At 41.5% G+C, this 72,089-nt stretch overlaps 1 protein-coding gene across 1 annotated transcript; it reads right to left on the reverse strand.

Moving 5' to 3' along the window:
- Window positions 1–22,095: 22,095 nt before the first annotated feature.
- Window positions 22,096–43,905, reverse strand: pudp (pseudouridine 5'-phosphatase). The gene is made up of 4 exons (XM_037472181.2): window positions 43,791–43,905; window positions 43,040–43,258; window positions 40,094–40,323; window positions 22,096–23,089 (listed from the first exon to the last, which is right to left on the reverse strand). The coding sequence occupies exons 1-4, from the start codon at window positions 43,858–43,860 to the stop codon at window positions 22,913–22,915; spliced, it is 696 nt and encodes a 231-aa protein (XP_037328078.2). The 5' UTR covers window positions 43,861–43,905; the 3' UTR covers window positions 22,096–22,912.
- Between the last annotated feature and the right edge of the window lie 28,184 nt (window positions 43,906–72,089).

The raw sequence follows: 72,089 nt of genomic DNA on the forward strand, positions 1-72,089 counted from the left end.
AGACCAGAGAAAGGACGAGTCGGTGAATGTTGTGTCCTATGTGGTGCAGATGCAAGAGCGCTTGGCAAGGATGACTAAATTGGCCCAATCGCACCTGGCTGAGGCACAAACACGGCCATTTGACCCAGGTCAGAAGGTACTGGTCATGTTGCCCTGCACTGAAAACAATCTGTTGGCGAGATGGCAAGGCCCGTATGAAGTCAGAAGGAAACTTGGGCCGACCACCTATGAAATTTCCAAGTCAGGCAAAGGCAGTCCAGGACGAATTCTGCACATTAACCTCCTTAAACAATGGGTTCCTCGTCCTGATCAAATTGCACAGAGCCTAATGATTAGGTGGGTGGAGGAAGAAGAGGCTCACAACTGAAAGTGAACATGACATAGAGTTAAAGCCGGATGCTGTTGTGAGGAGAATGAGCTATAGAGTCCCAGAACGTCTCCAAGAATCACTAAAGAAGGAGGTGGATTCCAAGATATTCCGGACTAGCCCCGGAAATTTGGCTGCAGGGTCACTTCATCCTCCCCTCCGCTCAGTGTTGAGCCCCAATGGAAAGGCAAAAGCGTTTTCTACAGTCTCCCCTTCATTGGAGCTCCTCTTTTCTAGTTCTGCACACTTTAGGTGCTCCCTGACACAGGGTACTGGTGGGAGTACCCTGGTGTCTTTCATATTTGACCCAACTTTGGTTCTTGGGAACCTTCCCTCGTTTTCGTGCCGCAACCTGTGATATAGTGGACAATCCTGACCCACCAGTACTGGAACCGGAACCACCCCAACTTTCAGCTGATAGCTTCCCTTAAGTGTAATGAGGGTGATGACCCCTGTACGGTACGCCATTAGTGTATCCATGGACGAAGGAGAGTCTACCAGCGCTCTTGCCTCTATCCCATCCACTTTGACTGGTAATCATGTGTGCTTGTGATGTTTCCTCCACCCAGCAGGTTCATCTAGACCTCGGGGCCCAACATTTTAATTATAATGTGGCCCGGGGCCCGATCTAATATTAACACTTGAATTAGCTAATTGTTATGATTCTAGGTTGGATTTGTATTCAATGACCAAATAAAATAACCTACAAATAAAAAGTTTAACAAGAAAAAACCCGATACAGTGATCATGACAAGGACATTTATTTATTATCTCTGTGTAAACCTGCACATTCATTCACTACCTAACAATTCATGAAACAGTTAATATAATAATAATTTGAAAGGCTCGAACCAGGCGTAACACAAAAATAACTTTTACTATAAAGAAATGTAATATGACTGACTTCTTCTGCATCTGCAGCCCATTTTTTTTTCTTTTAAAAAATTTCACCTGATTTCCCACGAGCTTTGGATCTTTGGTTTTCATCAGACGCTTTAATTTGAATAGCTTCAATGCTTAGCTGGTGGGTGTTATGCTGTGTTCACACCAAAAGCGAAACATATTTTCGCCACGCTTTACTCGCCCGACTAGTTGTAGTTATTTCGCGTCCCGCTTTATGCGTGCCTGGAAGAGGGTGTGGCTTATCTCTGTGTCTCCGTAAAGACAGTTATCATTTCCATTATCCAAGGTCAAATATTTGTTCTGGCTAAAATTTCCAGTCATGAAACCTCTGGGCTCTTGCTGCTAAACTGTAGTCGTACACAAGTTTAGCAAATATGTGCTGCTGTACAAGACAAAACACCAGTTTCAAACCTTCGATAGCAAATAAAGAGAAGAAATTCACCATTCGGGAAGAATAACTGGTAGAGTGACGATAATTCACCAGCTATTGTGCTGTCATGGTGTGTTTCTAACTAACAGTTCTACAGTTAGAACTGTTAGTGTTTCTGTCACGGGCTGATTTCAGCAGGAAGAGGATCCATCCATCCATCCATCAAATTATCCCTAGAGCATGTCTTTGGACTGTGGGAGGCAGCGAGAGTACCTGGAGAGAACCCACGCAGACACCATGCAGATTCCACACACTACACTGCCAGGCACAGAGTCGGGAGCGCGGCCGTCCTCCAAGAGGATTGGGGGTTTGATCCCAGGCGCGGGTAACCCACATGTTGATGTGTCTTTGGGCAAGACCCTTAACCCCAGCATTGCTCCTGTAGCTGTGACTACAGTGTGTGAATGTTAGTTACTGATGGATAGGTCCTGTCACTAGTGTATGAATGGGCGTGAATGATGACATGTAGTGTTAAAGCACTAGAAAACTAGTGTCAGGCCGGATCCGGAGGAAGGACTCAGACGCAGAGCAGGTAGGTTGGAAGGCAGTTTAAAAAAGAGGGGTAAAAAAGCAACCGTAAGGTGCGAAAACAAAAAGGCAACAACTCTCAAAACTACAACAAAAAGTCACAAGACAAGAACTATGACAAGAGAGGCTAGACAAAATGTGGCTATGGCTCCTGGTCGTGTGGCTGGTGGGACGACGTAGAACGACACACTGGCGCAAGACAAAGGGAGACGCAGACTATATTAACACATGGGGGAAGAGGGAACAGGTGGACACAATCAGTAATCAGGGAAGACAATCAGACTGGTGACACATCAGAAAGGGCAAGGTACCTGAAAAGAGAGAGTAAACCTTCAAAGTAAAACAGGAAGTCACACAAAACAAACGTGGAGACAGGACACAAAACCTACTTGACATTCGGGTGTGACAACTAGAAAAGTACAGTCCATTTACCATTTGCAGAGCAGTAATCACGCGTCATTGCACATTTATAAATCCGCATCTACAATCTACAAATGAAATGCCGATGAAAACTATTTCAGCTACAAGTTATGCTGCCACTGCATTTGAACAGATGCTGATGGATATGACTTCTGTGAATGTTTCTGTGACCACTGAAGTGCTGGTGCCAGTTATAATCTTAACATCTCCTTACTGCTGGATACAGTACTCTCAACCTGTGAATTAGACCAGACTTGTTCCTTGTAAGCAAACGTGTGCAAAGTGAAACACGTTAAGAATGAAATTAGTATCGATCTAGCGCCTTAGAGGGAATTCACTGGCCGAGCGCTCCATACTGTGGTCGGAAATCCTTTCCAACCAGCGATTTACACAGAAGCCAATAGCGAGTAGAAATCTGCGCCTTCATTTGTGCTATCTAATTAGAGCAGTGTTTCTCAACTGGTGGGCGCGGACCCGTTTGTAGTGGGTCGCGGGCCTTTGCATGGGGAAATAAAAATGTAAACATTTTTTTGAAGGGACAGCGGAGTGTCGGTTTTTTCTCTGGCTCGTCCGTCCATGTTTTCAGTCTGCGCGGCAATTAGAACGCGAAAGCACCCCACGTCAACACCGCTAGCACCCCCCCCCGTCGCCGACACCGCTAGCGCAACCTCCCCCCATCCCGTTGACCGATCGATTTGGGTCGCGGCTTGTCATCAAGGGGTGATGGGTGGGTCCCGGAGCCAGACCAGTTGAGAACCACTGAATTAGAGTATTGCTATACAGAGGTACGTTTCTCCATTATGATAAGGGCAGCCTAGATTCTACTCTGCGCTGTCCCTTCAAAAACATTTTTGAATATGTTCAACTCTTTGCTCTTTGAAGCATTGTTCTACAAGCGTAAAACCTCTTAAAATTCAGTTCTCAGGGATATCTAATTAAATTATTCTTTGTATGGAAACACTCCAACTCAGCTCAAGCACCGACTACATATACACCAGCACATTTTTTAACCTATGACCGGAGATACTTCTGTCCTCATCCTTGAGGTTGGGCTGCAGGTGTGCTGTGACGTTCTGTGAGGTAAATATTGATAAAGTATCTGTGGAGCTGATGATATGATGACGGTGATTGAACCCCTACTCGTAGACGCAGGTGCGTGCATGTTCAAATTTAAAAGAGAGACACCGCTACAGAATGGAGGTGGAGTTCCATGTGGGTGTGGACACGTACAGTATACATTGAGGTACAATGTGGGTGTGTGTATACTTGCACACAGCTCTATGAGGGCCTAGTTTTGGACCTTCAATACGAGGACGTTTTTGGAAAGTGAGGACATTATATCTGGCTAAATTTATAAAAACCTTTTTTGAAGGCAGACTTGATTTTAAGATTCAGCCGTACAGTACAATTACATAATATTAAAATCATAGAAAGAAACTGAATGTTTAGTTGTCTAGTACTACAGTATTTGTTTTAAAAGTAATTTAACCCTTTAGTGGTTTTCCAAGACTACCTAAATCCAAAGTCAGGCTCCTTGTTGGGTTTAGGTGCCTCTAAGACCTTGAGTGTCTGAAACCCTGTCTTTTTATTCTCTCTGAAGAAAGCTAGGCTCCACACACTGTGTGTTTGCTTACTCTCTGTTAAAGTGTAGTTCAAACTTCCTATGGGCTCTAGGTTAGCATATATGGGATTAAAATCTTTTTCTGAATATCCAACACCTAAAAACGAGACATTTCCCAAAAGAAAACAGATTTGTAGAAATTAACCGTTATGATGGAGTGGAAGAGAGCCTCTGAATAATACATACTTTTTTGCCTGATAACTATTGCAGGAATTTGCTCTTATTGGTTTATTTATGTGAACATTTCTTTTGAAATAACCTAATTGTTGGGGTTTGTGGGAAGCTGTAAAGGCCTTGGGGCTCATTTGTTTACTGAAGCAGTCACTCCGCTGGTTCCTTAGTTTTTTCATAAGTATGAGTCTCAGAAAGCTAATGCTGAAACCATGTAGTGCTAATTGATGCAACAAAGAGAACCTTCGCATTCGGTTCAGTCACACTAGGCAAGAATAGCCTTCATAAATCATTTAGAATTTCTCCTAAATGGCATTGCACGACAATTTAAGGTTTGATTGGAGCAAATTTGTCTCGCTTCAACTATTCTTAAAAATAACACACAGCTGAGATAGTACTGTAGGGAACTAGGAGACTTGAACCAAAACTTGGATTTAGTCATTATAATGTTCTGTTTTAACTCAGCTTAGTAACAGTTGCCTTTTTTGGTTACTCGTATGTGGTGTTGGGAATCGTAGGGGTCGTATTTGGTTAATAACAAGCGTGAAAATATTGACATCGATAGAATTGTTAGCAATCACTATTATAACTCACAAAAAAATTAGGAGTACCACACTAACAACCAATACTATAAATGAAGTCTCATAATTGATAATTACTCCTTAAGAGCACAGAATTTTGAATGTTTACGAACAAACTCGGGGCCATATATGTTATCACCACCAAATAAATTAAATAATTAATTAATTAACAACTAAAAACAGAATAAACGATCAGAGATCAAGAGGGAGAAACATAATCTCTTTGACTGGTTTTACACTAGTGTTTGCTTTAGCTAAAGTCATTATTACTGGCAGTATGAAGCATTTTCATAATCCTACAGAAGTTGCACAGATTTTCCAACTCCTCCAGATTGGCACAGCCACGCGAGCCATTGCAAGGACAGTTGGTTTGTCTCCCAGAAAAATGTCCAGAACACGGAGGACATGGATACAATCCGAAGCCGAAGGTGTTTTGGGTGCTCGCTCCTTTAGTTCGACGCACGCTCCTGATCTTGAATCTAGAAACGATTGCTGTTCCTTAGTGTCCCGGATGTTGGTGTGCCAAGGTTGAATTTGTTTGGGTTGAATATTGTAGCCTCCGCATATTGGTGTGCCAAGTTAGAATTTTTTGCGGTTGAATATTGTAGCCTCCATTTCGTATATTTCAACATTTTTTTTTTTTAGGTTGAATTTTGTTGCGGTGTTTTAATGTTGAAAAACATTCAGGTACATAATTTCAATGCATAAATATTCAGTGCTAGAAATTCAATCAACTTTTTATTTCAACCCCCGATGGCACAGATTTACTTCCATAATATTCCTTCTCTTACACATTGTGTGCTTGACTTTTGGATGGCTGGTAGAGTAGAACGAGATACTACAATTACATAATAAAACTCCACAGCAGATAGTGAGAGAAATGGCAGGAGTATCCAAATGTTGCATAAGACACTCGAGTTGGCTTTTGTGTGAGCCCACTTTTGTTTCAGTATTGTTTTCTCACAGTGTTTAGCAGATCTGTGCAGTCAAAGTCTGAGATTCACCCCCTGCCCTGTAGAGGTCCGCTGTGCCAACTTCAAACTCTCTGGCAAGTCTCTCTGCCAGAGTCAGTGGAACATTGCAACATATGTAGTTTTTAAACTTGAATCAACCGCTCAATTAAATATAAGCAGAACAGTACGGGTAATTAAACGTGGATTCTGGCCACAAAATGGCCAACAAAAATGTGATGGATTCTGGGGAGAAGATTTACATGTCTCATGGTTGTCTGTTTTTCTTTCTGTGATGTAAAGAAGCACTCATGATTGTCTCATCTCTGGCCTTCTATACATTAATATGTCCACTGTAGATCAGTGGTTCTCAAACATTTACAGTCACAACCCACTTCAGAGTAAAAACATGCTCAGGCCCCAAAATGTTATGCTAAACATAAACAGAACACTTTATAGTGGCTGTAATTAACTTGTTTGCACTGAATGGGCTACCTGTACAAAACTAAAATACAAATCACGGTTGCACACTTAATATGTTCACTCTGAGTTCATGGTAAATGTTGAGCTTGGATCTGCTCTTGATTTTGTTTTGAGAGACACAACAGGTATGCAAAAATTATGCTTAGAAGGTAATACTTGTGGAAACACTGACAAAATACTAATATATTTTTGACAATTCTGAATCCCCTCTTTGCTGTGTGATGACATCACTCACTCTAAGCGGTGCAATACACACCCATTAGAAAATTAGAAACGGTGCAGTATTCTTTTTAACCTAGACCACATGTTGTCTAACTCGGCTCGCCTTTGTTACTTTGCTATATCCCCCGCCGGCAGAATCGCCCGCTCTAGAAATTTCTATAAGTACAATCTCATGTTGGAGACAAAGGGAAACCCCTGTAAGTGCTATGATGTATAAAATCAGTTTATGTTATTTTTGAAATATATGAATATCACATCGAGTGAAAATAAATATTGTTTGTATACTATTCACCTAAACTTTCTTAATTTGAATTGTCAGTTAGTTGTCGACTATATACAGACGTTAATGTAACTGTTGCCTACTTAAAACATTATGTAACTTAAACAAGTGAACAAGTTAGACATTGCCGTGATAATTTTGACCTATGCTTGAGGGAATCCTCTCTGAAAAAGACCTGAGTTTGAATTGAATAACCCTGCTTTGGGACTTCCTGTACTTTCATCCACCTCTGGCTCTTTGTTCTGTGGTGTTGTTAATCCTTTAAGCCGATACATGTGGACTAAAAAGAGAACTCTACCACGAGTTTTTCATTGATCAATGTATACAATGTAACAGATTAAAGTAATTAAGGTTGTGTTGAGGTTAATGCCATGTTCAGGGCCAATTCAATGTTGGATTCCATGTTTGGTGTTGTCTGATTCACTTAATTTGAAGGTTGTATTGATCTTTACACAGTTTCTGTATCTCAGAGTCCTTGGGTTTGTGGGTTGACGCTTTAGATGACTGGTTCATTCTAAAGGTTCTTTATTGGGAGAGCACAAATAATGTCAAAAGAAGAATAGATGATATGGTGTAAGATAAGAAAAGAGGAGATGAGGAAAGGATGAAGGGGGAGAAGAAAAATACAGGGGCATTAAAAGGGGGGGAAGTAGAGAATAGGGAATAGGGAACATTAAGGGGGCAATGCAGAGTACAGAAAAAACGAGAGAAGAAAACAAGGATGCTGAAGATGGGAAAGGAAGAAAAAGGAGATGTGAAGGGAGGAGAGGATAATGAGTTGGGATGAGAAAAAAGGCATTTTCAAGGGAAAGGGGAAGACACATGATCAATAGAAGAGGATAAATGTTGAGGCAAGTGTGGGAGAGGAGGGGGGGGGGAAATGTGGGAAGAGGAAGCGTGTAAAGGAGAGAAAAGCAAAGAGGATGAGAGGATTTTAGGAGGGGTTAAACAAGTAGAGATCTAAGTGAAATTTAAGGGGGAGGAATGAAGAGCGTTGAAAGGAGACTAGAGGGAACTTCGGGGTGCATAGACAATGACAAACAGACGACATACAGGGAAAATAAAAAGGTAAAAATAGGATATAGAGGTAAACAAGATCAGGGGAAAGGTGGAGCAGGAGAAGAGGGTGAGGAGTCATAAAAGAGAAGGGGATGGAGATGGGGTCAGAATAGACAATCAGACGTATGGAGGAAGTAAGGTTTAAAAAAGAGGAAGGAAAGGAGACAAAAGGGTAAAAAAGGAAGGGTTTGAGAAGATGAGAAGAACAGGGAAAGGATGATGAAATGGGTAGGAAGAGGATGTTGGAGAAGTGTTTAGGGAAGTAAAGAAGTACGCAAGGAAAAGGGATAGGGAGATAAGGACACCAGCAGAGGAGAAGGGCGGATGGGACGGATAAGGTGAAGAAGTGGAAATATGGGGTAAGCAAATAAGGTGAGAAGAGGGGAAATAAGAGGTAAACACAGGCGTAAGAGAGGAAAGAGGCACCAGAAGTAAAAAGGGAAGTGTGGACATAAGAAGAAGATGGGGTAGGAAAGGAGAGGAGAATTTAAGAAGGAAAGGTGTTGAGAGCTTGGGTATAAAGGGACATTCCATGTCATGCCAGAAGTAATACTACATTATTTGTATTTTTGATATGTCATTGCTAAAAGCCTCCTCGTCTGTAAGCAAGGCCTGTCTCTGACAAAGAACGTCTGCCGTTGTGTCTCCACATTCATTAGCTGGAGGTGATTTAGATGGCATAAGTAAAGGCTTGCATCATCCGTCAGGAGCGGCACCATCCCAAAGTTCCACTTCCCACTTAAAGAACTAACTTTCACAGAAGTGTGTGTGTGTGTGTGTGTGTGTGTGTGTGTGGACTTTTCACCGCATCCAACAACATCTCATCTCCGAACAAGTGGGTAATGTGCACAAATGAGCCGCGGTCTGTACACACTGACGGTCCGTCAGGCCAAAAGAGGAAGAGGAAGGAGGCTCTGCATGGAAATGATGCTCTGAATGTAGATGCCTACAGAACTAATCGCCGAGGCAGAAATAAGCAGCAGGCTTCAGAAGTGTGGGCGATGCGTATTCCTCTCATGTTTCGGAGTGAGGCGCCAGTGCAGTTTGCTCAAATGCATCCCATTCCAATCCGTCCTGCTCCCTAATTGAAACCCCTCTCCTTGGGTAGGCATTACATTAATTCTTCCAGACAGAGTCTCTTATCAAAATGCAGCAGACCCACTCGGGTAAATAAAGGTCTGGCAGGCGAGGAGGCCGCGGCGTGTTACAGCCGCGGCGTGGCCACGTAAAAAAAGGATATTAGATCCATTCTAATTATGCTCTGTGAAACATGGCGGCTCAGCCCCCCACCAGTAGAGGTCAGAGAGAGTAGTACAGCAGTGATTATGAAATCGATAACTCTCCACTGAGGGGCCAAACGATTTTTAAAGGCCAATTATCACGACAGCTGCCTCAGCAAATGCATGAGCGGTGGTGAAGCGGTAATTAAAAAGTTGGGAAAATCCACACACAAAGGAGAATCCCGTCGAGCACATTTAGCATTACTAGGTCACTGTACATTCAGTGTTATAGTTGAAAATGTCAAAAGAAAAACCACATTGGTGGTATTTGTTCAAATATCTGATCTCAGGAGTCACCAGCAGAATTAAAGAGTGCAACACGCATTGCCGCGAGGAGAACACGCGCGTTGAATGAATCGGAGTGACGGCGTTACTATGTGCACCAACTGTTCGTCTCATAGACGTAAAATGCTATGAGGAGAGACGCGGGTGAGGTTCAGGTACATTTTAAATTTAACATTTGTCCATTTAACTGGACGAGGGCTACCACACTGATGACCACCTTCCTGATGTTTTAAATTACAAAAATACATGAATACAAACTGGATTAAATGTCACATCAAGACCAGCTGACGTGGTGACGTCATTAAGTAAGCTTCTCGTCCAGTTGTGGAAATGACCGTTCACTTGTACCCATGACTCAGGATTCCCGAGTCCACTCTCCTGTGAAACACAAATCCGTTCTTGGAGTTCTACGTATTGAGAAATGTGCTCCAGATTTCCTGGAACACTGTAGTGTGGAGGTTGTGATTTAGGGGTGATGAAGTCGGTCTGACGGTGAAAAAGTAATCTAAGAGGTGTTTAGCGTATGGAACTATGTCCGGATCCAGCAGAGTGCTAGGGATAATTTTAAAAGAACACAACATAGCAGAGATCCTTTTAACTGACGTTATTGTAATCTGACGAACAGTTTCGCAAAAACAAGTGGGATCTGTCAGAAATGTATGATCTAAACCAGAGCAGTCACTGAGTTCAATAGAGCTATGTCGGAGAAATATAGAATAGAATGTGAGGAAAAATTATTCTGATAGCTGTATAAAAGTAAAAAATATAACAAAAAATGTTTGGGAACCACTGTAATAATTTATCATTAAATAATACTCTAAATTTTAAGAGTATTATTTTGTATATTGACCGATTTTAAGGTCAAGAGGCTACTAGATTAGAGTAGAATTACAGTATCCCACAATGATATGATGAAAGCACGATATATTTACTTGAATGGCAAAATATAGTATAAATAAAGGCAAACAAAGTGAATTTATACATTGAATAGAGGTGCAAGGAATCAGTAACAGTGGTGATTAGATCTATAAATGTGTGCCTTAATGTGACTTGTCTTAGTTTCCGCCTCCACTCCCCAGTTCATAGTCAACGCTTTAACACCAAAGCACCGTGAGTCATGAGTAATTCATCATTGTGTAATTCATAATTCAGGCGGTGCTGCGGCAGTGATGCAAACACGGATCTCACAACACCGGCACACTGTCTCCTCCGTCCTCAGCATCCACTGAATTTGTCATGAGCGCTATGGGCTGAGTCATGACTTTTCCGGCCTTGTGTAAACACACACTGCTCACACCCCTCCAGGTTAAGTGTGGTTCAACAAGCCAGGGTCAGCAGTGAGAAAGCACCTTTTGAAAATGTTATCAAATGTTAAATTTGGAAACCAGAGAAGCTGACTGTCACTTGTCCTGTGTTAGTTTGTTTACCCTTGTAGAGTCCCATGAATTCATCAATTCCCATCACCTGTTTATCAAGCAGCTGCTGCACAGCGTTTACTTCTGTGAAGCACAGGCTGTGATTAAACTCTGCTTCTGTGACACCGATAAATATCTCTGTATTGAACAAGGGAAAATACTGCCGTTGTAATGTAGTGTGCATGCTATTTTCTTTGATTATCAATGTGTACAGTTCATCTTACCCGACATTTGGAGTTCATCCATTTGACCTTCCACCAGTTCAGTTAGAAAAAAACTGTACAGTTGAGTGTTTAAGGTGCACAAAACAACAGGATAAGTAATTTACATGGCTAATGAAAACAAACATTGCATTTTTAATCCTGTCTTCATGCACCACTGGGTATTATTATTGTGACCAGCAGCAGACTTGTTGGTTAAAGTTTATTTTAAAAAGTGTGTTTTTCTCCTCCTTTTGGGCTTTACTTTAGGCTATGCTGCTTCTTCACTGCCTTGATAACTGGTGCCTAGTTGGTTTGTGTACAACACACAGCAGCAAACAGGCGAGAGGCAGCGTGCAGGAAGAATCCCAATGGAGAAACACATACTCCTAATGTACTGTATACCTGTCCAGACTATCGGACCATCCTCACATCGAGAAGGTCATTGGTTCCAATCCACCCAGTGGCCGTTTCAGTACTTAGTCTACATGTTCCCCCGTGTGTCTGCGTGGGTTCTGTCCGGATACTCCAGCTTCCTACCACAGTTCAAAGACATGCTCTGGGGGTTAGATTGATTGGTGTGGATGTGAGGGTGAATGGTGGTTTGTCTCTCTCTGATTGACTGTCAACCAATCCATGGTGCCCCCCCGACCCTGAGTGAAGGATAAACCGCTTTAAAGATGACTGATTGACTAAACCAGTCAGTGGGGGTCATGTGGTGGATGGAGTAGAGAGGGGTGCGCTGGGAACCGCGAGGTTGGCAGTTCGGACGTCAAAGTGTCCCGGAGCAAGACACCCAACCCCCGACTGCTCCCTGGACAAATGTAAACCCATCGGTTAAAAAAACATGCAATGTACATCGCTTTGGATAAAAGCGTTGGTTAAATGACATGTAATGTAAATGTGTATAGTATAACATTATTCTGGCTTTTGTTCGAGGCGTAGACCCTAAAAATTTCATTCAATTTCAGTCTTCATTTTCAAAACTAAGAAAATCTTGTACAATTATCAGCGCTTGCCGACGGTGCTGAGACGCCTCGTCCCGCTCTGGGGACAACCAACCGTCTACAAAAGACCCAAGCTGCTCTGCACCTGCCGACATACTTATGGTTCACATGCACCGGTTAATTAGCAGCAGGTGCGACTCACCGTCTCCACGGATCTCGACTTGATTGCCTGAACGAAACTTTTTATGTGTGCTGTTGAGCAGTAGAGCATGATATGCAAAAGGGTTTATATTGTTAGATAATCATTTCAAAGGAACCATTAGAGGTATTAGTGCACTAAGGTGAGGACAAATAAATCCAAGTTGCTTGAGTCCTAACCTTATAAACCTTATTTATGGGTACATATAGATGAGATGATCTGTATTTCACCAAGGCTTAACCATGGTTTCTTATAGGAGGTATAAAGTCATCCTTATTGAACCACCGACATATGTTAATATGTTAAGTGTTATATTTTTACTCTGTGCAGAGCATCTAAAACTCTAAAACACAGGGTATATTTCTGTATTGAGTTATGTAACAAGTAAGGAGAAGTGACGTCACCTCTGCCATGGTCCTCTGTCATGTGCAACGAGGAGAAAGACAACTGCAGGTTGGACCTGTGACAGGTGTGATTCGGGACCTCAGAGCCCTTGGAGGAGATTTTGTCCGTGCTTTTGTGGGACACATTCCTGAATCTCCAGACTTTTGGTTACACGGAGGACTATATAAGGAACAGTTGCAGCGGAGAACAAAAAGTTTGTGGAAGTTTGTTGGAGGGCTTGGAGACAGATATAAAGAACTTGTGGATTGAGGAAGGAAACGTAGTCCGGACTTTGTGTTTTTTCTGAAAAGTTTCTTCAGCTTAAGCTGAGGTAACCCCATCTTGTCTCACGCACCCCCACACTTCACATAACAAATAGGGAGAGATAGGGACGTCTTCAGGAGCTCCGCTCCAGGCCGACCAGGTCCACTTTTAGCGTAGACGAAATGATCTTTGGTATTTTCGAGCCCGAGATGAATCTAATTTATTGGGAGATAGTGACATACTATTCGGCGATTCACGAGAACTAACGATGATGACTGGGAAACGCAGATCATGTACGTACCTGTTAACATAACTCATTTATAGTGCTACCATGTTATCCTTTGAACTTGGTTGTTTATGTCATTTACTTGACACAGCCCCCGTAATGACACATGGCCGAAGGCATCTAAGATGCGCTGCTTTGTAGTCCATCTTCAGAGAAAATGCAGTTTGGCCGCTGCAGACTGACGTCACTAACATGCTTCTCCCATGCACCATAACTACGTGGCTTAGTGAAAGTGGAGTCGGATTTCCGAAGTTGCAGCCTCAAGAATGTTGATATTCATGGTACGAAACGTCTTGGTTCCGTACAGTAATGGAAAAGAACTGCGTCACTTTGGATTTCAAATGGGACAAGAACTGCAGTCCCCTAGGTGAAAGGAATCTAGTTCTTTTCTAGTTTTTGTTTAATTATCCATAGTCCGTAACCCATGGCATCAATATGCTAGTGTGTTTCAGGCATTGATGTTCCACCTCAGTGGAAGTTTATTATGACGTTTGGTTGCTAAGTCTTAAGGTTGGCACTTTCTTAAGACTCCAAATCAAGCTTTGCTCAGCTTGCCACAGCATAATATGTGCCTTTAAACTAAAAACAGTCACAAAGGATACTAATTCAATTAATAATAGTGTCTTTTCTGCCAGATACCCGGACGGCCTGATGTCTTCAATCAAATGAGCTCAACGCCCTGGCAGTGATCCTCTGCCACGCGGACAATGCATCATATGTTGTGGAAGATTTTGCACAATAAGAATAAAGGCTCTGAGTCAAATATGTCTTTCTCCGTTTATTTCCTTGCAAGGGAAAAAAGCTACGTGCTCCGTGGACTGCCAGGAACTCTCCTCTCACAACAGGGCCAGGCAGTTCTTGCAGGTGGCCTCCAAACCAACGTGTTGTGTCTCTACAGCTAGGAGACACTCTTTTAATGGCTACACCATCTTAGCACTTGCAATCTATTACTTAGTTAATTCAAGGAAACATGTTCAAGGGTTACATACATTTTTGCCATTACATTCCCCTCTTTTGCTTGCATCTAATAAAAACTAATTCAGACACAGTATAGATGGAGAAATGTACTGTCCTCGCAACAACAACCACACCGTGTGTTAAGGTTCAGGCTATAACGTTTTGGAGCAGCCGGAGGGATCATAACTCTTGGCCAACCAACACATCCTTAAGTCTAAACATAGCATAACCTAAAGCACAGTCAGGTCAGATTACAGAACCAAGTCTGGCTGGTAGGGGCATGTGTCATTCTAGTGGGAAATGACAAATAATAATTAATTTTCAGTACTGTTGCAACCCGAAAATGATTTGTGATCTATAAAAAGCTAGGTGGACTTTGGGTTGAGGTTATTTGATTCTCAGGGCTTTTTGTGAGACATTGGTGGTTTACAAGGTCTTACTTGGGTTTACACACTGTAAACCTCATTTATTCATTTACAAACATGAATGTGATGAGAAAATGTGTAAGTGTCGAAGGAGCTCAGTTGTCATGGAGTTAAGAATTGTTTTATCTTTGAAATAATTTTTAAACTCTACTTGGCCATCCATATTTTTCTTTTCCAGAAGGTTGTTGTTAAAATCCAGGAAATAATCAAATCCATTCAACCCTATCTCAAGTTTTTCGTGCGAGAACATGTCTATTGCTCATTTCTCCATCCGTCTTGACACCTAACAACAGGTCGGACTTTAAGAGTCTTGATACACCGTACAGTATGAAGACAGCTGGAGTCCAAGCTCAGCTCGAGACCACATCTTTTACTCGTCTGTCTCTTTCTTACAATGAAAATCTGAAACATGGATCAAACTAAACTGCCACTACTACCTTAAAGCTATCACACGAGGAGCTCACGGGACAAACAGCTGGAATAGTTGTGCGCATGTAGCATGGCTATCACTGAGAAACGCTGCTATCGAACTGGTCGGGCCCCGGGAGCGACGACGCGCACCAGACCGAGGCGAACCGCCGGATCTATGACGGAGATCCGAGGGGACTTTCCTGGAAGGGAGCTGATTCGACCATTTAAATGTTAGAACGAGGGGCATCCCTCACTGTCTGTTACGATCCCGAGGGGGCCCTGGAGCGCGGGTCAATAACGGCTAGTCTACAACAACAGCTCTTAAACGCAGTGTCTCTTGCGTGTTAGGTCATTTTGGAAGAGAATAGCTCTTGTGTCATGTGATTTGGTATTGATCCTACAAATATGAGGGTGTTTTATGGCGTGGTGGGCTATCAATACTGGTTTATTCTTAATCACTTCTGACCGGTGGCAGCTGGCCAATACAGGGCAATGTATTCCACCTGGAGCGCCCCTCCTTGAGCCCCAAAAAAAGAAAAAGAAAAGATATTATTAAATTTAAAAAAAATCTATTTATGTTCATATGGAATTTAAATTCAGAATATTGAACTACAAATAATATTGTGTTTTTGATACCTTTTTGTTTTTGCAATAATATCATTCTGGGATGTTGGCTGAAATTTTAAACGTAAAATTTTCCACCAGCCTCCATTGCTTCTGACTTGCTTCTGAACTTATTTCATGAACGGCATTCTCTTTTCAAACTCCAATGTATCCTCATACAATTGTTTGTTTGATAGCCTAAGAATAATGTTTAATAAAGCCAATAACTCATGTCTATTTCCAATCTTTATCAGAGTAGGAATAGCAGTAAAAACATTAATAATATAGCACTGGATATAATATATTTTAAATAATAATATCAGTAATAGTATCAGTAAAAGCAATTGATGCTAATCAAAAATAGTAACAATAAAAGTAGAAGGCCGGGCCGGGAAGAAGAATTACTGTCCAGATATAGTCACAATCCATGCACACTTAATATTGAGCTATATTAACTATGATGGTACCTCACTATTAACTGTTTTATATTTATGGTTATCTGGAGAGATTTAAGACACATATTGTAGCAGGCTGTTAATCACTTTGTTAATAAGAAATGCAATAACCTATTCTAAATTTCTACTTTATTGCAGAGCAGTATTTAGTTCTCAACTGTAGAAGTCTCTATTCTATTTCCTTTTATTGCGGCGCGGCAGACACTAGGCCTCATAATGCACCCTCTTTTGAAGTGCACGGCTGGAAGAGGTGTTTGGACGAACACTTGATCGCACACATTTTTGTGGCTTCACTATCAGCTTTATGCTACAATGTACGCCCTAAAGAGAAGAGAAGATTAACAGCAAGAGATAAAAATATTCAGGGAGAATGTCCAGACAATGTAAATGAGATGCTGATGCGCCGTTAGCTCATTTGTCACTGTTCTCCTTCACAGAAATGCCGCTGTAAAGTATTCATGGGCTCCCTTTTGCTTTACATTTTGCTTCCTGCATTAGATCACTGTTTTACTCTCGGTGGGACCTCCACAGCAAAGAATCTTTGAGAGAACCGCAATGATGTTCCTGTAAGATAACCATTGACGGTTGAGCCCTGGCTGTGTGTTACAAGTGGACAACCAGGTGTAATGGATAATTGAGTAAGGAATAAGCTAGTTGAGGTGGTTTGAAGACTTGATTGGATTGCTTCATGGGCGCCATCCTTCAGAGGTTCTCCAAAGACGTCGATAGATCGGAGGTAGACGCAAAACATGCTGTTTGATGGCAAGATTGATTTCTCCAGAATAATTTGTTGGTATTCCTGGAACATGGAAAGCTTATTTTGTGTCTAAAAAAGCACTATTACCACTTGCCCATGTTACTGAACGTGCAATACAATATTTTAGATTAAAAACCAATACCTGTTTGTATAGAAATAAGGTGGTCTTGCTGCAGTTAATTGCGCAGGCTGACCACTAGGGCGGCAGTATATAAGTGCGGCCCTCCATCTCGCGCCTCCACTGATGCATCATTTCCGGGTCAGGTGTCTGTCTGCGCAGGTAATGCTCCTCGCTACGGCTGCTGCGGTTTAGTTTTTGGCTGCTTATCACAGTGTCCTCATGCTTAAAGCCGCGCGTTTTCACTGCAGAGTAGCGACCCAGTGCTCCGTGCTCCGTTTTGCTCTTTGGTCCTCTTGATTGGTGGTAAGTGTCCTCTCGTTCTCTCTCTCCGTGTTAGATCGAACAATATTCTGTGGCTAATGTCACTGTGGCCACCGGTAGATGTTTTCCGCCGTGTGGGTCTTTCTCTCTTCCACCCCCTCTCCCTGTGCATGTTAGACCTTGAAAACCGGTACCTTACCTTAAATCTAGCCTCCAAAAAGCCTTGATCGATGTAGCTTAGTAAAGTAACTATGTCCATTGACAGTGAATGCTCATCAGCTGGCCGAAACCTACAGGTGGTGATCTATGTGACTGCACCATCAGTTGATTGGGGCTGCTTTGTCTGCTGTTTCTACACGGTAAATGCTGCCAAGTGTACCCAGCGTGTCTACTTCCGGCCGCCGCTGGCTGGGGGGCTACGGTTGGCTTGCCTGGTGGATTGCCGACACGAGATTTGAACTTGTTTAGTTCTTTAATCTTAGCTGAACAACTGAGTAGTTAATCCTTTAGTTTGTATTATTTTGGTTTGTTTCCTGTATTTTCTTTATTTGTTGCGTTACGTGAATTATTTTCTGTTTTAGGTTGTGTTGTATGCCTTTGGTTTAATTCAATTCCGTTGTAACCTTTTTTTTTTGTTTATCCTTCCTAGCGGCTGCAGTCTGGTGGTGCAGGCTGGTGGCGTGGGTGGTGGTGGTTTTCTTCGTGTGTCGTGTTCCATTTGATTTTGTGCCATCACTGGGTGAACTCTTGTTTGTTTTCTCTAAATTGGTTTTATTTATTCTCCTTCCCCGCCACCGGCCCTTCTCACCAGTGGTGGATTTTTCTGATTATGTGACAAATGTCAGATTTTATAGTAAAGTATATTTACCTACATTTTATTGAATAAAAATGTGTGTTTCTGTAAACTGGGAACCACGAGCCCTTGCCTATTGAGTGGACCGAACCCGTGTGCTTTAAAGGTCTTGGGCCTATCCCAAGTGGCGTTGTCGGAAATCTTAAAATCCCTGAGTGTTTCTCCCACCCATTCGCGCTGCCACACCCAATTGGGACAAATTCCTGAAAATCAGTTTACTCTCCCATATACGGTTAGACATCTGAACCAAACTACCATTTTTTTTCCTGTTTTCTGCTCAATGTCACACCTTTGTAATGAAGCCAATTCTTACTAAAACACCCAGCTCAGCCCGAACCACAGCAGCAGTTTGGGTTCTAAGAAAAGAAATCACCCAGATTACAGCTGTTAAAGCAAACATCAAAAATATTTTTTAAATGTATCTCAAATTAGAGTCCGTTTAACATTTCTCCTCAAACCAGGATTTTAGAGGACCAGTTTGTTGATTTTCTATGGATTAATTGGCAGCAATGGAATTCATAAGTATGTTTTATGCTGTGTGGTGGCTGTTTTCCTGAGCGAAGAAAAGAGTATTTATATCTACACAAGGATGTTTCTACAGCAGGCCAGAATGGACACTTTTTCACATTTGACATGATTAGGAGGTAGGAATGCATTCTGAAACCTGTTATTAAATGGTTTGACTTCACGCTGCTTCTTGTATTTGCTCTGCTCTTTGTTGGCCTGAGCTACTCCAACGTAAAGCAGACACGAAGCACAGGCAGCTTTGACGTGAAGGGTTCTCTTTTGTTGACTGCAAACATGCTCATTACTGAACGTGCGATACAATATTTTAGATTAAAAACAAATACCTGTTTGATATATCACCACAACAAGAAAGCACAAAGAAACAACCCGATTTTATTTCCTCTGTCTACATAAACTTTTCAACAGGAGGAATGAGTGAGACTTTTATTCTTTTGAAACATGAAAACGTGCATCATTCACGTCATTTAACTCATTACGTTGTTCTTTTCACCCAACCCTACTTGGTTGGTGCCTGGAGGGTAACGTCGGGCCCTAATCAGGTTTTTCGCAGAGTTCAAGATTTAGAAACAGTATTGTGTCCAATGTTTCCCCTGGATTTGCAGCTTGATGATGATGATGGGGGGGGGGGGGGGCGCGATGACACTCTCTCCGTCCGCTGTTGTGAACGTGTTGAGCACACTCCCATCGGTGTGTGCGCATTGGGGCAGCAATCGGCGGGTACTCGACAGAAAGCAGAGGACAACAGTAAACTAGGACCATCCAGAGAAAGAAATGACAAGATAAATACCACAAGGCTATTTACTGTTTAAAAAGAACAAGGTTTTATATAAAAGCTAACCTTAAAAAATATATAATATATATGCAATTACCTATATAGGCTATATTGAAAATAAAATGAAACAAAAATAACTTATTTACATTATATATCCTCCTAGAAACAATCTTCCTGGACTGGTGAGGATAATTGGCTTTCTGCTGCTTGCAGATACCCCAGTGGCGTATGATCAAGGGTGCATAAATAAATGTCCCTGCTTCAGGTCCCATTCATTTGTTTCAATTCATAGTTATTTTTCTTTTCCAGTCAAATGAAATGTAAATCCGAAACAAGAAAACCTTCATCAATCCTCATTATTCCATGATATCAAACTCTCAAGATACTAAAAGACAACAAAGAAGTTAGGGTTTAATTCCACAAAGCATTATTGCCAAACATGTTAATCTGATATTGTCTGGCCTTAATTGTGCATTAAAGTCCTCTCTGCATTCACAAATCTGCTCCCCACCATCGTCCTCTCCATCACCCGCTCCTGTAATCAAATCTATTCTCTCATCACTCGAAGATGAATAAAACATGAGGGTATTTGCATCACTGAGGAAGCATGGTCTCATAGCAAGTGGCGGAAGCTCAGTGTCTGTGTCCCAACTCGTAACAGACAAAGTGCCTCTTGCGGTCAGAGGCCCTGCAATATCTTCATCTCCATGAAATCCCCTTTTGGTTCAAGTGGAGGTTGCACACTTTGGTAGGGGGAATACAGAATGGCATCCAGCAGAACATCATTCTTCTGGGCTTTGCCCTTCTCTGAAATGCAGTGCGGTTTGTGCTTGGGAGATGTGCAGACTTAAGAATCTCTTTATTTTTGTGTCAAGATTAAGGACATATATCTAAGGTTCTGCTACCTTGCACACGGAAGAGTTATTTGTTTTTGTCAAGTATATTGAAGCACCCAAACGGCATGCACCCAATTACTAGGGAGTATTTAGATGCAATCTTCTGGATTATGACACTTGCACCACTGTTGCTTTCGTGGATTTCCTGACTATAAAAAGAGGCTTGTGCATATTTAATCCCTCATTTCCTTAAGTAAGGTGATGACTTTTCTTTTCAAATCCCCCAAAGTAAAATACAGAAGCCGCCTCGCCGCCTCCTCTGAGATATGACATCCAATCAGTATCTTCTGAGACTGCTCGTCTGGATTGGGGGAAATACGCGGAAAGAGGCCTGCCTTCATTATCTGATGATTTTCCCCATACTGCTCTCGCCACATTTAGTCAGAAGCACTGTGCTGCAGCCCCTTAAGACGAGAATAAAAAAAAAGAAAGCTTTAATGTTCAAGAACGAGGTCATCAATACAATGTCTTTCTGAGGCGCCTAGTGTTTTTCGACTTTGCCTCCAGAGGAGAGCTGCTTGTCTGAGTACCGATAAAACGCGTTGAAGATGAACGTGTCCCACAGCCACTCTGGCCTATCAGTCGCGAGCACAGTGCAGGGTAGGAGCCTGGGAAACATGACAGCTATCTCTGCCACGTCTCTTTTCTCTGCTGCCCTCTTCTGTCACAGAAGTCAAGTTTAAAAAGCTTTAAATGGTATTTGAATTGCCCCCCGGACAGTCACAAGGCCCCCCCCCCCCCAAAAAAGCCTGCAAATAGCGGTTTTAAGTATCACCCAAAAAAAGCCAGGCTGAAAAATTTTTAGCCCACAGCTGGACACCATTATCTTGAAATGGGTCAGAGCACGGACAAATGAGAGGGAATATGCCAAGCTACACGCCACCCTCCACGAGCCGGATTTCAATTTCTAAGAACGCTGGCTGTTATGGAGTGTGTGTGCTCTTCCATGTGCTCTCAATATATCAAAGTACATGTTGGATGGCAACACCCTGTTCACTAAAATCTTGCTGTATGTAACAAACCTTTCCCTGTTATCTAGGACATCGTTCTCTAAAGTAATACTTTGATATTTTTTAGGTGGAGGCATGAATAAGGCTTTATGCCTTTTGTTACATTTCATTATTATCATTCAATTGTACAAATGAATAAAGCTCCAGGTGTTTTTTTTTTACGTAGTCAACCTACAAAAAAAACCTTGATAGGATTGGATTTAATTTAACAAATATATTTTAAAAATACTATTTGCATCTAAGGGCGGAAAGTAAGTTGTTGCACTTCGACTGCTGCCAGAGGGATGCCAGTAGTGTCCCAGCTTCAAGCCAGGGGCCAGTGACCTATACTCGAGGGGAGCCAACAGCATCCTACCTTAAAGCAAGGGGGCCACAGACTATTGCTAAAGAGGAGCCGATAGCGTCCCACCTTGAAGCCACAAACTTAATATGGTAACATGTTGAAACCTTTCCCCCGCCCCAGGGAGAAGTCTGTCCTTCTCTAGTCTGCAGAATGTTGTAGCTGGTCTAGTGGGTGTTGCACCCGTCAAACAAACAGGAAGAACTGAATTCATTCATATATTTTTACCACAGATCTGTTTCTTCTTTCATCTTTTTCTGTAAAATCAGGAACATTGATGTTGAGCCATAGTGGCCACATGCATACTGATTGAGACTGCACACCATACGTGTGTAAGTTCTCTGAAAATATGAAGGAATTCATAAGCAAAATGTGTATTACCTCTAGCTTACTACAGATGAAAACATGAAAAATTGCAGAAACAATACAAATTTGGTTATGTGATGAATGTCTTTATTTGATCATGAAACCCATTTTTACATTTGAAAAAAAATTGTTTCACTGTTTTGATGGGATCATCTTTGAATCTCTATGAAAAAAATATATATATATATACACAGTAGTCCATTTCAACACTGCAATCACTGTGGTGAAACACAAGGACACAAATATCTATGTTTAAGGCCAATGTAGAGACAAATGGAACCACTCAGTGAGGGGGGGCGGTGGGTTGAGGAGACTTCCCCCCCCCCTTCTTGAAGATGAAAGGCCATAGAGGCCATGGAGGGGAAGTGGAAATGGGAGTGTAATGTAATCTTAGCAGCCTGAGGGGAGACATGGCCCCAGGAGCAGTGTAGTCTTTAGTATTACAGTAAGACAGGGACAGAGTTCTGATTGACAGTGCACGTGTGTGTGTTCTAGTACGTCCTGCTAAAGAATATCTTTTGATTGAAATACAACACATGGCATATACATATGTAGTATGTATAAGAATCAAAGTGGTTTTAGAATGATTGAGTATTGAGTAGCAGAATGGAATTGCTTACCAATCCCTTTGTATCAAGGTTTGGTTCAGGAGGCAAGTATCTGAAAAAAGCTCAATGATTAGCAAACCAGGGTTTCAATAGAGCTTTCATAAGAGTTTGCTCATTGCTGTGATGTCTCATCTGACAGAAAACAACTTAAGTTAAATTAATGAATTAAGTATTCATTAAGTAAAACATCAATGTCCCCATGCAACATGTCGGGGTATGGCAGGTGATCCATCTGATCCACCGATGTTTCCTCTGATCGGATCCAGACCCTGGCTCAGTCGAACGCCGGCAGGTCAAAGAGCTGCGGCTCAAACTCCTCCATGCTCCCGAGTCTCAGCGTGGCCTCCCGGGAGAGGCCTGGGTCCAGGTTGACGTCGGGAATCATCACCGCCTGCATCCCCGCGGCCAGCGCCGCCTTGACGCCGTTGGGGGCGTCTTCCAACACCAGGCACTGAGCAAAGAGAAGAAAACAAGGGATTTTGTCACCCTTTTAGGTCTGCAGGCCTAACTTCAAATTCCTTAGAAGAGTGCCGTCTGTTCTCTACCAGGTGTAATATGTGTTGAATCTGCAATTGGATCCTGTTAGCCCTGTTTGTATTTTCAGTCACTGCATTGAAGATGATCTCATGATCAGATCTGAATTACTGTGTAAATCAAGAACCATACCAGCACAATGTATTATTTATATACAGTATTTACAAAAATAATACTTTATCTAGATATATAGATGTATGTCTTGTCGCCATTTTTTTTTCAACCAATGATAAACAGCTTATGCTGCTGTTGCTATTGACTCTTGTTTTGAGCTTCTGGTACCCTTGGGTACCTGTGAGCATGAGCTGTGCTACAGTGGTCAATTAGTGTCCGCCCCAAGAATTGGCATGCCAATGTCTGATCTTGATAAGGCCTGGTGCGATAGGGATTACTTATAAGCTGGTGTTGTACGAAAGCAAGTTAAATCATCATTTGGAGTGAGCCTTATCTCCGAAGCGAAAGCCAAGTTCCATGTAATGGGGGATGTAAGAGACAGACCGCAAAGAAGACGACACCCCAGGATGACCGGTTCCTATTACGCCACCAAAAACCAGTTGTCTTGGCTCACCGTGAACCAAAAGGTTTTCTTGCCACTGACGATGTGCAATTTTATGACAAGTATTGAAATCAACAGCCTCACTTGACAGCTCGGTTGGCCGTGTATACACACATACATTCTCCTCATACACACATACATACATTCTTCGTATGTATATGTATGTGAAAGGAGAATGTATGTAAATAAGAGTGAGAATATATGTATATAAGAGTGAGAATGTATGTATATAAGAGTGAGAATGTATGTATATAAGAGTGAGAATGTATGTATATAAGAGTGAGAATGTATGTATATAAGAGTGAGAATATATGTATGTAGAAGGAGAATATATGTATGTATATAAGAGTGAGAATATATGTATGTGAGAGTACCAGAATGAATAATGTCTTGAACGGCCCCTCATATGTTTCTTTTTCTTTCTGAACAGGTACAGAAAGATTATTAATATATATATTACTGGATAAATATTGTCCACCTGTGTTTGCCAATATACAAGGGGGGCTGCCACTACTGTTTCTACAAATCTAATATGACGGATTAAATGTTCTTCTGCTCCCCTCATATTCATATTATAATGAAGACTATATTTATTTGCAGGACAGATTAATGAAGAATTTTAATCCAAAAAATGTAAAGATTGACTCTGTAAGCTCTACTTTTGCATAGTATAACAAAGACAGGAATAAAGATGCACTAAATAAACACCCTAACTTGAGTGAGCTTAATACATTGACATCAGAGACAAGTTAAGGTTTCAGAATGAGCAGGTTAGGCGAGAGCCGTTCAGATACGTTTTTAAGGACGTGCAGTTTTTTAGGCCTCCTCTCAGATGGCTTGAACAACAGTGTGTGTGTGGAAGGAGCCGGGAAACAACGTGGTACTAGGGGGGGGGGGGTTGTAGTACAAAGCCCATCACTGCAGGATTTGCACTCAGAGGAGGAAGTAAAGACAATGAGGGCATATGTGGAGAAGGAAGGCCATGTTTTAATAGCACAGTTTTAAAAGATGTTTTCTCTTTTGCATAATAAATAATTTTGTCTGCTTCTCATTCATTTGATCTCACTCAACCATTCCTCCCAGCATCCTCACAGTCAAGATATTTGTACACAATGTAGAATTACAAAAGGCAAATCTGATTAAAAAAGAGACCAATCTATTGAAAGATTAGGCGGCTTGGTAAGACAAGGAAGAAGTCAGCAGTCGATGACCTTAGGAAACACTCAAAATAGGTTCTTTTCTTTCTTTCTACTGTTAAGAAAGGTGCACATTCTTATTGCTTCTGTCTGTTGTTGGTCGTTATTATGGTGAGAATGTGGAGAATGTTCCAGACCTTCTTTCTATGAAAGGTAGCCTGATATAACATTGCTTTGCAAACAAATTAAAAAACATTTTTTAATTGGCTTGTTCATTTCTTCCGATGAAAATATGAATTAATCATGAGAAACCAAATCAGACAAATTGAAGTGCTTCAATTAGAATCCATCAGACAAAGTCATGTTTTGCTACTGGCAAGAAACTTTGAAGCAATGTTTGCTACAAATAAACAGGAGATTTTTATTTATAACTATGATGCAAAATGTAACTATAAACTAAACGTTGATAGAGCAGGAAGTCTACTTCACGTCACTTTTTATTTCAGGCTTTAATATTACTATAATATGTCTTTAGGATTTGTGTTGATTTATCGGTAGTCTAGGTTTGTAATTAATGCTAAAATGTACGTGTCATGTACTGAAAACAGACAGAAGCTTGTTTTTTCATGCCATTCTGATGATCAGCTTCATTCCCCACTTTAATTACATCGCTGCAGCCACAAGAGACCTCAGTGTTGAATCGTTTAACAACAGTTTGAGGTGGAGTCAAACCCCCATCCTGCCGACCGTTGCCCCAAGGTGCTCTTTTTAAATCGACGCACTTACAGGTGCTTTCTTCTTCATTCATTCATATATCATGACCTGTCATTGTCTTAGTCAATATTACTTTGATTTGATTTACACGATATACATTTATATCGTGTTAAATGAATGAAACCTTTAAAAAATGATTAACATTAAACATTCACCCTGTAGATGAAGTAAATAAAAGGGATCCATGAAAAACTATCTCTGTAGATATAGCATTATTAGCAGTATTTTATTCATTTTGATAAGCTAATTTTGTTTAATATTAAACTTTTACAGCACATCAGGAATAATATATGTCACATATTGACTTTTAACCTGATTTTAAGTACCTCTTTGTTCCCTTTCTTCTAACTGTGGATGGAGAATTCAATATTAAGTTAAAAGCCGCTTTAACATGAAGCTTTTGAAACGGTACTCCATTGTGAATAAAGGAAACAACCGTACAATGAGTCGGAAGCCGAAAAGCAGCCACAGAAGGTCTCAGAGAAAGCCTTTGTTCGGCTTAACCCCAAAACTCAGGTAGAACAAAAGAAGCCTCCTTGAGTTCCTTTCAATCCTAATTGACTTCTATGATGTCAGTAAGCCTGAAACCGGAGGACAGCAAACAATGACGGAGGGAAACACCAAGTACACAACCAAGTGCTCTCGCTAATTCCCCCCGATCGGGAGCAATTAAAGGGTAATTACCCAACAAGCCAGTGAAATCTTTAATCTGCTTCCAGCGTAGTGCGTTGGAAAAGAGGAAAAAATATGCAGATACATGAACTGCTTGGTGGATGGAGTGGATTCCTCCCAGAGTCCCTTATTGGGGACTGTAGATTATATTTCTTGCCCTTCTGTCAGCTGTGATTGACTCCAGGGATAAGCAGTTTGGTCTCTCCGAGGTCAGAAATTGGTTAAAATTGTATTGCATATTTCCACAGCAACTAATAAAAAGGTTTGTTGGACATATCTGGCCCAGTCTAACAGACGGAAACGGCTGATACTTACTTTAACACCCTTTCAAAGAAATGAAAAGTATGAAAAGTAAAGCTTTTCACGCCGACATAAATAACCTGAACCTAAGTATGTATTTTAAAAGGCATGTAAGCATGACACATTCATGCCAAAAAGGAAAGGTTTTCACCACGCTTTACTCGCCCGACTAGTTGTAGTTATTTCACTCCATTCGCTTCGATCGCGCCTGAAAGGGGGCGTGGCTTATGCCCGTTTCTTGTCTCCGTAAAGACAGTTATAAGTGCGTCTGGAAGAGCGCCGCTTCCAGCACTACTTCAGGCTGACCAGCAGCAGAATCAGTGACATGTTATGTCGGCTCGGTGCCAGCGTCTCTCGCTTAGACACAAACTAACTTTCAGGCGTTCAGTCTCAGCTGCCTGTGTGTCTCTCAGGTGAGCGGCGGTTTGATTAAGAGTCTTCACGCTGTGACAGCGGGACGGCGGTGATGACGAGCGGAGCATCTCAACTCTGATTGGCTTTCGCAAGACAGCGGGAACATTTTTCAAAAAAGAGATTTATTTGCTTTGCTCCTTTCCTGCTTTGACTTTGCATGGAATCTAGTCGTGCAAAAAATTCACTTCGCTTTGGTGTGAATGCGGCATTACAGGTCAGACCTTCCCAGGTCCACTTATGGTTTCTTCCACTAAAGCCTGGTCTCAATACCTCTACCGACTAATGTCACCTGGTAAGCGGTTAAGTGGAAGAGTCTGTAAGGGCGTCAAATAGTCTAAATATGAGTGGGACAGCGCTTTGCAGCAACATACCAAGTAAAAATCACAATATTTTTCAGGGTATATATTTCATAGTTTTTACTGCCTGAATTGAAGGTCTTTCAGGCTCTGTCCTGATAAGAGGTCATTTTAAATTTGACATTTTTAGTCAAATCAGCTTCAATGAATAAAATGAATATTGGATTAATAAATGAGTAAGTCTCATAATTTCATAATAATTTCAATTGGGGTTCCATCTTTAATTCTTAATGTTTTTGTTTGTTTCTGTTTTCTCCATGTCTCACTGGTTATCTCATTTTTAGTGTCACATTGCAATAACTTGTGGGTAATTCCCTGCAGCATCCAATTACAGGAAGGGTTCATAAAGCGCTCAACATGTCTGCCAGAGAACATCAAACACTTAACGGTGTGACAGTAGGATAGAGCTAAACAGTCAAGGAGTTAGCGGGAGCATCTCAAAGTCTGTGAGTCTACAAGGGGGAGATTGGGAATTGGCCAAAGAGACTTCCATGGGGAGACGGCAATGTGACAACTTCATGCCCAACAACCACAATGTGGAACTACAGCAGTATTGTTGGAGTGACTATGTCCACCAGAGGAACAACTTCGATTTTTGGAGTCTCCACTTGCAGAAAACAGGGGGTGGGGGTGGAATGCGTTGATGCTCAATTGGATGCTGAAATGTCAGAAAGTTTGCTGCAAAAGGGCGACCCCGACGAGCCAGATCTACTGCCAACACATGTTAGACAATTCAAACCAGATAACACTACTGTAATAGGTTACACGTGACACGCTACTTTTTTATTTTATCATTTTAACTGTAATATACAATACCAGTCCAAAGTTTGGACACGCTTTTATTAAATCGAAAGAGAAAATGTGTCCAAACTTTTGACTGGTACTGTTGATGTGACTACAATGCATTCGGTATCGAAGCTCCACCATCAGTTGAAATTACAAATGTTCAGTTCCATCTAAACCAGAGGTCACTAACTGGCGGAGCGCTGTTCAGACCCAGAAGCCTTCCCATTCAGACCAGAAGCTAAAAAAAGACGGTTGTTATTTAAACGTGACAACGCACTTGTCAACTGCGCAGCTTTACTCGTCTATACGGTAGTGGCTTAAAGCACTGACCAATCGTATTCGAGTTAAATCATCCCACGTGATACCACTCGACCAATCGGGTCTTTGCATTCCAGGCAGGGCGATGATATCGTCTCAATATTGCGGACAGACAAGAGGTAGCAGCAAATTACAAATACAAAAACGATAGGAAAGAAAAGACAGCAATATTTAAGAAAAAGAGTGAGACGGAGAAAGAGAGAGAAAGGGACGAGTGAAAAACATGAGGAACAAATGGACAGCGAAAGTAGAGCATTTAATCCATAATGGTCGGACTGGTTTCTGTTCATACTTCCCACTGCAGCACTAAACCAGTGTCTCATATGCTCAGAACCCGTTGAAACGCCATCATGAGGCTCAATGAGCTCCTCCACGTGAGGAGGAGAACGGCTAAAAACTAGATCTAAATTCTCCCACTTACCAAAAAAATGGGAGAGTGGATATGTATATATATTCTTTCAATTGTTAAAATGTGATTAGATTTATTATTTATAATTGCTGAGACTGTCAACTCCAAATTTTAAACAGAAAAGGGGAAAATCAAGCTTATCTTACCGTTATTTTATTTTTTCTGAATTGAAGCGCTTTATTTGAACATGCAGAAATTTCCACATTTTATTATTATTTGTTTTGAAATGCAGCCCTACTTTTATTTAGTTAATTGAGACATCATTATTTTTATTTTCAGTCACACGTGTATAAGTTCAGTTCTTTGTTACGTGACAATAAATATTGTAAAAGGAGTTTTAGAATCGTACTGAATTCATTTGATTTGTTAGTCGTGTATTGATTACATGCAGATGTTGATATAACTCTATTCCTCTATTTAATCACACTATGTACGAAGACACGATCAAATTCATGTGGCAGTTCTCCCTTCTTACTGCTATACACAACATTATCTAAACAAGTCGAGACGTGTTTAATCTACGTGAATAAAGACGGATATTTCATACCCTTTCAGAAAACATCACCTCTAAAGTCTGTTGTTCGTGACGTGCTCACTGGGTGTACAATGATTGTGTGATTTATGGATGATGATGCTTTTATGCAGCCGTGACAGGAAGACATACAGAAGATGATACATGGCTGTTATTACTGGTGGAGTTAAAAACAGATGTGACGAACAAGATAGGCGGGAATTGTACGTGCATGTCCAGTGTACAACCCCCGCCATTGAAAAAGTGACGGTGACAAATTGAAAACTGCATCCTCTAAATGATGCCGGTGCTCCCGACAGCATAAGCGAGGGATGTGGAACATTTCCCCATGTGGTGCTGTGGAGAGCAGAAATAAAGCAGGTGTTGATGAAAGACAAAAGTGCTGACCGTCGTCCACCCACGATTCTTACAGGTTCCCCTTCCACAAAGTTTTACTGATGATTGTAGATATTCAGTTAAATATGCTATCTGGACATACCTGTTGCTTTTTATTCATAGATCTGTTACATTGTGAATCCAATCGGTTGAAATCCACAAAAGGAGAGCTAGTTAACGTTAGCAGCACCACAATAACAAATGATTTTTTTAATGATTTGCAGCACTGCTAATATGTATGCACATTTTGTATGTGTTCCCATAATAGGTTAAAAGTCATATACGCAGCCTAAATGTTCTGAGGCCTGCTGAGGCCCAGTTCTGTCCGGTCGGGTTAACACAGTTACACGTTGGGAGGAAAATGCTACACACGCCGAAAACTCAGCATATTATTACCCCATAGAAAACTTGAGGAATGACGTAGCCACTGACCTCTATGCGGGTTAAGACCCCACCCACAGGCGAGGGCAGAAAGAGCACGTCAGAAGCAATCAAACAGACTTAATTTGCTGCTTCTGGTGATCCCCTGGACCACAATTCCTCACGACAAAGAACTCGGATAAACACACTATGAACATTGTCAACCAATCATCCTAATGATGCCCAGCAGTCCAGCTTTTCAGACATCAGAATTCAACAGAAACACTAGCAGTACTGGTCAGAGAGAGTTAACAAGAAAATCCCATCACCTTGAGGGGAGGAAGCGACCGAATGTCCGGGGTGCTTCCCTAGCTGCCATCATTGGGTCCACAAACGTAGCAACAATGCAAGAATCAATGAAGGCCACCCACAATTCATACTTATCTGAACTTTCATACTGTGGAAGTAAGTCGTATCGTCTTTCAGAATATTATAGGGATTTAAACTTTGAGTTTAAAAAGCCCCTTTGTGAAACCGGCAAGAAAGAACCCCAAATTTACACGTTCCCTGGCCAACTGGAGGCAGCCATTACTGCGCGCGTTTTCATTACCTGATAAGTTACTGCCGCATGAGTGGCAAGAGATTGCAGTTGGCTCAAAGAAAAGCCTTTAGACAGCCCAAGGACTTAATCAAAATAAAAATCACCATTGAGCCAAAACAAGCGTCTGCAAATCTCACAGCGAGCCCGGCCTCCCTTTGGACCCTGAAGCAGGCTTAACCCACACATTCCAGTCTGTGATGATTAAGTATCCAGCCAGAAAAAGACTAAACAGGGCATGCAAGTTAAGGACGTCGTATGGTCGTCGTATAATATTCTGTCAGTTTATTCCCAAAGCTTACCATCTTGAATATTTAAGATATTTAAAAAAGCACAGAGTCAGTCTGAAACATCCAAGTGTGACACAACAAGTTTTCAGCATTCCCCTGACCAGAAGGGCCCGGCTATCGAGCCCAGTCAAGCAGCTGAAGTAGTGATAACTACATGGCTGGAGAAGTAGGGAGTTCTATCCCGCTCAAATTGGATTAAAGCGTTGACTCTTTATTTTGTGAATCCTAGTAGAGCCCTGATTATTTCTGAGGTATGAAACACAATAAAAGTACCAGTGGGGGGGCTGGTCCTAAATCACAGTTGCCGTGTTGTTGCAGCATCATTATCTTCACATCAGAAGCTCCCGCGGCCAAAGGGGAATTCACTGATTCCTCCGCCCCGCACTCCTTCCGTGTGAGAAATATTTATCACCCGCTCTCATTTCTCAGTAAAAGCTCTCCTTAGTTCACTCCTTTTCCAGACTGTGTGGTTTGTGAATGATTTGTAAAACAGTATAATGGTTGTGACAAACTATACAGTGGCTTGTGTAGCACAACCTTAATTTTAAGATTCAAATCATTAAATAAAAATTATACAGGTCTCAAGTTAAAGTTTGTCATGCAGAATGATCCAGGACCAAGGAACATGTTACACACCTGCAAAGTGTCCGGTTCCAGTTACACAGTGTTAAAGGGATTATTAGTTACAGTTATAGGTGATCTTGATTAGTGTTTCTGTGAGTTAATAAACCCTGTTATATTTTAAAGAACCATTTTCCTGTGTTTACTTGTGCATTCATGTGGTGGTGACAGTTGACATACATTGCCAGTGCTCGAACTTAAATCCTTCAAAAGTCTTCACTCTCAAGGAGTGAATATCAATTATGAGTCTTGATTTATAGTTGGTTATTAGTCCCCTGTTAGCTCAGGGAGGTGCCCCGTTATTTATTTATTTTGAGTTTTATCTTTGTGATTGTTATTAATTCTATTGGTGTCAATAATTAAGTTCCACACTTGCTATTAATCTAACACAACCCCCTGCCGTTTCCCAACACAAGAATGAGAGTCTCCTCACATAATCCTCCTGGTGAAATGACAGCAGTAATCCGAGCCAGACGGCGACGTAGACCAAGGAGACGAGGTGATTTTTGCCACAATTATCACACTTTTTCAGTTGAGTGAACACAAAATCATTACGTGTTACAGATTAAGCAGCCATGCAAAATTACAGTTACTGGAAGAAATCAAAGGTGGCGTTGCATCTCTCTCTCAGCGTTCACATTCCATTCCAGCAGTTGTTAAACTCCTCACTACATTACAATCATTGGCATCAGGAACATTTCAAACAGTCATAGCATCAGCAGTGGGAATATGCTAGTCTACATTCTACTTAACCATTTGCTACAGCGCACTCAATACATACATTTCCCCGCCACGAATGGCGAAATAACACATTAACTTTGTTGAAGTCTCGCTTTTTGTGGGTTGGCCATGGTGTTGATAACTAGGCCTACAACATTGAATCGATAAAATTGTTAAAAATTAAATGGTAAAAGTGTTGGCAACGAATTTCCTGTTATTACGTCACTCAATGAGTTGCGTGAGAAGCAAAACAACTTAGAGGAAAGAGCAGCCAGCAGCGTCGGCAGTTGTTGCGAGTCACATGGCACAGGTAAAGACATCTGTTTGAGTTAAGTCATTCAAAGTGCGGGAGTGTTTCACATTGAATAAACTAAAAAAGTGTGTCAGTGGCAAAATATGCAAAGTCAACGTAACATGTCACAGGAGCACCACGTTGTCCCGGTATGACGGAAGGAACGTAAGGAGCCTCCAGCAGCTCTGCTGATACTGTTAGCTTGCTAATAACAGCGGTGTATACATTTAATTAACTTGCACTACAATGATGGTAATAATTTAATGAATAAGCTTCAAGTGAACATGGGGGCGTGTATCAGAGTGTGTCTGAGTGTGACTGTGTGTGTTAAAACAAATCCTGTTAAATTTCTGATTTAGTATTTTTCTTCATTTTCTATAAATTATTATTATGTTCAAGGAGCAACCTGTACTTTCTGACGTATTTTTGCAATGTGAGTTGCAAAAAAAGACAGTTCTGTTTTAGAATAAAGGGGTGGAAATTGAAACTCCGATTCATCGATTAATCAAAAAATGAATCAACTGATTAATCGATTTTCGAAATAATCGTGAGTTGCAACCCTTTTGATAACTCTACGTTTGCAAATGTATGTTCATAAGGCCGTTCAGAAGGCTGCTAATGACAGTAGCGAGGGGACGTGGACGGGTCCAACAAACAGTCCTGTTTCAGCCAGGAGACCTCCGTTCCTTCCCCACGCAAAACTACAGCCAGCATTGATCTGTCACCTGTTTTCATACATCAGTAAGGTCCTTCCCGTAGTTATTTGAATGCAAACCTGGATCTTTGCTCAAACCCAACCATATATAGTATAGTTAGTTTTGAATGCCTTAACCTGAGTTTACTGTGAAGACGGGAGTTTATTTTGAAAAGGTAGCATGCATGTAAGGAGCAGAGATTGACATGGGTTTAAGGCTTTTGTAAGAAGACATAGGAATATTGAAAAATGAATAATAGATTTTCTTACGAAATCACAAGAACCATTGTACGAGAATACACTCCATACATATATTGGTATTAAAGCTAAATCACATTTACATCCATTTAAACCCTGATGGGATAGTTGAGTTAAAGGTAAAGTCTCTTACATAAGAACACTTCTAAAAGGACAGGCATCGAACCACCGGTAATCTGATTCGAAGATATACCTCTCTTCTTCTAATCTCTAAAATCCAGACTGAAAGTCACATACTCTCAAACTGATAGTTACTTTATTAATCCCCCAAGGGTAAATTATTTCCCTGATGTGATTATCAGCTTCAATATTACGTTTTTTCATTTTGTCAAGAACAAAATGCTTGAACGTTGTCGACCAAGCGCTGCGTAGAGTGGGCCAAAGTCCTTCTGAGGAACAGAACTAGATCCACACCGGTGCCACATAAGTTGCTAGCATGTAGCGACTTAGCAGACACTCTGCTTTTTTTGCCTGCAGCAAAGTTATCATTTACTCACAATTTGCATTTTCACAAGTGCATTGGAGAATCTATATGCCGGTGTGTACTCGGCGAAGATAAGGGGTGAACACAGTGAGCTTTGTCGGCGCAGTAATGGACCAATTTAATGTTCGGATGGATAGGTTCATGTCCTAATCGTACCTGATTTGAATATCTGGATTATAAAGCCTGCCCCAGGTGTAATGCCGTGTATGATTAATGGCACAGGACAAACTAGTTATCTCTGCAGCTCTCCCTCCCTATCAGTGTAGGCATGAACTAGCTCACTTTCATGTTTCATTAATCTTTTTTCTTTCACTTTGGGTCAGCTCAGGGAGCGGCATCAAAACCATATTACTCAGCGGTGAGGGCGATGGACTGGAGCGTTCAAAGTGAGGCACTGCCCCATGAGTATCCCATTAAATCTCATATTGTACCATATATTTGCTTTGCTGATGGGGACATTTAAAAAATATCATTCTGAATGGGTTTTGTAACTTGTCCATCACTTCAACGCCACTCATTGGTTGATGGACTGCGGTTCTGAAGCCATTGGATATTGGTATTTTGGCCCTCTCCATCTTGTCTTTCTGCAACCAATAAACTATTAACCTCTTTTGAGGGAGGAGTCCCGTCCTGCCCATTAGGATGTAGACCCGCCCCAAAGCATACCCTGCTTTAAGTTCTATTTAACTCTAAAGGGACTATGATTTACTAACTATACTCATGCTGTATTGAAAGAGACTTGCAACTAGAGATTATGACCATAAACTCATGTTTACAATGTTTACTGAGGGATACATTAAGAGAGAAGTAGAAGTTGCCTCCTGGTGTGAACTAGTAAACTGGGGACAAGACTTGATGATGTAGTAAAGGTCAAAATCTACTTTTTTTGTAAAAATATTTTGCAAAGATTACGTGATGTGATGATGTCCAGAAAAAGGGTCCTGATGTCTCACCTCAGAAGTTTAGTTTAGCTGTCCCCGTCCATCACGCTGCAAACTATAACTAAGGTCTATGACTAAAGCCTTGAATCCATGCTCAGTGTGGGCTGGTTTAAGCTGTATTATCTGATAGTTGAAAAGAGATTTAAGGCTAGCCGTATATCTGATGACAAACGTGCAGATTCTGTTGATAAAACTAGACTTCATTTAAGCACAGTCTGAATCTGTATGCCAAATGCATCATGATGACAATCATGGTAGACGACGCTGGATTGATGTATTTTTTGCAAGAAAACATGATGAAATCTTGGCATTTTTCCTCTTTGTGCATTTTCAAGAACAAAAGAATGAATTAAAGTCGTAATACGTGCAGATTTGACAGACAATCCTCTCATTACTGAGTCCAGCTCTGTGCCTGTCTCAGGGCGACTAAAAACAACGGCTGTTTTTTCCATTGGAGTTGAGATTAGGCCTGGAAGAGCAGACAATTGGATGTGTGCTATTTACCATACGGATGCTTTCTGCTGCTTACCTCGCCCCCCCCTCTTTAGCTTTTGCCTCTGTCTGCTCTCCTCCTCTCCTCTGTCACGGAGCCGGAGTCGGGTAGTGTGACACATCATCATTCGTTATTCCACTCTGTCGATCCCCCCCCCCACCCCACACTCTGACCCTCATATCTCATCAAGAGGAATGACAGCCCTAACCGCAGCTGGCTCCAGATTTAAAAAAATCAGGTGTGCCATGCCACAGGCAGATCTATTTACAGCAGAAAGCCTTCCAACTGAGAGGAGAGGAGTTTGTGGGGATATATCAATTGGGTGCCTCAAATAAATTACGCAGTAAATATCAAATGCAGTCGGAAGAAAAAGCGACGATAACTCACCTTTTTTTGAGGGATTTCACTTTGAACCCACCTTGATTTTTATATGATCCAGAAGCCATTTGTAAAGGCAGGGCTTTATAGCTCTGTTGGGCTATAGGGATCGCCATCACTTTCTAGAGCTGCTCAATGATGAACATCGAAATGATTGGATTCGGAATTAAAAGACAGATTTAGTTCCAACAGAATTGTGTCATCTGCGCAGATTATAAACCATCAGGTCGATTGGAATCTCTTTAATGTAGGTGATAAGAAATGTCATACTTTGTCCGTTTTTTTTGGTAAAACTGACACATTTCATTGAATAAAAGAATGTTTTATACATTTGGTGTAATTTTGGAATCGTGACTAAAGCGTGATAATAGTGTCTGTAGTGTCAGTGAGGAAGGATGCAATCTATAGTATTGACTAACTAATAACTAGCTCGCTTGTCCAACAACAGGTCCAAAAGTAATACAATACCAATGTAAGTATTACGTGAAGGTAATAATTATTTTTGTTGCTCATGGGTCACCCTCATCAGTCCAGGATTTATTCATCACAAATGTATGACTCTTTATTTATACACATTTACACATAGATGTAAAATGGATTAGATAGATTACATTTCAGATACGTAGATATATAAAGCACATTAGATAAATTCTTTTACAAATGTACTTTTGAGGTTTCAGTAGTCTTTGCTAGTTTATTTCTTCATTATATGTCCCTTCAGTCAGAGTGGGAGCTAAGATGAAAAGGAAGGAAGGAAAAGAAACATGCTGAACGTTGAGTTAGGCAAAGTAAACGCTTCGGTACAACATTTAAAAGCTACACACGTGTTCATCTTCAGTCAGCAAACGTACCAACGAAGTCCTACCGAGAGCGAAGATCTCTGACGGACTACAAAAGGAAAACCAGCAATGCTGAGGTCAGCCGGTCTCAACGCGTTCTACGGGTGGTTTGAGATTCCAAGAACATCACTGGCAGATGTGTGCAAATCTATTATAAAACATGAACCCACACATGGCACCTGGACCCGATGGCATGCTCAACTGTGAGATGTCTCCCCTTGACCCCTCTGCCCAAAAAGCTCAAAGCCCAGAAGCACTCACCTTTAATCCCTTAATCAGAATTTATGACTGCGTGACCGCATTAATCCATTTCTGAATACTTACGTTTTTACTATTTCATCATTTTTACTACTAGACGCAGCTAGATAACAGCTGTTCGGATACAGTACCACAGCTATTATAAAAGAAAAAGACCTGAGGAGTAGAGTAGTTTCTGATCATTTTTCCTCTGAACATGGGAGAGCTTGTGGTGGAAGATTATTTTGAACGTGCTGTTGAGTCTTTTTAAGCTGAAAAAAGAACATCAATAAACCGAAGTTAACATTTGGATTGTTTATTCTCACATGAAGAGGCCCACATGGGTTACACAGTATGTCTGCGAGAGTTTGCACTGAGGAGAAGTTATACAGAGTTACGTAGGGAGCGATCCATGAAGGGAAACATCAGGTCAGGTCATAAGCCATGGTCATGAAGTTAAAGCCCTTTGTTTGCTTAATGTGCATTTACTGCACATACGTGATTATACGCGCATATACTGGAAATACGGGCATTTACCTGCATATACAGGATTATACGTAGCTATACCTGCATGTAGGTGATTATACGTGCATATTCCTGCGTATGCGGCATATACGTGCATGTACGTGCATATACCTGTATATCCGTCTCGTCATTCCACATGAAGAACAAGAGGGTAACTGTGTGCAAGTAGTCAGCTGTCGCATTGATCACAAGTTCTCTCCAGAAAGCTTGTGATAAAACGCTGACCTATAGCAATGTCTAAGACTCATAATGGTCCTGTCATGCGACACTGTGAAGCTGCACGGTGTAGCATTGAGTAAGGCTCATGAAGAGATACAGTCAGACTCTCTGTTCACTCTTTGGGTGGTAGTAACAGTACATGTGATGTGGTATATTTTGTATTATTATATATACTTTGTATTATTTTATTTATACAAAGGGGGTAGATCGTCATGACTGGCCTGTAGGCCAAAAAATATGAGTTTAGGAATAATGGAAACAACCTGAATATACAGTATTGTGTATGTAGAGATAATCGTATTTCTGCACATTTTGAAACGCTACTACCTTTAAAAAGCAGAAAATGATTAGAGGAAACCCCCTCAGCCCGGAAGAACAGCCTATCAAACAGCACACATTCTATCAGGGGGACATTTACACATGTCATGTCAAAGCTGAATTAGCAAGCATCTAGTGGTTTCCATGGCGACCAACCTTTTCCAGTCTGTGATAACAAGCACTCTCGAGTCACACATTAACCTGCAAACAAATCCTCGTTTCTTCAGCTTCATACAGTCCGTGTGTGGAGGCACCTGAGCACGTGAGCGGCAGGCTGAACGTCACCCAATAATCATTATTACTTTAAATTTTTATTTAAAATAGCCTGCCAGTGTTGTAAATTAGCAGGAACTTTGTTGGTAAACAACAACCCCGCCCTTATTGTTTCCACCTTTGTCTCGTTCCGCTGTGTATTTAGTCTGTGTCTGCTATTGTGCTTGTTTGTCTCTTAAAGTCCTTTGAGCTTACCAGCGATTTACCCCAGTGTGCTTTCCCGTGTTTTGATCAGACATCCGTGATTTTTATCCAATCTGAAACACTCTCGAGCCACAGGAATTACATCAACGATTGAAATAAATGAAAAGATTAAACCTCATGAGGCACAGCAGAAAAATGGGATCCAATAGAGAAGTTCAGCTAACTTCATTAGTAACTTTAGGGGTATTACTGTGGTGCTGAATGGTACTTTTATACTGCTTCAACAATCCTACTGAAAAACAGGACAGCTTAAAAATATAAGAAACATTACACTATAAGGCAGTCCAGTACAGCCAGTGTGACCTCTAATGAAAAGAGATGAGGGGACACCTTTCACACGGACAGGCCACGGGAGCTGTGGCTCAGTGAGAGCAGGTCGTCCCCCTATCAGAGGATCGGCAGTTCAATCCACCACTCGTCCATAGGCATGTGTTAAGACACTTAACCTTCAATTGCTGCCGTGAACACAGTGTGTGAAAGGTCATCAGTGTGTGAATGTGTATGTTATTTCATGTAGTTTTAAAGGTACTTTGAGAGGTTGGAAGACGAAACAAGTAGATCTTTTGCCATTATAGGGTAGAATGTGGTATATGCCATTCTATTAGCGCGGCATCCTTGTAGAAAGGACATTAAAGACAGAAAACTCAGTTCTGTCCAACCTGTTTGAGCTTTGTTTTTTATTCCTAAATGTTACAGTATTTCACATACTATTTCTGTTTTATGTGGAATGCATCACAGGTTAGACATCAAATAATAACCTACGAGCTGCTAAGTCCGTATATTCTGCACGCTACCTACTGAGAGAATGATTGAGTATATTACCAGCAGACTCCAAGGTGGGCTCCTGCATATACAGAGCCCGTCACAATAAATGTCAGAGCAGATTTCCAAACATGCGTTATTTAGACAGTGCAAACATGAAATGAAATGAGAAATGAACCTACTTCATTTCATTTGGTTATGAGTTCTAATAAAAACTCTTTCACACTAATATTGGAAACCATCCCTGAGGACAAAATTCAACTAAAATTCAATTCAATTCGGCACGTTCAACAGGTTTGACACAAAGATAGACGAATGGAGTAATTTCAAAGACAAATATGAACTTAAAAGTTTAAGATTTGGTCTCGAAGATTGAACAAATAAAGTATTAAAAATAAAAATAAGTGCTTTCGGTTTGCATATAGTTTTGACTGAAATCTACTGTATAAAACATGACATATACATATATATATATTTCGACCCTAATGTGGCATAGGGGGCGGGGCATTACCTGAGAGGGGCATGTAATCATGAGTGAGCAAAGAAACAAAGATACATCTTTGGAGTTTATTCTCAGTATCCACTCCGGTGCCGTCACCTCTCGTTCTCCCCACCAATCACAAGCGTCAAACACTGCTAGATAGCACCCAAGGCTAACATCCAGACACACAGAACTTTTCCCCTGGTAGAATCCGGCCGTCCGCCGGTTGTCGACCACAAAGCGCGAGCCCCAATGTGTGATCACATTGTCCTCAAGGTTCAAAGAGGAAACATCAAGAGGACGTACCTTCGCCGGAGAAGCCGGAGGGTTGAATCTGCTGGCGCAGACCAGGAAGGAGTCCGGTTGAGGTTTGCTGTTCTTCACTTCAGGGTCATCGCCCAGAACGATGTGGTTGAACCGAGCGAAGAACTCCTGGTGCCGGCTCGTCTTTAGCTGGAAGGTGGCGCCGGCGGAGCTGGTCGCCACGGCGATGGGGATGCCGTGCTTCTGGAGATGGCACACCAGTTTCTCCACACCTGATGGTACATAAAGCAACAAGAGGAGACTCAACGTTTTTCATCATTTTTAATAATTAAAGCATTTTATCACTATAAAAAGACAAAAAAATAACCCTGCCCCAAAGCAACAACAAAAAACTTCTCTAAAGACAAAAAATAATATATATATATTATTTTTTGTCTATATGTCTATGTATATATATATACACTCACCGGCCACTTTATTAGGTACACCTTTCCAACTGCTCGTTAACACTTAATTTCTAAGCAGCCAATCACATGGCGGCAACTCAGTGCATTTAGGCATGTAGACATTGTCAAGACAATCTCCTGCAGTTCAAACCGAGCATCAGTATGGGGAAGAAAGGTGATTTGAGTGACTTTGAACGTGGCATGATTGTTGGTGCCAGAAGGGCTGGTCTGAGTATTTCAGAAACTGCTAATCTACTGGGATTTTCACGCACAACCATCTCTAGGGTTTACAGAGAATGGTCCGAAAAAGAAAAAACATCCAGTGAGCGGCAGTTCTGTGGGCGGAAATGCCTTGTTGATGCCAGAGGTCAGAGGAGAATGGCCAGACTGGTTCGAGCTGATAGAAGGGCAACAGTGACTCAAATAACCACCCGTTACAACCAAGGTGGGCATAAGAGCATCTCTGAACGCACAGTACGTCGAACTTTGAGGCAGATGGGCTACAGCAGCAGAAGACCACACCGGGTGCCACTCCTTTCAGCTAAGAACAGGAAACTGAGGCTACAATTTGCACAAGCTCATCGAAATTGGACAATAGAAGATTGGAAAAACGTTGCCTGGTCTGATGAGTCTCGATTTCTGCTGCGACATTCGGATGGTAGGGTCAGAATTTGGCGTCTACAACATGAAAGCATGGATCGATCCTGCCTTGTATCAACGGTTCAGGCTGGTGGTGGTGGTGTCATGGTGTGGGGAATATTTTCTTGGCACTCTTTGGGCCCCTTGGTACCAATTGAGCATCGTTGCAACGCCACAGCCTACCTGAGTATTGTTGCTGACCATGTCCATCCCTTTATGACCACAATGTACCCAACTTCTGATGGCTACTTTCAGCAGGATAATGCGCCATGTCATAAAGCTGGAATCATCTCAGACTGGTTTCTTGAACATGACAATGAGTTCGCTGTACTCAAATGGCCTCCACAATCACCAGATCTCAATCCAATAGAGCATCTTTGGGATGTGGTGGAACGGGAGATTCGCATCATGGATGTGCAGCCGACAAATCTGCGGCAACTGTGTGATGCCATCATGTCAATATGGACCAAACTCCCTGAGGAATGCTTCCAGCACCTTGTTGAATCTATGCCACGAAGAATTGAGGCAGTTCTGAAGGCAAAAGGGGGTCCAACCCGTTACTAGCATGGGGTACCTAATTAAGTGGCCGGTGAGTGTATATACATACATACATTATACTAAAGGTTGATCTCTGTAAAATATTTACACGGATGAGCAATTGGTGAGGCCTGACAAACAATCATAAAAAAGATGTATTCAGAGGTCAGCCAGATGATTTGTCCAGAGAATTCCAATTATAAAACGTATTTAATTTTATTCATATTATTTTGAACACGGAGAACTAAAAGATACAAACTCTAAGGTCCTGGCGAGGTAGCGAATATGGTTTTATTGAATTTTAAATTCCTTTGGTGACCAGAGAGAAGACTTGGAGGACCATTTTTTATTTACAGCTTCAAGGAAGAATGAAATGTAATAAAAAGAAGACTTCCCTGTCAGGGGAACACTTCTTTTTAACAAGCAACCCGGTGGTGCTCCATATGGCAGCTGCATGACAATGCTGAACAGCATTTAGTCCAGATATAGACACTAAATTTGTTACAAAGGCTATATATTATTAGAAACACACATATACTTAAACTACAGGTGTTTGAGAGCGACTGGACTCTTAGTTACAGAAATGTATGAGTAGAAACTCCCCACATCTACACAACGTCCAAACATTAAAAACTTTATGTATTATCTTATTAATTAAGCTGAAACCTTAGACACTGGAAAAACAAATACCCAGATCACTTGGTACATGCTAGTTTCTTTCAATATCATTGACAATAACATGCTCAATATGATGCACAATCTTACTTTACTGCTAGTTTCTGAGTCTCTGGTGTCAGTACTACTTCTCATAACCTTTGTACTTTTACTCTGATATGGTAGCATTGTTGATTTTTTTTACAAGAATAACTTACATCTTTAACACATAATAATTATTACTTTATTGTTCACGTTGGTTTATATATATTCCTTTGGTATTTTGTTTCCTTTTGAATTAATAAAGGTGAGGTGATGATTTGTGTGCCGCTGCATTTGTTCATATTCATATTAATAAACAGTGCCCAGATGTGATAGTCACTCAGATATGATGATGGTATGGCTCTCAACATAAAATGGGAACTTTATTTGATATAAACCATTTGGTTATTAAGCATTTGTTTTTGCATTTGTTTTTGAAAGCCGTCTAGCTTCATCATGAAGAAATCGCATAAATAGCTGTATGTCTTAAGGAAACTTCGGCTTTTACGTAATCTAATGTGCACTTATATGAGGCCTGCTGAATATCAGGATTGAATATCGTAGACTGTAAGCACAGCTGCATGAAATAGAAGCAGCAGCAGAATGAAGATGACAGATCTGTTTCATATCTATTGGATTATTATTCATACGGGGACGGGACAGGACGGACCTGGCATGAGTTGGGCGGAGGGAAAGATCCTGTCTTGGATTAGTCTGCTCTCGGCCAGGAGCTCCTCGGCTGTCATGGGGAGCTCCAGGGCATCCCGGATCATTCGGGCAGCGTCCAGGGCCTTCCTCCCCATAACAGACGACTTCACGTCCCACGTGTACTCCTTCCCGAAGCGATCACAGATTTCCTGGAAGGACACGGTGTACAGACGCTCTGTGTCTAAAGAGGGGACATACAAGAGAGGGAGGGGGGGCAAAGATTACCTTTTAATCAGGATTGCATATGAATGGGAGCATTTGGAGACACTGTCCCAATAATTTGCTCTTTTAAAAAAATGAACAGACAAACTAACTTGCATCCTACTAAAAAATGTAGGCTGTGGTAGTATAACAAGGGCATTCACTATTATGTAATTTCCATGATTTAATAATAAAGTCAATGTAAAAGTTTAGGAGGTTTGCCTCATTTATAGCTTATACCACATACAATATGTAAAATTCTAATAGCCGAATTCACCCATAGGTTATAAAAAGGAAATTTAAAAGAAATCTAAATTTAAAAATTGATTTGAATTGATTTACGTAATACTAATTGTAACAGGATGTTTTTTTTACGACGGAGTCCGGCGTGCGTGCTCAACGCGCGATTCCTACGCGAGTGAACGAATCTGCGTCTAAGAAGCTTTAGTGCAGATGAAACCACAACAAAAACAACAACACAACAGATGACACACAGAGCTGTGTTTCAACACCTAATAAGAGTCCGTCCATATCGAAAATAACATGGCTCACGGGTTTGTAAGCGCTACCAGAAGCAGACATGTTTCACTCCTGAGTTTAGTTCCGCGTTGAGGAGAGGGAGGAGAAGAAAGGGCGACGAAAACGTAACCCGACGTTATATTGTGTCTACTATAACTAACCATGCTTATTTTATATAATCATCCCATATTAGGGTAAAGGAAGATGTTAACAGATTCGTTGTACACTTAAAAAGAATAATACTATAATTAATAATTTAAATTCAGCCCCAGTAGTCTCCGGGATGGTTACTAAACGTCCCAGCGCATTGCCTCCTGGGAAATGAAGTCATCACTGAACTTCAGCCGATTTCTATTACTCTCCAACCAAGGCTTGGCATAGTGGTGTGGTGGTTAGAATGATCGGCTCCTAGCAGCCTTTAGAGCGGAGCCTGCATGTTCTCCCGGGTCCGCATGGGTTCCCTCTGGGTACTCTGGCCTCCTTCCACAGTTCAAAGTCCTGTTCTGGCAATTCGATTTTTTGGTGACTCTAAATTGGTGTGTGAATGGTTGTGTGTCTGTCGTCTGCCCTGCGATTCTCTAGAGTTAATTAGAGTAAAAGATTACTTCCTTTCCAAACATTTAAAAATATATATGTTAAAATACATTTTAGACGACTCATTCCAGATTACTTTGAGGATTTAAACATGTGATCAGGAAAAACAACACTATTCCTCAGCTATAGTCAAATCACTGTAAATATTTCTTTGTTATAATTAATTTAACTTTTTTTACTTCTTTAAACAAATTTTCAAAAAATATATGTGGATAGAGCACCAGATGAATTATAGATTAATATATAGATATCCTAACTTTTAACTTAGAACTTAAACTTATATATATTTCTATTCATGAATTCCTACATAGTCACAGGATTTGTGGCACTTACCGTGACTAATTATCAGATTTGCATGACATGCAAGTTCTCAGGACAGATCTGTAAATACTGCTCTTCCACATGCAGAACAATACAGGTTTTTATAAAATAAAATCCTCTGTATATCTCAACATCTCCATTCTGCAGTGTGTCACACAGACGAGCCATTGCAAATTACTGACAAAAAAACGCAACTGTTCATTGCATTGTTACCAGCACTGCCATATTTCTTAAAATAATTGGAAACTCCAAGTCAACAGAGTTTGTCTTGTTAGTGTGAAATGTCAGGGTGAACGAGAATACGCTGTAACTCGGACGATCCATCGGGTTTATGGATTTCAGGATTTGTCTAATTGGGGGACGGGAGAGCAAAGAGGAGGCTTTGAGTGTGCTCAGCGGCGTCGCATGAATTAGGGAATTGCCCAAGACTGAGCAGGGAACACACTAGGAAGGAACATAAACTTTAAATCTTAAATGTGTGAATATAATACCGTGATACAATTGAGTGTTTTTATTTAGGGTCATTATGATTACAATTGCAGAGGAAACGCTACTGGAAATGTGTGTAGGCCTGATGATACTTCCCGAGGGACGAGTGTCTTGAAGAAGTAGCAGGATATTGCTATGAAGCTAGCCCGGAGCGACTCTTTGCTGACTGAAACGGAGTGACTGTAGATATAAATAGTGGAGCGGTGAAATCACAGCCGGGAACGCGGTTTGCTATCACATCTCCCCTCCGGAGTGCTGTGGAGACGCCGACACAATCAGACTGTGAGATGCTCATATCCCAAGCCTTTTGTTTACAGCCTAATTATTGCACTGAAATCTGTCAGACAAACATGGTTCTTTTCATTTTCACTTCAGACACAAACAGCTAATGTGGTCCATCTTTGATACGATAAGACATAGATTACTTCACTTAAAGTAGAACTGATCAACACACCGATTGGTTTTACTATTTTTTCCATGTTGAACCCTAGAGTCCTTCTTTAGAGTTGTATGTATTCTGTACAAAAATCTGCAAAATATGATTGACTGGACTCTGACCAACAATTTAGCCCAATCACACTATGATGCGAAGTGCTGTTTTTGTGTTAAACTGCTACATAAATTCGTTGAAATACTGAAAATGATATCTATTTTTCATCCCAGTCTAGTTTCAAAATGGGCCACAGGATGACAAGATAAAACAGATCCCACCTTAAAGATGCAACGTGAAAAATTGGGAAAATTTGTATTGCCTCTAAATGGCACTCAACATGGCAATGGCTGAATTGGCAATGAAACTATTGAAAATATTCTGACAAAAATAACAGTAATAAAAGGCAGATTTTATGCTTCTACAATGGCACCTTGGGATAGGATGGCGTTACCAGCTGTAGCGACTATGGGCAAAACAGTGTGGCACGCTCACGTTCGCTAAAGGAAAATACGATGGATGAAAAGAAGAGCATGCTGGAGTTCCTTCAGTTCCTTCTCACGTCTCATGTGTATCTAAGAACACAACAATCCTAACCCAGGTTACCCCTTAGGTTATGCCTAGTGAACTTGTTGAGGTGTCCAAAACTGGCATTCTCTCTACTGACCAGCTGGTGGCGAAAAAAAGTCCAATTGTATTGAAGTCTATTAGAAAATAACTAATTCTCTCTTTATTTATTCCCACAATAAACAGTATTTGAGTTTATGGTCGCTAGTCTCCTCCAACACAGCATGATGTTCAATTTGTAAATGTTGGTCCATTTCCATGTGAAACGCTTTTCTGTGAGTGTGACCACTGTAAACACAGAACGTTGTCTAATGTGAATGTGTGCGTAGAGATCTACATTAAAGTGAATCTGAAATCTGAGGCTGGCTTCCACCATGGTTCCACTGTCTTCTGAGATGCCCTGAATGCAAAAGAGGATTATTCCCTTGACTACATCATTAGAACGGAAGAGAGACATTGCACTGTATCACAGTAGCGGGAACCAGACAAAGGCAACAACACAGTGGAGGAATACATGTACTTAGTTGCATCTCACACTGTCCAACACTTACCGATTTCCGACTTCACTAATTTTGAAATAGTTTTTCCTTTAAGACTCATGGCCCTGGCCCTGGCACACTTTTCTTCCTATGGTTCTCTCCACAAAAGTCCACACGACACATGTAGACCGGGAGGGCAAACTCCAATGACCCATCCTTCCGAAGGTAAAGAACATCCGCAGCGTGCATGATTGCATTCATCAAATGCAATCGGACTCTTGGTTTTGAAGATATTATGTTGTTATATTATGGTTCTGTGCACCCCAACATGGTTTATTTAGAGAATGTAAATGCATGTATAATAAATACTAACCATTAGCATTACCCCTCCAGAGCCTTTGTTGGTAAAACGTTACTAATCATACAATTCATGAAGCTCTTATCACTACCATTCTCAGTCAGAATTTAGATGGACCAATCGATCAGCGGGGGTGCTTGGTAAATTGATTCAGTTTTGATATGGTAGACAGACATCAATAACTGCATTCTGATTTATTAATACACTAGCCGAGGACCCAGCTGATGAATCCAGTCCTCTTACAGTATGACATACAGCCAAGGATGATCATCATTTAAAGTCGACACTGTGGCATCTAACGACGACACTTTCATTTGTAATTCTCCTCCAGTCTATCCTCTGATTACTAACCGTGACACTTTCACAGGAGGTATGGGATCTAAAGCAATCAACCCACAAGCACACAGACACACTGCTATTTACTTTGTGATGATAAGCTCATTAACTCTCTGTGGCTGATTGGCATCACCCCCAAATGTAATTCCCCCGGCCAGCCATTTGTCCCGGGTGAGATGTCAGCAATCGGCATTTTAAATGAGAGAAGGTGATATGAAATGCTAATTCAGCAGCCAGGATCAATACCGTCACCCGGAGGACCGGAGTGAAGCAGAGTGCTTCAGACTTCTGCCCTTGAGCCCCCGGTGAAAGATATGACAATTCTCCACAAAACAGAGAAAGTACCACTTCATCTGGATGAATAGAGATGTTCTGATTGACTAGCAGGTCCTGTTAATTAAAACTGTTTCATAGAAACCTGCCAGTTAACAACAAACAAAAAATAGACGCTTTTACATGTGTTGTGCTACTAAACAAAGTCTTCCGTTTATCTTGTATAAGTAGGTCATGGTTTCTGAAAAAGAGACATTGCGGTTGCAAAATTCCCGAGAATATTCAAAGTTGTAAATGTTATGTTTAAAAATGAAGGAACAACAGACCAAATGCGGTAATAGGGAAACAGGCCTATAGTTAGTAAAGAGATGCTAGCCTTCTGCCTTAAATAGAGGAATCACTTTTGCTACTTTTATACTATCAGAAAATTGGCCATTTTGCAACAATAAGTTGCAAATGAATATTAATGGCTTACAGATACTTTCAATAACACTTTTCAAGGTCTTCATATCATAATAGTCTGTAGAAGTTTTATGTTTTATTTTTTTATTTTTACATCCCCTAACAATGTCCAGTATCTAATTTTCCTCAACAGGTTTAAGAAACGATGTCTTAGAGTTTGTGTCTATTAGCTCACAATTATAGCTCTCAGCATTTGGAAAATTTGCAGCAAGGTTCGGGCCAACAGATACAAAGAATTGATTAATTGTGTTGACTACTGCATTCAAATTATTAATAGTTTTATCCTCATCTCTAAAATATTTGGGATAATTTATCCTTCTAGGTTTGTTTCTTATTAAACTATTCAAGATATTCCACAAGCCTTTAATATTATTCTAATTAATATCTAACAAATGATTGTAGTAATGCTGTTTACATTTTCTTATGATCGGTCAATTTATTTTTATATTTCTTATATTTACCCTCCGCCTCTTTTGTTCTATTTTTTATAAAACATTTTAAAGTGATTTTTTTTCTTGCATGCATTCAGTAACCTCTTAGACATCCATTTGTTTTCTTTGCACTTTCTTTTTTTACCGTATTTTTTTATTGGGCAATTTTTATCATATACTTTTTTAAATATTCGTACAAACTCATCATATGTCTTGTTAGTGTCGTTCTCTCTATATATAATACTCCAATCTTGCGTTGATAGATCCTTTTTAAGTAATTCAATAGTTTTCTTTGTTTTTACCCTTCTAAATCAATACATAGTATCCTCTTCATTTTTTGGATGTACTTTTTTATTTAATACAAAAGTTGGAAGATGATCGGGGATATCGTTTAGCACAGCATGTGGTGCAGTCATCTTTCAAATATTGTTTTGAATTACGTTTTTATTGTTCAGCCTTTCATTTGCAGAAATTACTTTTTTCATTGTTTCCCATGGTTGTTGGTGTACCTTTGTGTGGGCATAAATACATCCTACTCTCATTGCTGTAAATTGTTGGTCAGACAATGTTCACAAAAAGAAGAAATATGGTAAATAGTTGCATTTTTATGATTATGACAAATTGAGAAAAAAACAACAGGTGCTCAATTTTACTGAGTGTCTCCCACTAGTCAAAATAAAGTAGGAGACACGGAACACCCTGGAACAACAGTGTTAAAATTGTGTGTGTGTGAAGTTTAGAATTACAGTTATTTTATATTCAAATTACTGCAGCTACATGTGGTACACTCCAATCGTATGTAACGTTTCCAGGAATTAAAAAGATGTACCTGAATCTTTGATGTGGAGATTTACATAAACTAAAATGTCACCCCTATCTGATATCAATTTTGTGATGTGTTGGAACGACGAGGAGTTTGTAAAGCTCCAACAGAAGGCTACTGCTGCAGGACCAGAATAAAGGTGAGCAACCCTCAAAGAACCTGGATAAAGAACACTACACATTAGCTATCTGGTAAGCTGCAACTCATACTTGCTGATAATGGCCAAGAGGTCAGGTACACCATAGACGGGACATTCCCAGAGCTGATAGTTTGAAACGGACAACCATTAAACCTACTTGTGATTTGAGCCCACAGATAGAACTAAAGCTCCTTGAGAGGCAACAAAATGCTCACTAATTTGTATCTCTATGTGTGCACGGAGATCACAGAGAGCTTTACAGAACGAGGGGGCCAGGATACTGCAACACCTTCATACACCTGTTAATGCATATCACAAAATGTTCATATTAAAGATTCATTTGCAGTCTTTTATGCAGTAAATTGTAATGTGGTGTTTTTCAATTGTCCCAGAGATATAAGACTATCAGCCTTAACAATGACATCATAACTATAATTGGTCCAACCCAATGTGTTTCCACAGCAAAGTAAATAGTAAATGGACAATAACTGTAGCCCCTTACTAGTGTTACAATGCTCTAGGCACTTCAAAAACATGTAACAACACCTGTTACCACCCATGATGGCACTGATGGCATGGTCTAGTGTGGAAAGTGGCCGACCTTACCCATTCACGTCAACATTCACTCACAGTCGGTTCAGCATTACAGAGCAATTTTGGAAATAAGTGTCTTTGCAAAGGCCCCAGATTGTGATTTCATCTGTCTAGCTGCATGCTGCCCTGTTAGCATTATTTGTATTTTGTGCACAGTTTTCACCTCTCCATATTAGTTATACCCATGAAGTGAACCTTTTTTTAAACTTCTTTGATGAATCCTGAAGCTGAGGATGTGTGATGTTATTTTTTGGTGATGGACCAAATTACTCAGAGGGAGGCTGTAAGCACTTGAGACTGAAGTGTTTATTAAGTGGCTCTCCATCACTAATGATAATGATAATTACGATGCTTACTTGGAAGCATCTCCATTTTCAATTAGAATGTTGATTACAGGAAGAGCGAGCAGTTATTTTGGTCTTCATGGGGAAATGAGTGTACGTCACACCATTTTTTGTTATGGCAGACCCCTTTACTGAGCACCGTCTGTAACCCGTTTGGATGACACATACATACATATAAACATATAACATATATAAATAATCACTGCTAAATTAAAAGTCAAAATGACGGCAGCGGTGTCGCCGATATCACAGATATGAGCAAATTCTCAAAACTCGTTCCACTAATTCCAATAATAGAAAGAGCCAGGTTCACGCCAGTCTTTGGTGGACTGCTGCAACAAAAGGGACAAGAAATTGTCCAATTGTTTGAAACCGACTGCACATCTGCTGTTTTTTTTAAATAGCTTTATCGTTGGAACCGTACCGTCCATCCGCCGTCCTGTCTGCCACTGTTGATCCCATCTCATCCGTCTCCTACTTTCAACTGTCACGGTCTGGTCTCTCTTCCTGTTTTAGTTTGAAGTTTGAAGTTTCAGTCGGCTCAGATCCTAATAATAATAATAAGAAGAAGAATTCTTGCAATTTCAATAGGGCTTTCGCCCGACTTTCAGTCGGCTCAGGCCCTAAAAATAGCAATTTCTGAAATAAAAATGTATTGATCATGAGATACACAGATGCTGTAAATAGACTTGTGTGCATTCATGAAATCGTAGATCTGAATTACATTGTGATTCTTCTCAAGTGCTCAATGCAGGAGACCCAGCCTCTTGGTTGGGAGCAGATATCCATTTAGAGATATTCAGTATGCACAAAGGCTTAAAGTATTTACTGAGTGAGATTTCAAGCTGAGTCTTGACAGGTTTGTTGTTCCGCCATTGACCAGTTAAAAGGAAAAGTATTTACTGGTGTTGCCTTACTTCATCTTCCTACAACAGGATTTTTTTAATGAATAACAGTTGTCTAAGCCCCTTACTTGGAGATAGAACCAATGGGGTGTTCACTAATCTTTTGTTGAGTATTGTGCTGTAGTTCTGTCGCGATCGGTGCTGGTGCAGGCGGAAGCAGGACTCAAATGCAGGTTCTTCTGACGTGCTCTTTATTCAAAACAAAACTGACCAGAGACTGTGCACCAACGACGAGTGACATTTAGACAATGACGCGACAAGGGACAACAGGCACACGGGGCTTAAATACACAAGGGAGGTGCAGGTGATTGGACACAGGTGGAAGCAATCAGGCAATCACAGGACAGGACAGGAAGTGAAGCTCACCCAGAGACACGAGAGACAAGAAAACTACAAAATAAGACAGGAAGAGGACCCAAACCGTGACAAGTTCCTTTGTAAATAGGTACATTTTTGTCATTCAAATGTATGCTAACTTCATTTTCATTTTATTAAATGGTGGTTTAATCATTTATGTGAATTCATAATGAGCTTATTATCATCATCCAGGGCTATAGATTTTATTATTTGAAATGAAAAATGTCAACTTCAAAGTTCAAAATACTTTAAATGCGCTCAGATAGAACATCTGTCAGGAGCAGCAATATTCAAAGCTGTCAACACAGCAGAAATCTTTCTGTCTAGTGTATCCCTTTGCTTAATTTAAAATTATATTTAAGATCATTTTTAGTGTCTATTTTGTCATTGACATTACTTTGTTTACTGCCAATCTTGGTAATGTGGTGTGGGGAATGTTTTGAGTCATAATTGTTGTGGTGCTTCTTTGTTATGATGAAACACGTCTCTATGTTGATGCCACGCCCCCGAGCAAGATTAAAACCAGAATCTGAAAATGTAGAATCTGCAACTGAAAAAAACAATGAACGATAAAAAATGAATGTCGACTTACCCAAGATGCCAAATTTTAGTGAGAAAACTTTTTGTTTTACTTTCGTTTGAATGTGCTGCAGACACGGGGTCTTGCTCTGATGCAGTGAGTACAAATGGAGCGTGGAAGATTCCATCCGCACAAGTGAGAGCTGTAATTATGTTACGGTACTCTGAGCTCATGAATTGGTCCCGGAGGCTCTCTGTCAGCAGTTCAGAAGTCGGTTAAAGGGAGATTAGTCCAGTGTCGCCTGGTGGAATTTTCCTTTTGGTAGAGCTAGCCAATCAGTTTCAGTAAACATCCCAGTATGATTCAATGCAAAAAAGGGGTATAAAACATGCATCATTATATTGTAGGTAAATATTTATTTAACATTTATTTGAACAGTTTAACATAATAAGGACATCTTATTCCAACAATTCAGTATATTTATGAATGAACAATATTCAAAATATGATTAAACTACCGTATTGTATATCTAATCTAAATACCCAAAACATTGTATAATAAATATATTAAAGGATAGATATATTTCAATACAGGGACTCGACAAGAGACACACTACACAAGACACTGGGAAGGTGCAGGTGATTGGACACAGGTGGAACCAATCAGGACAGGAAGTGAAGTTCAATCCAGGGACACAAGAGGCATGAAACTACAAAATTAAACAAAAAACAACCCCAACCTGTGACAGTACCTGGGCTCATCTGTCCATAAGCGATAGTGGTAGGTCTATCCAGTGCTGAATGTCGTTGTTTATTGTTTTTGAGTATTGAAGTTGATTGTGAACAGCTCTAACCGCCTCAGGGGAATATTAAATATGTGATGACACCTGTGCATGAAGAGAAAGAGGGTGGAGGGGCTTCCACATCCCAACTGTTACTATATCCCGCATGGAGGGATGATCTTTTGTTAATGGAGTAGTCAAAGGTATGAGAATGTATAAATAAGATTGATAGTTTCCTGTAGGGATGCGAAAAAAAAGCATATCTGCATAGAGACCGATCTTGTGACGTGTGTTGATTCTCGAGTGTTTGGATCCCTTTTTTATTTTGATGTTCTGAAAAATGGCTGCCGGTACTGGCTGTTGCTTAACTAAATACGTGCCTCCTTCTACTGAGTAACCCTTATCGGGTTAGGGACGAGCTGAGTCCTCAGTTCTGCGTCTCCTGCTTGCTCCTTGGTGGCTTATAGTGGAGTGAAAGGGGGTTCAGCTGGCTGGGGGGACTGTTGTTTGTGAAGAAGTAATCAACAAATGACATTTTACAAAGCAGGCTTGAAAGGTGTTCATAGGGTATTTTTAAGGTTTGGTCAGCCATACTTCCAGTGTCAATGCTAAGCTTTAATAATCATGTTCCCACTCCGTACTAAGCACATATTCCTGATGTCTTTATCCATCTAAGATCGCACTCAGGGGAAGAAAAGGGAACGAGCTCTTTTCCCAAAATGTTCATCCATCTTGCTCCAAGGAAACTTTATCTAAAGCGGTGTCTCTTTAAAACTGTGAGCATTTGTCGGTTTTACCAATCCAAATGAGCTTCATTTTATTGTAGTTGTGGAACGGACATTGTGCACATTTACCTCAAAATCACTTTGGAAAATAGTGATCGCCTGCTCATTCTTTTGGCAGTGGAACAGCTCCAGAAAGTGTTGCTTGGTGGCAGAACATATTCTTGGCTCTCTTACTTTTTGCCTGGGAGGAGACTTGTCGATGATTGCAAATTACATTTTTCTGCATGTGAATCCCGTTTCAGTGACAAGAGAGCTTTATGTAAAGCAAGCTTCTCACGTCTTGCCAAACGGTCGCGGCCGACTATCCTCTGGTTGCCAGTTTCCTGATCAGAAAAGAATTGTATCTCGAGGCATGTTGAGGGGCTGAAGTCATTGTCTCTCTCCTTCGCACAGCTTAGAAGGACTGATCAACAGTCAAAGTCAGCGTGATTTACACCTGCGTCATTAGGCTTCCCACAAATGAATCAGTCTTGTAACATTACTTCACACATTTACACTCCAGTATTGAGCTCTTCATCGCTGATTTTCTTTCAAAGAAATTCATTGTCTTGTCACAAGCGTGTAAGTTTATTTGGTAAATGTGTAGAAATAAATCAATGAAACCCACAGTATTTTATAGCCTTTATATATTATAATGCAATTAATTGAAAACAAAAGGGAAAGAACCATCCATAAAGCGGTACGAAGACTCTTCCACTGGGTACACTCTGGAGCCCGCAAACATATTACAGCTGTTTGAGACATGTTGCTCCTGTGTGGATCCAGTACAATTCAAGAATGGATGTTTTTAATGTAGGTTTTATTATTTAAAAAGCACATTAGTATCGGTTTCTTTGCAACACCCTCATGTATACAATATAAATGATTGTGAATCTTTAATGCTTTGTTCTAAATGTGACCCTCGGCAATCAGGTATAATCTTAAGCTTTTAAATGTAAGGCATTATTGCCTCTTCAATTATACAAGGTTCGCTGTACGGCTGGTACCAAGTGCTCTGTGGTGGCTGTCTGGACGAGTTTTCAGAGCACAACGGATTAACTGAGAGATTTAATATTAGATTACCCTAGTCTAAATGAACTGTTCACTTGTTTTGTGTTAGCCGTATGTAACATTTTCTAATTAAGAATTACTTTTGGTTTGTGTGAGTAGGAAAAGCAAATGATAAAAAAAGATCAATTAAATCAATAAATGACTAACAAAAAAGTATGAGACAACAAACCAGTTACTGACGTAAGAAAACTCCCACTTTCTTACACTGCAGCTGCTTAAATTAGATCACATAACCATCACAGTTCCAGAAGTGTGGTGGGGGGGGGGGCTTAAGATTCTAGTTTCCTGATTCAAAGCTTGTTTTTAATGCATACTGTAACGGTTACTGGTACTGATGCATGACTCAGACACAGATTGGCAAGACGGGTGGATTTTACTCAAAGTTCAGGCAAGGTCAAAGCTTGAGATCAGTGAGTAGGCAAACAAGTCCAGAGAGGTAGGTGGAGAATCCGCAGACCAGGGCCCCCCCTCCGTCTCTCCTACGTGGATAACTGACTTAGCCGGATCATTTTAAGAATAAGATGACATAGATCAAGATTTTCGTTTCCGCAAAGCAGGTTTGGCTAAATCACCATAGCAACACATCCAAGACTTGAACCTGGTCCGGCTCCGAGCTAGATGGATTAATTCACCACTCCCACTGAAAAAAAGGTCAGCTCTCTTCCTCATTGATTAAGGGACAAACATAAACCTGTTTGGACTTGCTCCCGGTTCTTTTCTCCCAGTTGGAACAGGGGATTGAAGTAATTGCTCCTCGCCAAGGAAGACTGATAAAACTATGTATTAGTTTAATGAGATTAGCTTGAAGATATTCAGTATTAAAATCAGGTTTCAGGAAGAATAAAGCAAAGCTTACCAAATGAGTGCCCCCAACCAAAGCTGGCCTCAGGTGTGTGAGTCAACAGGATGAAACACTCAGATGCGTTTCCACCCCCTTTTATAGGCTCTGCCCCTGGTTCCTAATAGTGGGCCATACCTTAACCTGGGTCTCGCCCTTTAACCTGCCTTGCCACAAGTTAAGGAAGTTAACAGTCAAAAACGTCATTCTTAAATCTGGTATGATTGAAGATTGCAAACAGAAAAGTCTTCAGTCTACCACTGAAAGGCTCAGCAGACCTGCTGGGAGTTTTTATCCAGATGTGTGAAGCAGAAGAAAATGAAGCTCTCTTTCATGTTTGGTTCTGACTCCGGGTACAGGAAAGAGACCAGTCCCAGACAAGCTGGGGGATCAGGATGGTTTGTAAGGTAGAAGTCAGACATGTATGTTGGCACTAAGCCATTTCGAGCTTCATAAACCAACAGTAGGATTGCTCTTTGTTGGACTGGAAGTCAGTGTTAAACCTCCAGAACTGGATTGATGTGATCTACTTTCTTGGTGTTAGTGAGGACTTCAGCGTTCTGATTGACCGTCTTTTTACAGAGACCTGTAAACACACCATTATAATAGTTCAGTCTGCTGAAGATGAATGCTGGGACATGTCTTTTCAAGTCCTGCTGAGACACAAGTCCTTGAATCCTTGATATACACTCACCGGCCACTTTATTAGGTACCCCATGCTAGTAACGGGTTGGACCCCCTTTTGCCTTCAGAACTGCCTCAATTCTTCGTGGCATAGATTCAACAAGGTGCTGGAAGCATTCCTCAGGGAGTTTGGTCCATATTGACATGATGGCATCACACAGTTGCCGCAGATTTGTCGGCTGCACATCCATGATGCAAATCTCCCGTTCCACCACATCCCAAAGATGCTCTATTGGATTGAGATCTGGTGATTGTGGAGGCCATTTGAGTACAGCGAACTCATTGTCATGTTCAAGAAACCAGTCTGAGATGATTCCAGCTTTATGACATGGCGCATTATCCTGCTGAAAGTAGCCATCAGAAGTTGGGTACATTGTGGTCATAAAGGGATGGACATGGTCAGCAACAATACTCAGGTAGGCTGTGGCGTTGCAACGATGCTCAATTGGTACCAAGGGGCCCAAAGAGTGCCAAGAAAATATTCCCCACACCATGACACCACCACCACCAGCCTGAACCGTTGATACAAGGCAGGATGGATCCATGCTTTCATGTTGTAGACGCCAAATTCTGACCCTACCATCCGAATGTCGCAGCAGAAATCGAGACTCATCAGACCAGGCAACGTTTTTCCAATCTTCTATTGTCCAATTTCGATGAGCTTGTGCAAATTGTAGCCTCAGTTTCCTGTTCTTAGCTGAAAGGAGTGGCACCCGGTGTGGTCTTCTGCTGCTGTAGCCCATCTGCCTCAAAGTTCGACGTACTGTGCTGTTACGCCCTCCTCTAAAGTGAGGATACCGTAACTCGCCATCACACGTGAGCAGTTCACAGGGAGGGTGAGGTGAAATAAAAAAAACAGTGGGCGCACAATCAGGACAACCAAAAACACCGTACCGTTCAAACCAGGTTTATTGGACCTATAATACGGTAGTGGGGGAAAAGGGGCTGAGAGGAACCAAAGCAAAGAAATTAATGAAAAAGACCCCTAATCTACCTAGTCTAAACACACGTTTGTTATTCTATCTGAAAAGTACAGGTGGGTGGTCCGCCCAGATCTTACCTAGTGTATATAGACCGGTTTATCTACGGGTAGTATGTAAACCCCAGGGTCTCTTACCTACACACTCCCATTGTGCGGTCCCCTTTTCCCTGGGACAACTGAAGAAACAAAAAACTGCATAGTACAAACAATGGGTTAAACACAGACAGAATAACAAAAATAGCTTAACCGTGACCAGTTCAAAAGTCCAAACACCAACGTACACAAAACAAAAATGAAATGGCCCATGAACACCCCTCTGCTCAACACCCAAGTTTGGTCATTCGTTCCCACAAGTTATTTTTTTTTACTACAGTCCTTCTGCTCTCTCTCTCCAACCGCCCTCTCTCTTGTCTCTCGCGACCTCTTTTTAAACCACTCCATCCTGCAGTTGATTGGCTGTGGGTGAGGGTGATTAGTGGCTGCAGGTGGGCTGGCAGGGGAGATTATTGGCTGGTGGGTGTGTCAGAACATCTGGGGGAACACAAAATCAAAACATACACACACCCCCTCCCACCAACAGGCCGAGGCACGTAACACGCCCACCCTAAAAAAACACAAACCCTTAGTTTGTGTAACAAAACAAAAACCTACCACCTAACACCATGCGCGGGACAGAGCATCTGCCACAACATTATTGGAGCCCTTTACATGGCAGATCTGCAAGTTATATCCCTGGGCCATTATGGCCCACCGCATCAGACGGCGGTTCTGGTTATACATCCTGTTTAGGAAAACCAAGGGGTTGTGGTCAGTAAAGACCAGCACAGGCAATATGCTCGAGCCAACATATACCTCAAAAAACTGTGAGGCTAACAACAGGGCCAGAGCCTCCTGCTCATTGGTAGAGTACCTGGATTGGCAGGGGTTGAATTTTCTCGAGAAGAAGCTGACAGGATGGTCCACTCCGTCGTCATCTTCTTGTAAGAGCACTGCACCTGCCCCAACAGCACTAGCATCCACCTCTAACTTGAAAGGTTTCTCAAAGTTAGGGGCTGCAAGAACTGGGGCCCTACAAAGCAACACATTAGCTGACTCCAAAACAGTTTGACACTTTGGAGACCACTGAAAAGCTATTTTTGGGCTAAGCAAATTGGTTAGAGGAGCTACCACAGTTGAAAAATTCTTACAAAAGGTACGGTAGTACCCAATCATCCCCAAAAACCGGCGTAATTGGCGGCGGGTCGTAGGGGCAGGAAAGCTAGCCTTTCCAATGTCACATTTAGCCAAATTTAGGGTCAATGATGCTTTCTCCAACCTCTGAAACACGTCTGTTAAAGTGGAGATATGGTCAGACCACATGGCGGAATGAACGACTAAATCATCCAAGTAGGCAGTACAGTTAGGGACCTCACCTAGTACAATATTCACCAGCCTCTGGAACGTTGCCGGGGCGTTGCGCATCCCAAACGCCATTACATTATACTGTAAGAAGTTGTCTGGAGTGACAAAAGCCGAAATATCAGAAGCACGAGAGGTTAGAGGCACCTGCCAATAACCCTTCAGTAAGTCAAGCTTAGTCACATACGCCGCAGCACCTATGGTGTCGACGCAGTCATCAATACGTGGTAAGGGAAATGAGTCAGGCACAGTGACAGCATTCACTTGTCGATAATCAGTACAGAACCGAAAAGTACCATCAGGTTTAGGTATCAAAATACAAGGAGAGCTCCACGGACTAATACTGGGTTTAGCCATTTGATGTTGTAGCAGATAACTCACTTCTTGTTTCATTGCTGCTCTCTTCACAGCGTTCACACGATAGGGATGCTGCTTGATCGGAGCGGCATCCCGTACATTCACATCATGTTCCAAGACGGATGTACAACTTGGAAAATCATTAATTAAGGCAACAACATCCCTTCTTTCTTTTTCATCCAAATGTCCCAACTGGGAGTGAAGAGTTTTTAACAGTTGTGAGTTACACAAGCGTTCACATTGCTGGAGAGTGTTACGTACCACCAAATCATCCTCCTGGTTTTCTTCTGGTATAGACTCTGAATGCAGTCCAACAGAAGCCATAGGCACGACAGTAGGCTGTGCCGCTTTATCTGAGGACTTGGGACGGGTCTCTCGAACATGGTACGTTTTTAACATGTTAACATGGCAAACCCGGGATGAGCGTCTCCGGTCTGGCGTCTTAACCACATAGTCTGTTTCACTGATTTTCCTTTCAATTACGTATGGACCAGAAAAACGTGCTGACAAGGAGGAACCTGGAATCGGCAACAGAACTAAAACCTGATCCCCTGGTGTCCAGTCACGGCCAACTGCTTTCCGGTCATCTTGGCGTTTCATTCGCTGTTGAGTGTTAGACATGGACTCTTGGGCTACTGCACATGCATCATGCAATCTTTCCCGCATCTGGCTCACATACTCCAACACGTTTTTATCAGCCGAGCCAACTGAGTCAGAAGCCAGTATCTACTCCTTTAAAACTTTTAACGGTCCACGAACAGTGTGGCCAAACACAAGCTCAGCAGGACTGAAGCCCAAGGACTCCTGCACGGTCTCTCGTATGGCAAACAGGACAAGTGGCACACCCTCATCCCAGTCTTTCTGGGTGTCCATACAGTACTTGCGCAGCATTGACTTAAGTGTTTGGTGCCAGCGTTCCAAGGCACCTTGGCTCTCCGGATGATACGCACTGGATACATTGTGGGATATCGACAATGTCTGTAACACCTTGGCAAACAACTTGGATAGGAAATTGGTTCCCTGATCTGTTTGCAACACTTTAGGAAGTCCAAATGTCGAAAAGAACTTGACCAATGCTTTGATCACAGTCCTAGCAGTTATCTTTCGAAGAGGAATAGCCTCCGGATACCTAGTGGCACAACACATTACAGTTAATAAAAACTGATTACCAGACCTGGTTTTGGGCAATGGCCCAACACAGTCCACTATGACTCTCTCAAACGGTTCTCCTATCACAGGTATAGGGTAGAGAGGAGCTCGAGGTATCGTCTGGTTTGGCTTTCCAGTTAATTGACATACATGACATGTCTTACAGTACCTAGCTACATCAGACTTCAATCCTGGCCAAAAGAAATGTCTCAGAACACGGTCAAACGTTTTAGTTATCCCCAAGTGGCCCGACCAATTGTTATCATGAGCTAGAGACAGCACCTGCTGCCGAAGCAGGGTAGGAACAACTACTTGGAATACGGCCCTCCAAGCACTGTCTGCCTTATGGCAGGTCCACTTTCTCATTAATACTCCTTGGTCTAAGAAGTATGCCGTGTCCTTATTTTTCACCTCTTCCGGTGACACCACAGAGGCAAAACATGTATGAAGACTGTGATCCTCTTTTTGCTGTTCAATCACCGTTTCAGGGGTGATTCCTACAAAAAGGTCACTTGATTGGGGCCCCTTATCCGCAACGTCCCCGTGAGGGTGAACCTCGTTCAAACGCGCAGGCTCCTGAGGAATACACGGAACCTCACTCTCCACCGCTACTGGGCCAAACAGAGACTCAGGCAAACTTACAACATCATCCAGTCGTCGTGACTGTGCGCGAGTAACCACACAGGCCGAAAACACAGTAGGAAAATTCTTTGACAGATCCTCATCTTCTGGATTGAGGTTAGGTTTATCCAACACTTCTAACAAGGGCGTCACCTTTCCACCTGCTATGTCATTGCCCAACAGCAAAGCCACACCTTTCACAGGCAGCGTGTCCATAACACCAACACGGAAATGTCCTGAAACTAAGTCAGACGTCAAATGGACCCAATGCAAGGGCACGGGCAGTGTCCCCATCTCAATACCCTGCAGCAAGACTTGTGAACCACAAGACGTCTCTGAAGACCAAGGCAGCGCATCAGTAAGAATAAGAGATTGTGCAGCTCCAGTGTCTCTCAAAATTTGGATGGGCCTTTGTTCAGTTTTCATCCCAGATAAGGAGACCAAACCTTTTAACAAAAATGGGCTGTAAAGTCTGTCTGGTTTGCTTCGTGCAGAGCATGCACCGCTTTTCACCGGGTGACTCCTGGAACAGACCAGACCAACACCTTTTGGTTTGCTACTGGAAGTCATCAGTCGCCTGTCTCTGTTGCTCAACACAGGACAGGTGGCAATCAGATGCCCCTTTTGATGGCAATAAAAACACTCCCGCACATCCTTGGGACTGGGTGAACGGTTTGGTGAAGGACGAGCAGGACTTGGGACAGATGGCACAAATGTTCTGTCCCCGAACCGAGGTGGCGTGAACGCACTCTTATGTGTCAAGGTATATTCATCCACCAACACTGCGGCCTGAGCGAACGTTGCCACCTTTTGGTCACACAAATGAACCACCTGACGCTCAGGTAGAGTGTTTTTAAAATCTTCCAACAAAATTAACTCTCTGAGACCAGCAAAATCTCTAACTTTGCTGGCTGAACACCAGCGATCAAACAAAGACTCTTTGTCTCTGGCAAACTCAACAAAGGTTTGATTCAAGGCCTTTTTGTGATTCCTAAATCTCTGCCTATATGCTTCAGGAACGAGTTCATACGCGCGAAGAGCGGTAGTTTTTACAACATCGTATTTTAAACTCTCTTCCAGGGAGAGAGCAGCAACAACTTCTTGGGCCTTCCCAGACAGTTTACACTGTAAGAGAAGTGACCACACCTCGAGTGGCCAGTGCAGCGCTGCTGCCACACGCTCAAAAGCAGAAAAATAACAATCAACTTCTGATTCCCTAAATGGCGGTACTAAAGCAATATGTTTACTCACATCAAAGTGAGCCTGAGGCGGAGCTGAAGACGGACTCACACGGGAGCCAGCCTCTAGCTCCAGTTGTCGAATTCTAATTTCTTTATCTATTTCCAATTTCCGAATTTCTAACTCAAACTCTCTTTGTCGAATACTCTCTTTTTCCGTTCGCTCCATCTCCAACCTGGCCAGCCTCATTTTGAGCCTAGCTGCGCCATTAGAATGACCTGAAGGAGGAGATAAAGGGTCAAACCGGGGCAACGTAACAGGAGTGCGAGCAACGTCTTTCTCTACGCCATCCTTTGTTTTTACTCTAGAGGATCCATCAGACTCCTCTCCTGAGGCACCGCTCTCATCCTCTTTCAAGGACAAAATTCCCCTCTCTGCTAACCCTTCTGTTACTAGGGTCAAAACCACAGCTTTAAGCTTTTGTTTAGGAACAGGGATTTCGTAGTGTTCCGCTATAGCCTGTAACTCTACCTTTCGAAATGTAGCCAACACTTCAAGAGTAGGGGCTTCAAAGAAATCGGCCAATGCCGAAGTCGCCATACTGAAAACAATGTACTACACCAACAACTCACTAAATGTACAGACTACCGACGGATAACAACGCACCACCACATACAACCACACTAAGTTCCCAATGACGTGCTCAGAGTAACGGGTATTAGATCCATGATCCCGGACGAGCCCCCATTTGTTACGCCCTCCTCTAAAGTGAGGATACCGTAACTCGCCATCACACGTGAGCAGTTCACAGGGAGGGTGAGGTGAAATAAAAAAAACAGTGGGCGCACAATCAGGACAACCAAAAACACCGTACCGTTCAAACCAGGTTTATTGGACCTATAATACGGTAGTGGGGGAAAAGGGGCTGAGAGGAACCAAAGCAAAGAAATTAATGAAAAAGACCCCTAATCTACCTAGTCTAAACACACGTTTGTTATTCTATCTGAAAAGTACAGGTGGGTGGTCCGCCCAGATCTTACCTAGTGTATATAGACAGGTTTATCTACGGGTAGTATGTAAACCCCAGGGTCTCTTACCTACACACTCCCATTGTGCGGTCCCCTTTTCCCTGGGACAACTGAAGAAACAAAAAACTGCATAGTACAAACAATGGGTTAAACACACAGAATAACAAAAATAGCTTAACCGTGACCAGTTCAAAAGTCCAAACACCAACGTACACAAAACAAAAATGAAATGGCCCATGAACACCCCTCTGCTCAACACCCAAGTTTGGTCATTCGTTCCCACAAGTTATTTTTTTTTTTACTACAGTCCTTCTGCTCTCTCTCTCCAACCGCCCTCTCTCTTGTCTCTCGCGACCTCCTTTTAAACCACTCCATCCTGCAGTTGATTGGCTGTGGGTGAGGGTGATTAGTGGCTACAGGTGGGCTGGCAGGGGAGATTATTGGCTGGTGGGTGTGTCAGAACATCTGGGGGAACACAAAATCAAAACATACACACACCCCCTCCCACCAACAGGCCGAGGCACGTAACATGTGCGTTCAGAGATGCTCTTATGCCCACCTTGGTTGTAACGGGTGGTTATTTGAGTCACTGTTGCCCTTCTATCAGCTCGAACCAGTCTGGCCATTCTCCTCTGACCTCTGGCATCAACAAGGCATTTCCGCCCACAGAACTGCCGCTCACTGGATGTTTTTTCTTTTTCGGACCATTCTCTGTAAACCCTAGAGATGATTGTGCGTGAAAATCCCAGTAGATTAGCAGTTTCTGAAATACTCAGACCAGCCATTCTGGCACCAACAATCATGCCACGTTCAAAGTCACTCAAATCACCTTTCTTCCCCATACTGATGCTCGGTTTGAACTGCAGGAGATTGTCTTGACAATGTCTACATGCCTAAATGCACTGAGTTGCCGCCATGTGATTGGCTGCTTAGAAATTAAGTGTTAACGAACAGTTGGACAGGTGTACCTAATAAAGTGGTCGGTGAGTGTATATACACCATATTTTCTTCAGGTAATAGTTGGTGGCTTATTAAATCCCTCCTTTGTTATTTTCTAAGGTTTTCTTAGTTTTTCCCTGTACTAACATGAGGGTCCTTGGTGAAGATGCTGTACGTGTACATAGTGTAAAGCCCTTAGAGACAAATATGTGTTTTGGGGTAGTACAAATCAAACTGAATTGACTGAAGTGTTTTTTACTTTGATATCATTTTCTAGTGACCAGACATGACCAACAGCCCTGGGTATACCTAGGTCAGCTTACCCTGGCAGTTCTCCCTCTCTTACTGGTGCAGTCACACCACTCCACCATGTGGTCGGGCTGGTATTGCTCGACTCGGCGACCAAATCGATTTTTGTTTGACGGGATTGACGCTGAACACCCAGTCTGCGTCTATTGTCGGCTAAGTCACAGAACACCAGGAGCCTTTTTTTCTCTTTTCTGGGGCCTGGAAATTAAGGTGAAGATGATAACATATCCCATATATTACAACAATTTTAGTCTAAATCTAATTGTTGTGGTGAAACTATTCATTTGATTAATATTCAACGTTACCAACCAGCCAAGCCGGCCGAGCCGAACCGCCCTGTGGAGGAGAGCCAAGAGTCAGCTAACCCAGCTAGGACCTGAGGTTGTTGTGACAGCCAGTATGCTTCTGGCAATGAGACGCCTGCTCGGAAAAAAAAACAGAGACAGATGCAATCAGCAGGAGGTCGGTAATTGTTGAACCCACGTCTTCCCACAAACCGGGTCCATCTTTAACCCCGGATCAAGCGTCTCTTCAAGGTGGACATGATTACAGAGAGCAGGGCTCTGATTGGCAAGAGTCAAACAGCTGCTGTCAATCTTTCCTTCACGTTGGCCATATTATCTACCCAGGGTTGAATTGTTTTTGATGTTGTTGTTAACATTCATTATGATGCTTATTAAAAAAGAAATCACCACATGAATGTCCTGCTGTTTTAGCTTGGTGGAAAAGGAGGGGGGGGGGGGTTGTCCCTTGTTTGCTGTGCTACAAACGGGCTACAGATGCATCGCACTCTGCTTCCCTCTGTTCCCTCTTCGCACATCTTGAATTCTTGAGAGGTCCGTGCTCAGCTATGCAACCTTCCCCACAGTGTTTTCAGTGTCACTACACGGCTGTGCCAATTGACTCTGATTTGGGAGAAAAGCCTCCTCAGACAGTTTGTGGGGAACGGCAGCGCTGGTGTAAAAGGGTTTAAAAAGAATTCCCTACACACGTTGTATATTGAGAAGTGAAATATCCCACAGATTGTGTGCCAGGAGCACAGAACGTCTTTCTACTAATGTATTAGAATACACGGAGCTCTAAGAAATAAAATGTCTCAATGAATTTTCCCACTGTTGTTTAAAAAACAAATACTTTCCCTTAATTAAGGTCCGAATTCAGCAACTAAACAAACTAGTCAAAGGGCTCTGCTGCATGCCCTTCCATTTACATATATTACATAAAGGAAAGTGGATTTGTGATAACACACACAGCGTGGGTGAACAGAGCGGAGCATCTGGGTTCTCAGAGAGCCTGCAGGAATATTTAGGGAGCGCCCGCGATAAGGACTGGCTTGTATATTCAGACTTTTCGGAGGCAGGGCAGAAATAATATTCTGCCCTACTTTTCCACTTTCCAACATTTAACCCCCAGCAGTCCGTCTCGTGAGAAATTTGACTGTCTTCGTTATCAAAGACACTGCCTGAGTGAGTCAGAATGAACACTAACACGTCTCAATTGTATCAGCTGTGGGCTACAAGGTCACTGATGCTGTTTAATGGACTTCATCACATAGTCCTATAAAAAAGGATCACAATATGAGTAGATATAAGTTATGGCAATCCAACTTATGTCTTTGTACATTTTTAACCTTAATTGTTGCATGTTTAGAAGTGAATACGACCTGGCATTGCATCAATCACATTTTCCCCCTAAACTTTCATCCTTCAAAAAAACATTCTGAACAGACTTTGTGAGAGATGTGTGTGTGTGTGTGTGTTAATATAAATACAATTATATATATATATATATATATATATATATATATATATATATATATATATATATATATATATATATATATATATATATATATAATTGTATTTATATTAATTGAAAATTGCACCAGACGTCAAAGCGAAGGCAAGTACAATACATACAAGTAAATTCAAAGACTCGAATAGATGCGCATGATTGGAAATGCTACAGCAAGATAAGATTTTTTCCCTGCATAGATTGTTGAAGTCAGTTCGAGCTCATCAGTTAGAAATAGAAGGGGGAAATGTATGCATACCATTTCTGTAAAGTTATTGTTGACAAATACCTAAAAATAAAAGTTACTAAATGGAGGTTGTTTCATCATAGTTTCAAGGTCACACACGATGCTGGTGTATTTCACTCATCATATTGTAATTTTGAATACATCCCATTTGCCCCTGAATAGCTACTAGCTACTAACCATAAGACCAGATGGTTTTGATGAATTATGAAGAGCTTTAAATGTAAAACGGCAATTCAAGATAAATAAGTACTCCTTTCTGCTCACAAACTATTACTGCAAAGGCAATGACTAATTTGTGAAAATGGGTTATTCATTCACATGCACAAATGATTGCTTCAAAGCAAGGACTTAAGGACTAAAACGCTAAACCGCTTTTAGTGCTTCGGATAAATCATAATCAAAAACCCTGCGGTCACCTGCTGGGTTGAGGAGTCTATATAATGGACTTTTGTTTCACTTAGGATAAAAGTTTTTCTACATAAACTAAGAAAATGTGATGTTGTATTCTCGTGACATCGCTCTGGTCCCGATTTAAATGGAGCGTTGTTCTCCAACTGTTCTGCGAGGGCTCAGTCTCCTGAGCCCTGAGGTATTGTGTGAGAAGCACCAAGCAGCTCGTTGAAAATATAATTCATTAAAACATAAATGCGGCGTGGACGGTGCGTATTGTGTTGAATCATTCCTTGAGGGACATGCACTGTAATCACAGGGCTCACTTTGCAGGGGACGCTGTGAGCACTCCATGCATTCCAATTGCTCCAGAATACATCAATATTGTCCTCTGGTTGTCCCTTGGCGATGGTAAAACTGATATATTTTTATGAATGGTTTATAGGAGAAGCAGACCAGGGAATGCTCGGTATTACAGTGCCAAACAAGCTTCGCACCGCTCCATATTCCGTCTTTACGCGATAAGCTTGGTGGCGCTTTGGCGTGGAAACGAGGGAGTCAGGCGGGATGGTGATTGCCGCCAAAAAAAAGGTTTCAACCACAGGAGAGAATGTGCAGTCTACAATGACACAAAGAAGACCTGACAACATCCTGCCGTACCGACATATTGGACCGCCAAGGGACAACGTTAAAGATCTCTCCACATCCTACTCGTGACCAGAAAGAAAAGGTGCTCTTTTGATCTGTGCATGCAATCCAGAAGCTTATTTCCAACGGTGACTTCACAAAATATGCATTTGCGAAATGAAAAGGTTTAATGAATATTGGACTTGTTGGGTCCACAAAAAATAATTTGACGCTTCTCAAGCATAAAGATTATAATCCTGCCGAGAACATAACTGACCGTTCCCAGCTTTTTTAATAGTTTTTAAAATATTTCTAAAATAAATTACCAGTAAATATTCATACTGCAAAGTAAAATCCTGCATTGCAAATTTGGCAGAGAAGCACATCAGGAAAATGCAACTTCATTTAATTGATGTGTGCCCAAATTGGAGGGTTCGCTGATGCTGGATAGTTCATATATCATGTTTTGATTGTTGTATTTTGTGGATCAGTTGTATTATGTATTATTGGTTGTATTACATTGTTATTGGTAATCAACATTACTAATACCATGTTTCATTCATTTTGTCAACTTAAGAGTGAAAGATGAATATTACAAGCACTATGCAAGTCTACATATTTAAATGATCCATTGAATGAGTAGGTGAGTCAGGTGTCAAGTTGTTTTTATAGAAAACAAGCAAGTATTTGCACAGACCAAAAATGAAAATTACAGATCAGCCTCAGTTAGTTTTTATAGTCTGTGCACATCCTTTATCCCAGAACCCTCACATCGGATGTAGATACAGCGTCTAAAGACTTCAGAAAGCTTAAAGGAAATGGAGGACTAAAGCCTTTCGGCTCAATGTAATCAGTTATTTCTCTCTTTGTAAACATCTCAATAGAAAAGACCAAAGGAGGACTTGAGCATTTTACTGCAGCAGTCAGAATGAAATACCTTTTGTAATAATTTAATATTTGGTGAATGGTATAGAATTTATATGCTCAGGTTTAAGTAATGCAAGTTCTATCTAATAAGTGCAATATAATGGTATGATTTGTCCCCCAAAATTTTGTTCTCAGCAACACAAATTGTCCTCTTTCTTTTGTGTTGCTGTGTACAAATTCCTTTGCAGGATTTTAAATTAAAAAATGTACTTTAGGGCAACAAAAAAAACTTAGGTTTCAGACAAACTTCAAGGTTGCACTGTAAACCAAAGCTGGACCATCCCTAAATTAGAATTATAAAAAAACACAAAGAAACATTCCTTCCAGCACTTTACATGCTTACCTTCAGCATCACTGTTGTCTGTTCGCTTCTTTTCCTCTTCGGTTATCAGCATTTTCATTTCATATTTAAGCACCACCAAAAGCTGTGTAAAGGAGGTCTCCATTAACCCACTTCATTCAAGTTGAGCAAAGCAATTAACAGAAGAATGATAGTAAAATGAAGATATTGCATGTCATAATACTTCAAAGAAGTCAATCCGTGATTGAAACTGATGAAATAATTTCATTCCCTTTTTACTGTAAAATGTTTTACAGTATAGAGAAAATACAAATGAGTGCAGCTCTCCAGTTCCATTACATGTCGGTTGGCTGACGCTTTCATCCAAAGCAATAACATTTTTAGCTTTTTTAACCCATGGTTGTTGTTCTTTTACATCTTGCCCAGGGAGGAGTTAGGGGTTGGGTGACTTGCGGTTCGTAGCCCACCCTCTCTACTCCATCCGCCGCCATCACAATTTACCTTGGATGCACATAGTGTTACCTGCCCTCAAATAGTCTGGTCAAAACCTCTGCAGCTAACGGCCAGAGCTCCTGGGGAGGAGACTGGATCACTCAAAGTGATTCACTGGAGGGAGAAGCCACTCAAATGAAGAAGACCCAGGTGGAAGTGGACCGGTTTAAAGTTTAGGTTGATGCAGCAGTTTGCAAAAGGAACTTCTATTACTTAGAAGTTAGCTGGAGGAGAGGCCCGCTGGAAGCCTCCCCCCTCCTCCCACCTCCCCCCATTTAATCTCAATCTGGGTAATCAAGCTTTGTGACATCTAGCACTTCCAGGTTCAGGGGCACCTCCTTCGCTAAAGTTGAAGACAGATTGAATTCCTGGACATGGAGAATGAGCCAATTGAGTCATGGTGGGCAGATTTGATCTGATCTTCCTTTGATTTGATCTTCCCTGACACATGACTGGAACAGAACACACTTGTGAGTCAGTGCTGTGCGGGACGTAAAGGTCAGCTAAAAGTACATGGGGCTGTGAAAAAACTAATTACACTCTGCCTTGGCTTGAAATAAACAATTTACTCAATCACAAGTGTTGAATCTGGTTCACAGTATGAACCAGGGTGAAAGATTTGACATTTAAACTGCATTCAACAACCCAGAAGCAAAGGTATGAGTTGCATAGTAGAAACACTGTTAGCTAATATTCTTAGTGTCATACCTCGAAAATGTACAGACTTTAACACGAGTTTAGCGAATTTGAAAATTAGCAGACTACAAAGTCAGACTAAATGTTAATTAAGTTCATTATTTGACAAAAGAAAAGTACCTCATGCCATCAGATGCAGTTGAAGGCGCTAGAAAGACGCAATAATAGTTGACCTTGAAATAATCAGCAAAGCTTCACGTGATGTACCTCCATTGCAAGCACATGTACTTCATATTGATATTCATACATTCAGGGGTTTCTATGCCAACCATTATGGTTGAGACAGTGAGAGTGATTGTGAAACTGTCAACACATGAGCCTTCTATAAAGCATCAAACCTAAAATCAGTCTATGCTTTTATGCTGCCACTTGGAAGCAAAGATGACTAATCATATGGAGAGAAATCCATTAGAGAAAGAAATCAGTGACCTCAATCAAAAGGAATGCAGTAGAGTTTGATATTGGACTCGGGCCGGAATTATATGGAGAAAAAAACACAGCGCCATCAGAGAAAGCAGGAGGCAGAAACTGTGTAAATGGCATTACATCATCAGAGACCTTTGAATGCACTGAACATCATGATCAAAGCAGAGCTTCTAAAAAGGTTTTCAGAGCAGATTTATCAGAGATTCGTTCCATGAGAGATCATGTTTGAATTATGAAACTGTCACAATCTCCGGGAGCAGGTTTAGATGGCATGGATAAAGAGATGGGTAGTGGCAGGTGAAGTGGAATTTCTTCATTAAAACTAATAATGATAAGTGATCATGTGACGCCACATGGAGATTAAGCTAAGGACAGACAGCAAGACCAAGCTGCCAGACCTGAGGAATGGATTCAGATAGCGACCCGGGGGGCCTCGATCATGGCGCTAAGCAGTACGCGGTGGGCTTCTGAGCACCTGAGGCTCTGCAATGCTGGGCAGCTTGAGGATTGACTTCTCTACCAACTCTTTCTTTGTTGGCTTGACATGTTGCTAGATGACGATGAACCAGACTGCTAAAGCAAACAGAACACTTTGAGGAACTCCCTGTGCAAGGCGAGCTCCCCGGGAACAAGTTTTGGGCTGGAGCATCAGGATCCGGAACCTGATTAAGGCCGATTAAGAGTGGGATTGAGGCCGGCTGCTACCATACAGAGATTCAACAGGTGAAGGCATTAATCTAATCATTAAAGCCATTAAACGGGAATGCACAGGTCTTACATGTCTTGTCCTCCCTCAGAGTTAAATGTATAAAATTACTTAACTTTACATTTAAAAGTGAACTCTTCTGCGCTGTCGGATCACCAGCCTCCGTCCTGAATAAACTAAATCCTCGTCAGCCCGCACTGCATGATGGGATTGTGTCCTCCAAATCGGCTCCTGGGGGGCTGCGTGCCTCGACCACGTTGGGAGGATCCGACGGAATGGGACAGGCAAGTCGCAGCCGAGTCGCAGCCAAGTCGCAGCGGAAGTGACGTATGCGGTCGACGAATGTGTCCTTAAGGATGCAGCCTAGCGACACAGCTTATGTCTCAAAGTCGCTAGGCTGCAGTCCCATTCCGTTGGCTGCTTCCGGAAAACATGCTTTTCCATCCTGCATGCAGGGTTGGGGTTTCAGAGGTGAGGACCACAACCGCATTTGTGGTCCTCCATAGTGAAGATAATTATGTCTTGACATGCTGAAAAAAAAGAAAACCAAAGAAATCTACCCATTCCCCATAGGTCGGTTGTTGACACCGGGGACCTTAATGAGTCTTTTCCGGGAATCTAAAGAAATAACAGATCCCCCTGCCAATTGCTTATTTAGCATGCAGTGCCAGCACACGCTTTAAGTGTGGTCAGGATGATCCAGAACCCTTAATGCTCGCTGAAGAGGATTTAGATCCTTTTGGTCTTTTCCTACCTTCTATTAAAACGCTGTCCGGCCTATTGGAATTTGAGGTAGACAGGAAGTTATCTGATCTAAGCCGGTAATATTTATCCCACCATAAAGTCCACAATTGTCTACTTAAGCTATATTACTTAATCTGGTTACTGTAAGCTATGTAAAAACAGAACAGCATCTCACGGGCTCAAACTTCACTGTCTGCTCTTTTGTTGGTAATTCGTGTGAAGTGAGAAAAAACAAGGAAAAGTAAAGGGACACAAAGGCGTGTGTGATCAGAATATCTTCCTAACTAAAATACACCTACAAACAGCGAATGGTAACAATCAGAAGGACAAAACAGAAGAGAATAGTCCAGGCGTGCTTCCATTCTCCTACAATCTGGAACCTCCCATGAATATCTTTGGTTTTTATATATATATATTCAT

The sequence above is a fragment of the Pungitius pungitius genome, chromosome 3, assembly GCF_949316345.1.
Source record: "Pungitius pungitius chromosome 3, fPunPun2.1, whole genome shotgun sequence".
Classification (NCBI taxonomy): Eukaryota; Metazoa; Chordata; class Actinopteri; order Perciformes; family Gasterosteidae; genus Pungitius; species Pungitius pungitius.

What these genes read in the sequence shown, in the direction of transcription:
- pudp (XM_037472181.2), bottom strand. Translation starts at nt 43,860, where the DNA reads ATGTCTGCTTCTGGTAGCGCTTACAAACCCGTGAGCCATGTTATTTTC. An exon ending in TATGGACGGACTCTTATTAG is followed by an intron (nt 43,259 to 43,790) that starts GTGTTGAAACAC and finishes TCCCCTCTTTAG; the next exon opens with ACACAGAGCGTCTGTACACC. An exon ending in CTCCGGCTTCTCCGGCGAAG is followed by an intron (nt 23,090 to 40,093) that starts GTACGTCCTCTT and finishes CTCTTTGCTCAG; the next exon opens with TGCCTGGTGTTGGAAGACGC.